This window comes from Cavia porcellus, unplaced genomic scaffold (assembly GCF_034190915.1).
Source record: "Cavia porcellus strain 051 isolate PalLab524CR breed Dunkin Hartley unplaced genomic scaffold, mCavPor4.1 scaffold_4, whole genome shotgun sequence".
NCBI classification, from domain to species: domain Eukaryota; kingdom Metazoa; phylum Chordata; class Mammalia; order Rodentia; family Caviidae; genus Cavia; species Cavia porcellus.
In genome coordinates this window covers 10616432-10667516 of record NW_026947487.1, presented here as the reverse complement: position 1 = coordinate 10667516, position 51085 = coordinate 10616432, and the positions used below count along the sequence as shown (strand labels likewise).

At 49.4% G+C, this 51085-nt stretch overlaps 2 long non-coding RNA genes across 2 annotated transcripts; one reads left to right on the top strand and one right to left on the bottom strand.

Moving 5' to 3' along the window:
- The first annotated feature begins 22115 nt into the window (after positions 1 to 22115).
- LOC134475565 (uncharacterized) lies at positions 22116 to 25877 on the top strand. Its single transcript, XR_010046733.1, has 3 exons — positions 22116 to 22352; positions 25384 to 25458; positions 25777 to 25877. It is a non-coding gene; the product is annotated as an uncharacterized LOC134475565 (long non-coding RNA).
- A 9026-nt stretch (positions 25878 to 34903) lies between these two features.
- Positions 34904 to 41213, bottom strand: LOC134475564 (uncharacterized). Its single transcript, XR_010046732.1, has 3 exons — positions 40970 to 41213; positions 35931 to 36048; positions 34904 to 35176 (listed from the first exon to the last, which is right to left on the bottom strand). It is a non-coding gene; the product is annotated as an uncharacterized LOC134475564 (long non-coding RNA).
- Between the last annotated feature and the right edge of the window lie 9872 nt (positions 41214 to 51085).

The window sequence follows — 51085 nt, the reverse complement described above, 5'->3', positions numbered from 1 at the left end:
GTCCTTACCCCACCTGCCACCCACTCTCTGTCTCTGTTGCTGGATGTCACACACAGGGACCAGAGAGGGAAGTGCTCTTGGGTCTGTTCTTCCATTCAGTGTGATGTCCACGGGACTCATGCAGGCTGTCACCATCACCCATCAGTGACTTTGAGGAGCTGACGAGAATCTCATTGCATGGATGGACTGCATTCACCCACGGGCAGACTGAATGTCTGGGCTTTCTGGCTCCAGGTCCTCATCAGGTGCGATGGAGTTTTAAAAGCCAGTCAATTTAAGGGAAGCTCTCATGCTCTAGCGGGCGGTGCACAGAAAGAGCAGATTCACAGAGAAGGACAGAAGATAGAGGGGATCTCTGGAGGACACAGCAGGTCATGACTGCTTGTTGTGTGCCTGTTAAAGGGGGTGCTTTTCTGGCGTCCAGCAGCCTTAGAGGTGAGCCCTGGGTTGCAGGTGCTGGGCGTGGTGACATCCACCCCTCGGCTAGGTGGGAGCTGGGTTTTGTCCTGACCTTGCTTTTGCCCTGCGGTGACTGGTAGGGCCCCCTCCATGCTCTCTGACCCCAGGAAAGCTTCTTCTTGGGCTTTCATAGCACTTGTCTGGGCCCCTGGGCTGATCAGCTTGGAAAAGGAAGCATGGGGTGTGTGGGGTACAGGGGAGTAGGTGCAGGCTCTCCAGTCTCAGCCCTGCTCACCTGGAACTAGGCCAGCCAGGAATGCAACTGCGTTTGTTAAACAAAGGCACATGGCCTGGGCCCCAAAGAGTGGGAGCTCTGAGCAACTTCCAGGACTTGATTTCATGCCAAGGGAACAGAGAGAGGGTTCGGGAGCCCAGAAATCTGCCCCACACCAGATGCCATAAATTCCTCTCTAGCCCTGAGGGCTGGCCAGGGACTCACATCTGCTCCTGTGAACCTGACAAAGCTGCTCACCTCACCTCAGGCAGACGAATGGTTCCTGATGGACTCGGCATCCAGGAGCATCAAAGACCCATGAACTCACCTCCTCTTCTCTTTCTCTACTTTTATTACAATATCTTGAGCTTTTGATTTTGGGAGAAAGCCAGCCTGGCTCCCCTTTGCTGCTCTGGCTGAATCATTCTGGCAGGGTAATCTTCAGCCTGGCACCCTTGTACTTAGCATTACTCTGTGCCAGGCACTTCTCCTCTTGGTCACTTGGGTTTTGGTCTTTTGATACAGGGTCTTGTTATGCAGTTCAGGCTGGCCTTGAACTTACTATGTAGCCCAGGCTGCCCTTGAACTCTCGGGTACCCTCCTGCCTCAGCCTCCTGAGTGCTGGGATTATAGGTATATGCTCCTCCTCTTCATTCTGATGCTGCCAAGTACAGTTTTTCCTTCTCACCCAAAGCCCCATAGTAAGATAACCTTAATCACTTTTCTTTTCTGCTGTCTTTTCCCCTCTCCTTCAAGCCCAGAATGGTACGCAACCCCACTGCGAAGTGGACCCAGAGCATCTCCTCTGAGCAGGGCAGGGTCCTTCTCAGCCCAGGACCCAAAAGGAGCTGCTCCAGCCTCACCTCAGAGGAGCCCAGAGTGCAGTGGGAGGCAGATGACTGGTTCTGAGGGCAAGCAGGAGTACAGATTGAGGGGAGGGCTGCAGTGCTGGGGGAGCCCTGCTTACACGGGGGAGGCCGGGAGCCCGAATGTGAGCTACCCATCCTGGCACCTCCCACATACCTTCAGTGCCGTGTGTGTGTGTATGTGTGTGTGTGTGTGTGTGTGTGTGTGTGTGTGTGCATGGGTGCACCCATGTGTGTGGGTTGAGGGGACCAGGGTGAGGGGGCTGTGGTTGCTGCCTTAACTCTGGGGGTTACGTGGTGCCCACCGCCATCCCCCACCTGAAAGCTCAGTGTCAGCCTCTTCAGAGTGAGCGCATGGAGCGTGGGGCTGTGTGCCTGGGCTGCCCGAGGGCAGTTTGCTGTGTAAGTTTTAACTGCCAGACAGAGTGTTTGTGATGGGCATCTCTGCTCTGACACCTGGGAGCTGAAGGGTTTATTATATAGATGTGTATAATAATTCCATAATATGAAGTTAAAATATAGTTTTCATTTTGTTATGGAATTAAAATATACACATACCCTATGGATATAGATAGTGTAATAAACAGCTAAGTACACAGAACTCAGGTTCTATACTATCAAATCTCTGACAATGGATTTTTCGTGTTTTCTCTTTTTGTTAAGCTAAACAAGGGCTCAATCCCTGAACTGTATCCCTAGCCTTCAATATCCTCTCTTTTCTTTCTTTCTTTCTCTCTCTCTTTCTCTCTCTCTCTCTCTCTCTCTCTCTCTCTCTATCTCACACACACACACACACACACACACTCATTGAGATAGAGGCCCACTATGTAACCCAGGCTGACCTTGAACTCTAGAAATTTTTCTCCTGCCTCAGTCTCCCAAGTGCTGGGATTACAGGCGTGCACCACCATACCTGGCTGCCAGTCTTGAAGGAATGGATTCTTGATAGATTGAATAAATGAGACAGTTTTTAAAACCACAAATGTAACTCATTTCATGCCCATCGTTTTTCCCTGATAAGTAAAATATCCTAGAAATACTAAAATATTTGGAGCATCTGTCTCAGGGGCTGGGGCAGGCATGCAGCTATTAGCCACCTGCAGGGCTCCGAGGGCGCTGGGCTGAGAACTCTGGAATCTTAGGCTGCAGAGGTGGTGGGTGGTGGCCCATCAGCTCCCTGCTCTGGGACCCCACCTTCTGAGTTCCCTTATCTGCCTAGAGGAAAAGCTCCTTTGCAGCTTCCCTGGTCTGGCTTTCCTGTGGTGGCAGAGATTCAGGAATGTGTTTGCCTGGGACTTGAGTCCTTGAGACTCACTCAGAGGACAAGGCCTCACTGTCTCCCCAGCGGCTCCTGGGACAGGGTTGCTGAGACGTCCCAGGCCCACACAGGCGCAGCCCAGGCCAGAAGCTGTGTCTCTGAGCTCTGCACCCATTAGCTGCGCGGTCTGGAGAATGCTACTCTTTGCTGTGTGTCTCCACGGTCCTGTCCTCCAGGGCCTCATCCTGCCGCGGTAGCTGTGACCCGGGGCTGAGGGAGAAGGGAGAAGGATGAGCACTGCACGTGCCCCGACGGACATGTGCACGCCCCTGTGTGTGCATAAGGAAGCAAGAAGCCAGAGGCTTCTGTGCTCTTGGGAAAACTCGCCAGTTTCTCTAAGTTCTCGAGGTGCAGCAGGGTTCATAAGCAGGAGCTGGATGCCAGGTGGGATGCCTCGTGAGCACCAATCACCCTGCACCTGACTCAAGGGCCCCTCTTGTCCCTCCCTCCACCACTCAGCCTCATGGGCTTCTCTCCTCCTTCCCTCTTTTGTTGCTTTCCTTTCCCTTTCCCTTCTGTTTTCGGAGCGGCTCAGCCATGCTGTTCCACCCCGCCGGTGTATACACAACCGTCAGGGTGCCCCACTGCCAAAAGATACCACTTAATAGGATCCGCCTTCTCCAGAAAGGAGCTATTTAAAAGAAAAAAAAAAAAAAAACCAGTTTCACAAGGATCTAGCCCTAAAGCCACTGGGGTAGGGATTGGGGTGCTGGGTCTGGACACCCTGCCCTGTAAAAATATTCTGTAGGGTTCGATGTGGCGCCTTTCTCCCTGTCTGACCCTGCTCTCAGGTTTCTCCTCTGTCCTCTGAGATACACCAGCTCTGTCCCTGCCCCTGGGAACCTCTGTGTGTGTGGTAGATGAATTCGTGGTCTGTTCAAGTGGGAATGTCCAGCTGAGCTGAGTCAGCGTGGGCCTGAGGACGGAAAACCCAGCTGGGGATCGTTGCCAAGTACATGGAAGGGGAAGCGTGGAAGACTGCTGTGGATTCTCCTGAAGAACCTTGCCATGGCCTGACTCGGCTGTTCGCCTCAGTGGAAGACCTTGCGTCCTTGCTGCCGCTGGAGGTGACTGTGGTTGTCTTCAGGGAAGCTGGGAAGCTCTGATCTTTGCCTTGAGCCCCACTCCCTGACTCCAGGCAGAGCCCTCAGCCTGTTGGCACAGATCCTTCATCCTGCTGGCCCAGACTTTCTAGCTCCCACTGCTGGCCTGTGTGCCTTCGCGGTGCAGATCCTTGGTATAGACTTGCGTGAGACACTGCTGTTGGATCCAGGCCTCAGCCGGATCCTTCTGGTCTCTAGCTCATGGTCAGGTCTCCTGCACTCTTCTGCATTTGACTTTTTCAGTGAATATTATAAAACAGTCCTATAAATTAGGTGTCCTGTGTTAAATCTCTTGCAAACCCTGACAGTGTGGGAAACCAAGGAGGATGCAGCGGGTTGGTTTTAAACATCCATGTGCCAGCTCCTCCTAGGAAATCTGGTCGCTTCTCTCCTACTCTGGGCTCCCCGGGTCTTCAGGGCCTGCCCCAGAGCGGGATGTAGAGGAGGGAAGCAGCCAAAGAAAGGAACACGGCTGGACCAGGCTGTGATAGGCTGGAGGGGCTGCAGGACAAAGCAGAAAAGGGTGGGCATTTCACAGGGCTTGCACAGGGATTCTAGAAACCAGTCTTGGGAGGCGAATGTGGGCGCTGGCCAGCAGGATCTACTTAGACAGGTGGATAAATATGCTTGAGAACTGGCTGGGAAGATGGAAACCCAGTCCACGGCCAGACAGCAAGGCAGGGGCTTCACAGCCAGTGCATGTGGTGAACCACAGACACCCCACGAGACCAGGCTGGAGGGGTGCGGGTGAGAGGCGAGGCTCTAGTGAGCCCAGCCGGGGCAGCCAGGTTTCATCTGTCCTGCAGGCTGAGAGACCTGGGAGGGGCATAGCAGCCAAACCCTTTGTCTGCCGTGTGCCCTGGAAAGATGCCCCTGGCTGCCAGAGAGCTCTGGGAGGCCAGGTACGCATCTGTGGTACCAGCTGGGTCAGAGCTAGGATGCAGCGCTGGCGAAGGGACAGTGAGCTGGGGCTGCAGACAGCAGGAGGCCATGGCGATGCACACAGCAGTTTGCAGATGTGTGAGGTAACCTGTGTGCGGCAGGTTCATTTTTCCCGCGGGTGGAGAAACCACACGTAGAGTTCCCTCTCTGCGTGATTCTTTGCACTCTCTCACCATCGCCTAGGACTGCGGTGAATGTCTCTGTGTGGGCCTCCTCTGAGCCATGCATGTGAGAAGCTGTCTTTAGAGCAGTCATTCAAGGGCTGGGAGTGGAGCCCAGCAGCCGAGCTTTGGCTAACCCTGCTCACCTCCCACCAATAAAATCAAGTCTTTTTTTAAAGACTGGTTTTGCTGAGATGTAAGATTTTTTTTTTTTTTTTTTTTTTTTTTTGGCTTTTTCGTTTTTATCGGTACCAGGGATCAAACTCACGACTGCCTGCTTTCAAGGCAGGCACTTATGCCGCTGAGCTAATTCCCCAGCCCCAAGATGTAAGATTTACAGATGGAATCCACTATATGTCCCCACATTCCCGCTCAGAGGGATTGACCTGTGTAATCTCCCATCCAGTATTCTTTTCTAGCTGCTTTCAGGTCTGTGATCTACAAGATTTAGCCAATCTAATAGGTGTGCAGTGAGATCTCCCCAGCTTCAGTTCGCTTCTGGGCTGCTGGTGAGATTAAGCCATTTTATCCAATCACTGACCACCGTGTTCATACGCTTTGCCCAGTTCTCTATAGGGAAACTGTGTTAGTCATTTTTATAGTCACTGAGACACAGTACCCAACCCTACCCATTACAGAAAGAAGGGAAAAGTTCAATCCAGACACCGCAGGAGCCCCACAACGTCCTCCTGCTCCTGCTGCTGTCCCCTAGCTTGTGTGTCCAGGGCTGTGCTACTGTGATCATGTCCATTGCTATCTTGTGTTTGTTGTTGAGTTTTAGATATATAAATGGTCATCCCACGAGATAAAATCCATTTCACAAAGTACTCATATCAGACTAGACTTCCACCTGCAAAGCGTAGATGGTTCTATGAATCTATAGCATATATTACCTCACCAACACGTCCATGCTGGCTTGAAATTTTGCCAAGTGGTTTTTTGTTTTTTTTTTTTTTTTTTTTTTGTAGTACTTAGAATTGAACCCGTGGTCAGGGCTTTTGCACTGAACTGCATTCCCAATCCCTTTTTTATTTTATTTTTTATTTTGAGACAGGGTCTCACTAAATCACCAAGTCTAGACTGGACTTGAACTTGAGATCTCCCTGCCTCAGCCTCCCTAGAGTGCTGGGATTACAAGCACGCACCACTGTGCTCTCCTTAAAATGATATCTTTTAGTCGCTTTGACTTGCATTTACCTGCAAATGCTGTCTTTTTATATATTGTACTTATTGGCCTTGTACTTTTTCTTCTGTGTTCCGTACTCTCATATCTTTGTCCATTTTTTCCCTCTCAGGTCATTTGTGCATTTCCTGACAATTCAGGAATTCTTTCTACTATTGCTGACACTAGCCTTTTGTTGTGTGTTTCGCAAATAGCTTCCTCCAGTCTTTAACTAGCACATGTCATTTAAAGAAAATACAGAAAATTTCTTCATTTTAGCACAATTCTCAACATTTTATAGTTTATGTGTTTTGATGTCTGATTTAAGAAGTATTTTTCTCTTTGCATATACAAAATACAGTCATCTATGTTTTCTACTAAAAATCAGGAAGTTTTGATTTAAGGATTGGCATCCTGAAAATAACTTGGATTTATATTTATTTGTTTGAGACAGGGTTTCATTGTGCAGTTCAGGCTGACCTTTAACTCACTACATAGTCTAGGCTGGTGTTGAATTTGCAGTGATCTCCTGCCTCAGCCTCCCGAGTGCCAAGATTGCAGGTGTGTGCCCCCATACCTGCCTACTCACCTGGTTTTAATTTTTCCATGTTGTGTGAAAGAGAAGCTGGCTTCTCCTCCATGTGGGGGTCAGTTGCCTCAATGACATCTGTGGATGTTTCCTTCTCTCCTTGTTTGACCAAAGTCCTAGCATGCATGCAGGGGCCTCTGATGGCAGCATCGTTTGATCTTCCCTTGATGGTCACCGTGTCATCCTGGTCATCAGAGCTTTAGGGTAAAAGCACCGTCCTCTCCCATTCACTTTTCCTCTCTTCCTCTCCTCCTCCTCCTCCTTTTTTTTTTTTTTTTTTTGTTTGACAGGGTCTTGTAGTCCAGACTGGCCTCGAACTCATGACCTTCCTGCCTCGGCTTCTAAGTAGATGAGATCACAGGTGTGCACCCCATGGCTGGAGACCAAGGCCTTTAGGCTCACAAGTGACAGGATCTTACTGAAATTGCCTTAAGAAAAAAAGGTGAGTTTGTTGAACTGGGGAAGTGTGTTCTGTAGCACAGGGGAGGATGATTTCATTAGGGCTGGGAGCCAGCAGGGCCCATGCAGCCTTTTGTCTCTCTGTCTCTGTCTCCATATCTCCGTCTCTGTGTGCCTCTGCCTGTGCTCTTAGCTGTCCTTCACTAGTGGGCCATCTGATGCCACCAGCACGAGGCCCCCGGGCTCTAACCCACTGGTTTCTGGCCAGTTCCCATCTCCCAGGGCCTCTCAGCTCCATCTGCCCTTGGGTCCACATTCTACACTGGGACATTCTAGACTGGGAGTGGAGACATTTTCTACTGCACATCTTTGCCAAGGACAGAAGGACAGAAAGGAGGACTGCTTGCCCCTGGTGGTCTCGTGTGATTCCCAGAGCCCTGCATATCCTGCCTTTCCTACAGCAACGCAGGCTGAGTACGTGGGGAGAAAATGTCACACTGGGTGCAGTGGCACATGGCTGTTTGGGAAGCTGAAGCAGGAGGATCAAAAGTTCGAAGCCAATCTGGGCAACTTGAGATCTTGTCTCAACAAATAAAAAGGGCTGAGGGTGTAGCTCCAGGTAGACTGCCCCTGAGATCAGTCTCTAGTACTGCAAAAAAGAAGAAAGAAAGACGTCATTACATGTATAATTTGGAATCCTCCATGACACAGATGAAGAAGCCATGCACAAATGTTGGCACCTCATTTTAGTAAGGAATCACCAGTTGCACACTTCACAGCCAATCAGGTCACAGAACTTTGTCACCAGCCTGACCCGGAAGCTCACCACTGTGTGGCTGAAGGTTTGGCACAGACGGAGGCCGGGAGAACAGTCCTGGCACTGGATGAGGAATGTAGATATTCTGTGCATTTTAAAGCACCTGTAACAGACCGGCGTCTTGTGCATTTGCGGGCTGCTCGGAAGGAAGGGCTGTGGGGGAACAGGCCCCTGACCCCGGTGCCAGCTCCTGGGTGGATGCAGGAGGAACCCATGAGAGTCCTCTTCTCCTCCTTCCAGGTAGCTCAGTGAGCTTCATTTGCTTTGCGATTACCCCACTCACCGTGGAACCCACTTTGATGACCCCTCACCGTGAATCTCCTGCCCCTTCCACCCCTTCTGTTCCCACTGCTTTATATTTAGCCCCAGACAGTAGGGAACACACAGCAGCACCCACAGCCAAGTGAGTCTCATTGCTCATTTTGGGGTGGCATGTGGCCCTGGGTCAGCGCCCGTCCCTTGCTGGGTGAACAGGTGAGGTCCAGGCTCGGGAACAGGGTGGATCCCGTGTGCGGAAGTCAGCACCGAAGGGCTGAGGACCCCGGCTCCTCCCTCCCCCACCTTTCATGGGTGGCAGGGACTGGATGCCATCCCTTCACTGGGCAGATATTTGCCAGGTACCCGCAGAGGGTCTGAGCAGTGATTGGGGTAGGGGTGCAGTGGTGAGCAGAGTCCCATCCTGATGAGGAAGCCGAGGGAGTGGGTCGTCTGGCTTGCCCTGCGGTTCCTCCTGCGGCCTGAGCAGCTCACCCTTCTCTGTTCGTGGCTCTGTGGAGCGAAGCCAGGGATGGGGCAGGGGCACAACAGTCTTGAAGCCCAGGCCGTGGTGGCAGAGAAGGTGGAAGGGCTTGGGTGGACTGCTGGCAATCAGGAGGGAGCAGGAGAGTGAGGGCCCTGGCAGGGGACGGGGTCCCTGCAGGAGAGAAGACTGAGGCGGGAAAGCCTTTGAGATGTAACTGAGTCGATCACTTTCATGTTCATCACAAGACATCTGGGCTGAGGGCCAGGCCTGCTGGCCAGGGTGAGAGCCCCTGCCCTGCTCTTGCTCTCTGCATGGATGTTGCTAAAGTCCCCGCATCTAATGAAAGTGGCATCTGTCTTTGTTCTCAGACCTCAATTATGCGCATCCTCGCAGGGGCCAGGGCTGCACGCAGAAAGGTCAGCCATATGGTGCCTGCATCCATCCAGTCTGACTCGATGGCCCTGTGGCCCGAGCTGAAGGCTCCCTGTGCTTCCAGGCTCACGAGGAGCTGAGGCCTGGACTCTACCTGGGCTCCGGGTGCACAGCCATCACTTGGATGACCCAACCCTGGGTGGAAGATGAAGGCAGCCCCTGTTGCCATGGGGATCTGCTTGATCTTGGTCTCAGGGCTTGAGGCTGAGTCCCTTGGAGCACAGTCCAGGGGGAGGGGCCCAGGGCTTTCCTGAGCTCTCTGGGCTCTTGGGAGCCGGGCTTTTCTGGTGTCTCTGAAACACGAGCTGACCGTCTGCATCTGGTGCTATGCACTGGGGGCCTTGACAGCTGGTCCAGCCCGTCCCTTCCCAAACCCACTGCCCTAGTTCTGCCTGTCATCTTTCTTTTGTTCTGCCTGCTTTGTCATCTGTGCTGGCACCATTGCTCCAGAGCTGCAGAGACAAGGTCTCAGCAAATGCCACCTCAGAAGCAGCTTCTTGGAGCAGAGAATTAATTTCCTAGGTTGCTGAGCTAAGTACCACTACCAGGACAGAACTGCATGCTCTACTGTTCCAATCAAGACAGTTTTCTGGAAAGGGCCTGGAGGTGATGGGGTGGCATCCCTCCTCCTAGTGCCTGGCATACGCTGGTGGCCTTTGGTGCTCCAGGGCTTGCCCCACAGTTCTTCAGTGACCAGGAAGGAAGGAGAGAGAGAGAGGGAGAGAGGGAACAGAGAGTGAGACAGAGACCAGGGAGGGAGCTGTGCCCTTCCAGGCTACACCCCCAGTGACTCGCTTCTCATCAGACCCACCTTCCAACTGCCCATTCAAGCGATGAACTCCTTGGTGGATGAACTGACCAATGAGTGTAATGACTGACCCTCATGGCTGACCACCCTCCAAAAACCCCCCACATGAGCACATGCAGCTTCAGGGGGACATTCTTGGTCTAAACTACAGCACCTTTCTATTCCATATGTCATATCTCAACTAACAGCACAGCACAGGAAGTCACCAGAGTGACTGGGGGCATTGGGAGAGATCCTCGGGGCCACAACTGTTCACCATCTGATGTGAAAGTGATTCAGGATTTCACACAAGATGCAGCTGCCTGCTGTACGCTAGCTGCTCCTCTGTGCTGGGTGCTTGCATATAAACACCGGAGGGCAAGCCAGGGCACCTCTGTGGTGGCAGCTCCCTGCTCCCCAGCCTAAATGTAGGCTGCAGCTGATGGCGATTATAATGGTTTAGATCCAAGGAGTCCTCCCAAAGTGTCATGTGGTCAGGAGTGGGGCTTCCAGGAGGTGACCGGGCTGTGAAGGTCTAAATTCCTTTGTGGATTAATTCACTCACCAGATCATAATTTGATGGCAATGTTGGAGGTGATAGACACAGGAGGGCCTCACTGAAGGGCATGGATCACAGGGGTGTGACCGTAGGAGCTGGTTCTGATCCCTTCCCCTTCCTCTCTGGATCTTTTCCGTCCCTTGCTTCCTGGCTGCCATGATGTGAGCGGCTTTCCTCCACTACACACTTCTGCCATGGACCCAGCCAACTGTGGACTGAGTCCTCTGAAACCGTGAGCCCAAACAGCACTCCCCTCCTCTAAACTGTGTGTGTCGGGTATTTTGTCCTAGCCAAAGCAAGGTGACGCATACAGAGGTCAGGCCTGTGGTGCTTTCTGTTCCAGAGGAGGCAGGAGGACTACAGCAGACTCTTCCCCTGGAGACCAACAGGACACAATCGTGACTCACATATGAGGCGGGAGGCAGGCAGGTCTCTGTGAATGTGGGAAATCAGGGGCTTCCCACGTGAGAAGGAAACCAGGCTCGCTCTTCCCTGAGAGAAATATTAGCCAAGGAAGGGGGCAGGTAAGAAGGGAAAGGGGGGCTGAGCGGATGGGAGTCCAGCTTAAACACATAGAGCTGGAGGATGGTCTTATATGTGGAGAAACTAAGGTCTAGAGAGGCCTATTTTATAGATGGTTCTCCTGAGGTTTTATCTGAGGTTTTATATGAGTTGTCCCTAAAACTGCTTATGCGAAAGGGATTAAATTAATTAAAAACGTGGTTGCCCCTTGGGTGATTTAGAAGACTTCTTTTGAGGCAAGGACTGGTCATAGGGTTACTCTCATGCATGCAAATGATCTTTCTTCAAAACATTCAAAAGAATAAACCAGTAAGGAAAATGTGATTTGGGCTGGGCATGGAGGCACACGCCTGTAACCTCAGCACTCAGGAGGCTGAGGCAGGAGGATCGCCATGAATTTGAGGCCAACTTGGACTACATAGAGAGTTCAGGACCAGCTTGGACTGCAGAGTGAGACGCTGTCTCAAACAACAACAACAAAAAGTAAACAAAGAAAAACACTATTTAGTGACATTAACCAAACATCCACATGATTTTCTGCTGTTGGTGAGTGACAGTGCTGATGCAGAGTGGGCAGCAGGGGCCAGATAATGAGGCCCTGCAGCACCTGCCTGGCAAGTGTGAGGTCATGAGTTCAATTCCTGGTTACCCCCCAAAATAAATAAAACAGATGGCGAGGCCCTTAACAGCAGCATGGGGAGGAGCACAGGCAGTGGGGAGCCATGGCAGGTGCAGGGGTGAGGAAGAGCCTTGATTCAGGATCCACAGAGAGTCACCAGTGGACTGGAATGGGGGCAGCTGGCCACAGCAAGGGGCCCAGGAACGGAGTGGACATGATGTCGCAACTGCCTGGGGGCAGGACAGAGAAAGAACTCTCAACCAGCCTGTCCTGTGCTTCGGTTCATGGAGCTGGCGGGAGGGGTGGCGAGCCTGTCCCCACTCCTGAATGTGGGCAGACCGGAGGGCTGAGGGAGGGACACTGATTTCCAAGGGGAAGATGAGAGTGCAGCCCTTAATTCCTCTTTAATACCGCGTGCCGGGAGGTAAAGCTGTGACACGTCATGTCGGCCGCGCTGGTCAGCGGTCAGCAGGTCACTATCATTCTAGAGCAATAAACAGAAAAATGCTTTTAATTACTCCTGTGTTGGAATGGATTGAAGGGCATAAAAAAAAATTACTCCTGTGAAGTTGCCTGACCCATACAAGATTAAATCTTCATTGTGTAGCAGGAGGCATTTTCTTTGTGTATAGGTCCGTATAAATTTAGCTGGCAACCTGCTGGCCAAGTAGCACCAATAAACTCCCTCTAATGGACCACAGTTTCTCCTGATTGCTCCATTCTCCCTTTTAGGCTCTCTCTCTCCAGATCTCTGGTGCTGTGTCCTTGGACTTGCTATCTCTGTGTTGCTTTTTGTGTTTTTTGGAAGTTGGGGTGGAAGTCACATGGCATACGATTATTTTTCCTAGTGCTGGAGATAGAATCCAGGGCCTTTGCACTGAAGTACATTCTCAGCCTCCTTTTTTTGAGACAGGGTCTCGCTCTGTGGTTCAGGCTGCCTGAACTCACTTTGTAGCCAAGGCTGGCCTTAAACTCACAGCAATTTTCCTGTTTCAGTTCCTCCCAAGTGCTGGATTACAGGTGTGCACCTCCATGCCCAGTTCCCAGTCTTCTTCTTCTTCTTCTTTTATTATTATTATATTTTTTTTTGATCCAGGGTCTTGCTGAGTTTCCTAGGTTAGGCTTGAACTTGCACTCCTCCTGCCTCAAGACTCCCAGCACAGTAGGATTACAGGCATGCACACTCAACTGTTTAATATGCACACTTCAGGGCATTTAGTGCATTTATAGCATTAGGCATACCACCTCTCTCATTGATCTCAAAACATTTTCCTTACCTCAGCAGAGCATTCCATGTCCACCAAGTGGCCCCTGCCTATCCCTCCTCCTTTTAGCCCTCACAGGTCACTTAACTCATTTCCATCTCTATGGATTTGCATATTCTGGATGTTTCATATAAAAAGAATCAAATAGTGTGTGACATTTTGTGTCTGGCTTATTTTTCTTTACCATCATGTTTTTGAGGTTCACTTGTGCTGTGGCACATGGGATACTTTATTAGTTTTTATGGCTGAATAATATTCAATTGAATGGATATACCACAGTTTGTTTAAACTGTAACCTGCTGATGAACTGCTGCTCCTCGTTGCCTATTATAGATAATGCTGTTATGAATTGTCATGTACCAATTACTGAACATGTGTTTCCCTTTATCTTGACTGGAACTGCTGGCTCATGAGCTAATTGTGTATTTGACTTTTTGAAGGACACCATCCCATTGCTCATGGCAGCTGAACTGTGCTGCATCTCCCCCAGTCATGTGTCAAGAGTTCCTCTTCCTTTGTGCCTTCCCCAACACTTGTTATCACCCATTTTTAACTTGCAGTCATTCTTCTGGGTGCGTCGTGTGCTGTGCTGTAGCTTCCTCTGTTTAACTCAGGCTGGCCTCACATGCAGCCCTTTAGCCTCCTGAGCGCTGGCATCAGGGGTGTGCGTCACCAGGGCCTACAGGTTGCCCTACATTCCTGATACTCTCCTTTGGTGCACAAACATTTATTTTTATTAAGTCCAGCTTGCCAGTGTTTTCTTTTGTTGTTCATGCTTTTGGTGTGAAATCTAAGAGTCTGTTGTCAAATCCAAGGTCACGTGCATTTATCCTTGTTTTCTTCTAGTAGTTTTATAAAACTCGATCTTGCACATAGGTCACTGATACGTTTGTTTTGAGTTTGGAGTGAAGGAGATTCCAGCTTCGCTCTCTGGCTGTTCTGGTTGTTGTTTCTGACATGAGGTCTAACTGTGTAGCCCAGGCTGGCCTCAGATTCTCAGGGACCTTCGGCCTCAGCCTCCTGAGCGTTGGGATTATGGGTGTGCGCCACCCTATGGGGCTCCTGACTTTGTTTTTATTCACTGTGTTTCTCACTTGCTCTCCCTCTGCCTGTTGCCTTGGTCCTGTCCTGCAAACTTACACTGACTGTCGCCCTTTGTGACACCACATGGGGAAGGCATGATGAAAACAGAGGGGGCCTGCGGAAAAGACTCAGCTGGGAGGGTAGTCTGGGAGGGGCAAGGCTGGCATCCTGAGGGGCAGAGGGGGCGCAGGGCTGGAGCGCGAGTGGAGGGTGGGATCGATTTTTCCCGCTTGCGTGCTCTGAGTCTGCCTCCTGGTTTTCTGTAGGACCTTGTAGAAAATTAACTGTACTAAATAAACACAGCTCAGAGTTTTTCTTCCTCTCATCCTTGTCTTTCCTCTTTCTCTTAAGCATCTCGTTATTCAGTGGTGGCCACACAGCATCTGAGACAGCTGCCTCGAGATTCATTTTCAGCCAGGCCAGAGATGCTGTTTGATACCTAGCAGGGGGCAAGTAGCTGCAAGTTTCTGAGACTCAGTTTCCTCACTGGTAAAGGCAGGAAAGAATGGGAAAGCACTTTACAGACCACAGAGCAAAGGGTTCTTGTCATCACCATGAACAGAAAGGTCATTTTTTTCTTTTCTTCTTAATGGGAGTGAAGTTTTATTAATGATAGGAAAAGAAACCATGTTTGAAGAGTGAGTTTGGGTCAAGTAAAAGCAGGAAGAGGAGTCCATCCTAGAGCGTGAGGCAGGCAACCATGCAAGGGAACACAGTGGCCAAAGCGCAAGTCATGTCTTGTTAGAAAGACTTGGGTTGGAGAAGTCACCGCTGTGGGGCACGATGGGGGCTCATCCTTGGCTGAGCTAGGAGGTGGCATGGAGGTGACCCAGAGCCCAGGGACTCGCCTGCCTCTACTGCTGGCTTAGCTTGTAACCTTCTTCACCGCAAAGTACCTTAGCGATCATCAAGTGCTTCCTGTAGGCGAACAATGCACATGGTGGATGCAGCCCATCCTCCCGCCCAGGGTTCTGACTCCCCGGAGCCCTTCTGACTCTTCAGTCACTATGTGGCTGCATTCTCCTTCTGGGGGGTACACTGTTACTTTTCTGGGGAGTTGGTGTCTTCTGGGGCTTAGAAAAGAGACAGACTCTGTGTGGTGCCATGGAGCCCACTGAGAACCCAGAGCTGTCTTCGCCATGCTTCCTGTTTCCACTGGAGATGGTATTTCCATGGGCATGTGTTTGGGCCTAAAGGACCTTCCGTTTGTTCTCCTGTGTTAGGGATTGAGCCCATGGCCTCACACATGCTTGGCACATCTCCCTCCCAAGTGATGTGTTTTTAAATAAAATATTCTAGGTATACAAAGCCATACATACCTCTAACCCATTGGGAGACGTGAACTGAGAAAAGCTGCAGGGTACAGAATGGACACATAAAGGTGGGTTGTATTTTTAGGTAGCAATAGTGAACAGTTAACAGAGGGAATTAAAATATTACAGTCACATCACAAAGAATAAAATACTTAGGAATCAAATTAACCAAGGAGGTGAACTACTGACGCACTGAAGGCTTTAAAACATGTTAAAAGAAATCAAGAAAGACACTTAAATAAGTCAAAAGATAGCCCATGTTCATGGACTGGTGGATTTAATTTTATCAGAATGTCAGTACTCTTCAAAGCAATCCACAGATTCAATGAAGTCCCCACAAAAATTCCATTTTTTTTGCCAAAATGAAAAGAAATCTGATAAGATTATATCCAAAAGATGAGATGTATAAAATAAAAGAGGCCTTTATTCTGAGAACATGGAGAGAGAAAAGCAAAACCCCAACTGCTGGAGTCTGGCTTTCTCTCTGGCAGACACGTGGCATGGGGGGTATGTAAGTAGCCTCAGTTTGGGGTGGAATCTAAAGGGGCATCAGGGATGCACGGGTAGCCCATTGGTCTTGGTTTAGCACCATAGGTAAATTCCTAGAGGGTGGGGAAGATGGAGTCACAGGTAAATTCCTATGGGTGGGGGAGATAGGAGCTCCTTAGTTCCACCTTTAAGGCTTCACTGGTGACAGTGTCCTGTCTGGGCCAAAACGCTTTCATATCCCATCTTATGATTATTATTATGAAAAAGCGTGAGGATTTCTCTCTTTAACTACTTCCTGCTGACAGGGGGCACTGTACTGGAGTGTAGGGGAGTCAAGGGGATGATGGTTGATGCCCAGGTAGATGCTGGTGCCAGGTGTTTTAGCCAGGACAACTTCACTGGTGAAGTTGTTAGGCACGTATGTTAGACTGGAAAAACAAAGAGACAAGATGTTATGAGGAGGCATGGCACTGTCATATTTAAAGGCCCAGGTGAGGTAAAGGGAAAGGTGCCTTTGATTTAGACATGTCATTATATCAGGATGACGTTGAGGTAGAAACATTTGCATGGTAAGGCAGAATTCTGAAAAATAAATGTGGGGTTAGGAGGAGTGAAGTTATGAGGTGATTACTCCCCCATCTGAAAGCATAAAAGTTAAGAGGGTAGGTGTATAAAACTTGTCTCCGGTCCAGGAGTTGAACTGGAAAAAATAGGGGGAGCAGGGAAGGCGGTGGCTGTACCAGTATAGGGAAGGTAAGAGCTTAGGCTTTCAGGGATGTCATGCTTAACCAGATAGCTGAGGGTAGAAAGAACTGCGACAGTCATCGCATAGAACATTATGAAAATTATCTTATGCATTATGTGGGAGTGTTTAGGAAAGACTATCAAGAGTCCTGCTGTAAAAATGATCATTAATAGAACGTAGGAAATTAGGAACCAAAGTGGATAACAAAACATGACTTAGCCTGTTAACTGTGGCTGCGAGGCTTTCATGAAACGGAGATGGGTGGGTGACAGAAGATGAGATGACCACTCAGAATGATCAGATTTAGGGCTGGGAGGGTACCTTTTAGCCTCAGTGATGTGAAACCAGGATGGGGAGTCCAGCAACTTTGACTGCTGTAGGGGTAGCCAAGTAGACCAGATAGGGGCCACTCCACCTTGGTTATAGTCCTATGGATTTAGAACATTTGAGATACATTAGATCTCCTGGGGATATGGGAGGATCTGGTTTGGCCTCTCCAGAGGGTTGTGGAAGGCAGAAATCAGCATGTTGTCACAACAGGTGTAGGAGGAAGGAGAGGACTGGGACATAGTCAGCCAGGGGAGGGAGATTTTGGGGAGTAAGGAGATTGTGGAATAAGAATGGCCTGTCATACATAAGTTCAAAAGGACTTAAAAAAGTAGGAGCCTGAGGAAGTGCCCTGAGCTTGGCTAAGACTAAGGGCAAAAGTTGAGGCCAAGGTTGGTGTAATTCTAAAGTGAGTTTTGTAAAGTGTGTCTTTATGAGGCCACTTGCCTTTTCTACTTTCCCTGAGGATTGTGGGTGGCATGGGATGTGTAGGTGCCTGGTGATGTGTAAGCTTGAGGATACCTGTTGAGTGATCTGAGAAATAAAGGCAGGACCATTATCTGACTGAATACTCTGAGGTAGACCAAACCTTGGAATGATTTCTTGTAATATGACTTTGGTAACTACATCAGCAGTTTCCCTGGTTGTGGGAAATGCTTCTCTTCATCCTGAAAAGGTACAAAAAAGGTGAGAAGATATTTGACAGTTTTGCGGTGGGGCATGTGTGTAAAATCTATCTGCCAGTCCTGACCAGGGGTGTGTCCCCGATACTGATGGGTAGGAAAGGAAGGGGGTGCCATACGTCCCTGAGGAGAGGTCTTAGCACAGAGATAACAGAATGATAGCTTTTAGAGAAGGGTGTGTGACTATTGGGGCTAAGAGTTTGCATAGGGCCTGTGATTCTATATGAAAACAGTTGTGTAAGTCAGTGATGATGTCTAAGGCCTGTTGATGTGGGAGAACAAGTTTAGATTCCTGAAAAATCCATCCTTGAGTGTTTTGAGTGTAACCTGGTTTATGAAGTAGCTGTAACTGCTCTGGTGAATGATTGGGCTGAGGTAGACTGTTTGGGACTAATGGGAGAAGATGAGAAGGGCAGGGCCCTTGTGCAGCTAACTTGGCTTGTGAATCTGCAAAGGCATTGCCTTGAGCAATAGGATCTGTAGAGTTTTGGTGTCCTCTGCAATGGATGACTGCTGCCTGCTTTGGAAGTTGGGCTGCCTCTAGAAGCTTAAGGATAAGGGGGGCATTAATAATGGGGGTTCCTTGAGTGGAAATAAAACCCCGTTCTTGCCAGATAGAGGCATGAGAGTGTAAGATGCTAAATGTATACTTTGAGTCAGTGTATATATTTATAATCTTGTCTTTTGCTAGTGTAAGGGCCCTTGTAAGGGCAATAAGTTCTGCCCTCTGGGAAGAGGTCCCAGGTGGCAGTGAATTTGCCTCTATAACTTTTGACTGGTTAACTATTGCATATCCTGCCTTTTTCTGGTTGTCTGTGTTTGTTGAACTGCCATCTATGAACCATGTGTCAAAGGCCAAGGAGAGAGGTGTGCTACTGATGTGAGGGAAAGGGGTGGGAGTCATCTGTAAAAACTCTATACAGTCATGGTGAGGATGGCCCTCTGAGGTGGGAAGTAAGGTCGCTATATTAAGAGGACCACTAGTTGCAATAGAGATGCAAGGGTCTTGACAGAGAGCTAAGTGTACCTGTTGAAGGCAAGAAGGGGTCATTAGGGCAGGGAGCACCTTATGTGAGATAAGGTCACATAGATGATGAGGTGAGTGTACTGTAATAGATTGCCCTAATGTAAACTTTTTTAGCTTCCTGTGTCAGGAGGGCTGCAGCTGCAAGAGCTCAGAGACAACGAGCCCATCCTTTTACTGTGTGATCTAACTGTTTAGATAAGTAAGCTACTGCTTGAAAAGAAGGTCCCTTTTTGTGTCCTAGTACACCTATAGCATTGTGGCCCTGACAAGTAGTGTATAGGATGAAAGGTTGGGTGGGACCAGGAAGGTAAGAGCCGGAGCTTTTTGGAGAGCCTCTTTTAATTTATGAATGGAGGTATGTATGGGCCTAGGAGGGTCCAGGGGTTCTGATAAGGGACCCTTAGTGACCTTGTACAGGGGTTGAGCTAGGGCTGCAAAGTTAGGAATCCAGAGACGAAAGAAATTAGCTAAACCTAGGAAAGATGTAACCTGTTGTTTAGCTGTGGGCACCTGGAGATCACGAAGAATTGCCTTACAGTCTGAGGTGATGGAAGGAGTGGTGGGGGTGAGAGTGAGACCTAGGTATTTGACTTTTGGGTAGGCTATCTGTGCTTTAGCAGGAGAGACCCTGTATCCACGACTAGCAAGGAAATTAAGAAGACTGGCTGAGTGGTGTATGGCTAACATATGGAATGGAGAACATAATAGAAGGTTGTCTATGTATTGAAGAAGAACACTAGGTTTGAGATCAAGTTCTGTGAGGTCAGTAGTGAGAGCTTGACTAAAGAAGTGGGGACTATCTCTGAACCCTTGGGGGAACACTGTCCAAGTAAGTTGTTGAGACCTGAGAGTGTCTGGGTCAGTCCATGTAAATGCAAAGAGGTTCTGGCAATCAGGGTGTTGGGGGATAGTAAAGAAGGCATCTTTAAGATCTATAACTGTAAAGTGAGTGGTGGAGGGAGGAATATGAGAGAGCATGGTATAGGGATTTGGCATGACTGGGTGAGTTGGGGTAACAGCACTGTTAATTACCCTAAGGTCCTGTACCAGGCGATAGGACCCATCAGGCTTGAGTACCGGGAGAATGGGAGTATTGTGGGGTGAATGGGTAGTGTTATACTAAGATGTTAAAAAATTTAATATAATTGATTAAAAGATAATTAGCAAAAATAGTTACTTAAAAGGATAGTTATTAGCAATATTGTCATTCTGTACTGAGCTTGTTACCCTAGTAACCAAGCACCAACCACATAGTTATAAATTAACTGACCACATCGTTCTGCTGTTCTGTAATGCATCATCCCCCTCACCTTAGAGACCTGTGTGCTCTGTCAACTTTTGTTCCCCTCGTAAGAGACAAATGATGCTGTGTCAACCATTGTTCCCTTTGTGAGAGACAAATGTTCCTGGAATTGGCAGACCAAGGGCTATGAATTGGCTAACCACCCACTGTGAAATGCCTCTGACCTCAAGCAAAGGGGAACAAAGGCCCACCTTGTTTCTGTTTCTCATCACTATGTACTTAATGATCAATGAGCTAATCATAAATGAACTATAAAAATCAGTCAAAACTCCAACTCAGTTGCACAGCTTTGCAAATTCCACCTGCACTGCGTCACTGGGCCAGCTAAAATAAAAGTGCTTCTTCCTAAAAATGACATTGTTCTGCCCCATCTTTTCCATCTTAGGGGTTTTGCCCCATTTTTCATCTCAGGGGCTTTTTGGGGGGAGTACAACAGGTAGGTTTAAGAAAATCGTTGTCTAAAAGGCACTTAATTATGGGTTTAAGTCCCCTTAAATGTTGGGGAGCTCTGGGGTTTGGGGAATGCAGGGAAAAATTGAGGGATCCCTGAGACGGATTAAAACAGGCATGGCATGTGTAGCCAGAGTGGGATTGGATGTGTCCCAAACGATGGGGTCAACAAGAGAAGGAGGAAGGGGAGGGAATGGCTTTGCGATGCATTGTGAGGCTGTTTGGAGGATTAAGGCTGTGGGGAGAAAGAAAGTAAAGGAAAAATTAAGCTTTTGAAGAAGGTCTCTACCTAAAAGGGGTGTGGGATATGTTGGGATTACTAGGAAGCTATGGGTAAGAAAAGAGTCTGGAATCTACATGGGACAGGCCCAGTCTGCAAAGGTTGAGTAGGCTGGCCGTCAACGCCCACAACAGAAATCAAGGATTTACTACAAGGTCCTGAAAATTCAGGAAGTACACTATAAGTTGCCCCCGTATCCACAAGCAGAGATATTATCTTACCTGAGACCTCCAGTGAGACTCGGGGCTCCAACAAGGTTACTGGAGTGGGGGCTGTGAGCCCCGAGCCCCATCAATCTTCTGCAGCAAGTCCAAGCAGGTCAGTCAGTGATGAATCTGGCATTGACGGAGTCTCCTGTGAGGGCAAGGGATTAAAGGATGGCTTACCCACTTGCTGGCGGCTAGGACAGTCACTCTTCCAATGGCCCTTAAGGTTGCAGTATGGACATGGTCCTAGAGGGATGCCAGGGTTGGGGCAATCTTTTGCCCAGTGTCCTTGTTTGCTGCATTTAAAGCATGGTCCAGGTGGGACTCGGGCAGCCACACCTTGTTTTGGATTTCTTGTCCTGGGAGCCCCGAGTACTGCTGATAAGAGATCAGACTGATATTTAGCATACTTTAATGTTTAAGCTTGCTTTTCCTCTTTTTGAATTTTTTCTGTTGTTGAAGACATGGAAAGCTAATTTAAGTCGATCCCCTTGCGGAGTTTGAGGGCCATGTTCAACCCTTTGTAATTCTGCACGAATATCAGGAGCAGACTGGGAAATAAAATAAGAGTTAACAACAATCATCCCTTCATGAGGTCTGGGTTTACATTAGTATAGTTATGTAAGGTTTCCCAAAGCCGATTTAGGAACACAGCTGGGTTTTCATTAGCTTCCTGGACCTGTTCTAAAAGTTTTTTATAGTTAGTGTGTTTGTGAGCAATTTTATTAAGGCCCACAATCAGACACTCAATCATTTTATGTAATTTTGTCAAACCTTCACTGTTTTGATAGTTCCAGTTAGGATCTTGTTCTGGCACAGCTGCAGGCCCAGGGTCATTATCAGCGGTGTTCACCTTATGTCTGCGATCAGCTTCTTCTCGAGCTGCTTGCCACAGCTGATTTCACTCTTGTGACCTCAGAGTGGTATTTAGAATCACATAAACATCTTTAAAATGTAAATCATAACAATTAGTAATAAATTCCAATTCTCTGATATAATTCTGTGGGTCAACAGAGAAGCTACCTAATTTATGGGTAATTTGAGATAAGTCAGAAAGGGAGAAAGGCACATGTATATTAACAAGTCCCTCGGGGCCAGCTTGCTCCCAAAGTGGTAGCAGAGATTGAGGAAAAGATTTCTGAGCAGAGGGCCATTGGGCAGCCATTCATCCGGCAGACACCAAAGCAGCTGCCAGTTACCCTGGAATGAGGAAACACTGGCAGATGGCATCTCACTGTGTGCCTTGCAGTGATGAAATTGCTGTCCGCAGCACAATGAACCATCATGTGGTCCACAACAGGGTGGATGTTGCTGATCACAAGAGGAGCCACAAGGGGGTGGCCATTGACCGTGAGATCCATCCCAAGATGGCGGCGCCCTTTCACGTGGCAGAGGGCCGCAACATGGCAACCGTCCCCGGCACAAGCTGGAACAGTCACGCGGCTTGCCGGAAGGAAACAGCGACCGAGACCTAGTACAGTAGGCTGCAGGTGAGAATGCTGTAGGGGATAGAGAATTTTCAGGAGAACAGGAGGTCGGAGACTGCGAGGAAGCACTAACAGAGGGATTGGAGCTGCTGGGAGAGTTATGGGCTCTGGGAGAGGGAGGGGAAACGATTGCACAATGGGAGGTAACAGCGATTTTGGGGGTAGGCAGGCGGCAGCCGATAAAAAACCAGGGGTACTTCATCAAGCGGATCATGTTGGCAGGAGGGGAGAGTTTGCAACGCAGCAGAGTTAGTTAAAAGTACCTGGGTGGGAGTACAAGATTTAATGAGAGACGAGCATGTTCTCAGAACAAGGAAGGCTTGTACATAAGAGATCTCTGTTAACTTGTTGCCAGCCTGGCAGAAATCATACAGATTTTTGGGAATACAGGGGTCAAATGTCCCCTCTCTGGGCCAAGGGTTGCCGATAAGTGGGTAGGTTGGCCAAACCTCCTGGCAGTAAAAAGTTAATCATTTAGTTTTTATGGTGTTTTTAATCTTAAGAGTACATAGATTGGAAATTAGGCATTGTAAAGACGTCTTTTGGGAATTAGAAAAAATGTTTCCCATGACTAATTCAGGCAAGAAAGGAGCTGTGGTCCGGAGGGTGAGCCGTCACTCGTCCTGTGGCACCAAATGGTGGTTAGGGTCCCAAAACTCATATATTCCAGTTGTCACTGAGAGATTTATGAGTGGAGTCCACGTGGGGTCAGTAACAGTTCTGCCCGTGAGAGTGTGAAGCTCTGAGGGACGTGAGGGTCTTACAGTGTGGGCAGTCCAGAAAATCCTGCCTTGGGCTATCTGAACCCAAAGGACGTGAGAGATTTTTGAGGGTGGATGCAGGTTGCCCAGAAAGACCCTGCCCTGGGCTATCTTAAGGAGGTGAGAGCATCACAAACCCACATGAAGGGGAAGAAAACTCGCCTGGGGCTGAGCCCAGCACCAAGAATTCTCTGGAGTTTGCTTACCTGAGATTAATCGGTCCAGTGTTGTGTGCGAGCAGTTGGCGACAAGTCAAGCAGGACCCGGGAGAGGAAAAGCGGAGAGGTAATCTAGGATGTAATCTGGTTTGTGAATTGGCTGGGGACTCAACTGGGAACTGGGTGTGTCCCAGGAGTCAATTGCCTGCTGATCTGAGTCATGGCACCAAATGATAAGACTATATCCAAAAGATGAGAAGTATAAAACAAAAGAGGCCTTTATTCTGAGGACATGGAGAGAGAAAACCAAAACCCCCGACCACTGGGGTCCGGCTTTCTCTCTGGCAGACACGTGGCATGGGGGGTGTGTAAATAGCCTTGGTTTGGGGTGGAACCTAAAGGGGCATCAGAGATGCACGGATAGCCCATTGGTCTTGGTTTGGCACCATAGGTAAATTCCTAGAGGGTGGGGAAGATGGAGTCACAGGAAATTCCTAGGGGTGGAGGAGATAGGAGCTCCTTGGTTCCACCTTTAAGGGTTTACTGGCTATAGTGTCCTGTGTGGGCCAAAACCCTTTCAAAATCCATTCTAAAATTCAGTGGGAATCTCAGCCAAAACAAGCCTTAAAAAGAACAAAGTTGAAGATTTCACCTTTCTTAGTTTTAAAACTCACTACAAAGATGTAGTAATCAAATCAATGCACTGCAGACATAAAGATACATGTAGACCAATGGGATAGAATGGTTAGTCTAGAAATCATGATTTTCAGCCAGTATCCAAGACTGTTCAAAAGAGAGAGGACAACTTTAGAAAAAGTGGTATTGGGAAACTGGTTATCTCCATGTAATAAAATCGAACTGGGGCCCTTATTTTATTTTATTTTATTTTATTTTATTTTGGTCTTTTTGAGACAGGGTCTCTATGCAATTCAGGCTGGCCTTGAACTCACTTCGTAGCCCAGGTGGGTCTCGAACTCACAATGATCCTCCTGCCTCAGCCTTCCAAGTGCTGAGATTATAGGCATGAGCCACCAAGCCTAGCTAGGGGCCCTTATTTTATACATACACAAAAATTAACTCAAAATAGACTAAAGGCCTAAATGTATGACATAAAATCATAAAATTCTTAAGGCAACATAGGGAAAAAGATACAGTGGTGAATGCCTGTAATCCTAGCACTCCAGGAAGCAGAGGCAGGAGGATCCCAAGTTAAGCCCAGTCTGGGCAGTTTAATGACTTAGCAAGGCCCTGTCTCAAGAAGAAATGTTGAAAAGGGCTTAGGGCTTCAATGTGAAGGCCCTTGCTTCATTCCCCAGTACTGAAAAAAATAAAGGAAACATTTTAAGAAACTGGATTTGACAAATATTTCTTAGGGATGGCCAAAAAAAAAAGTAAATAACTTAGACTTCAACAAAATTAAAACTTTTATGCATCAAGGATTCTGGCATCTGAGTGAAAAGGCAGTCAACCCCCAGAAGAGGAGAAAATATTTGCGGGTCGTATATATGATAAAGGACTGCTACCCATAATATGTAAAGAACATTCACCATGCAACAATAATACAACCCAATCCAAAACGGGCCAAGGCTCAGAAGAACGTTTCCACAGATACACAAACCGCCAGGAGACCCAAGAGACAATGCCAACATCAGCACCCTTGGGCTCGTAGCAATATAAATAGACAATGCCATGTCCTGCCAGGTCAGGCAGCTGCCACCAAAGTGCACAGCAAGCACACGTGTTGGTGAGGATGTGGAGAAAGTGGAGTTCTCAGGCTTCGCTGGAGGGAACAGACAATGGTGCAGGTGCTAGGGAGAACAGTACGGTGATTCTTCAAGAAATGAAATATGGGATTATGATCCAGGATTTCGCTCTGGGAATGTACTTCATTGAGGTCAAAGCAGGGCTTCAGATAAACATGTGTTGTCATGGTTTATGTCGGTGGCCCCCAAGCCTCATGCATTTGCATTATGCACTTGTGATTGGTTCATTGTCTAGCGCTTGGATTGATGGTGTCAGTGCTACACACAGCTAAGGGTGGAGCCAGCATACAATGTAATGGCAGGAAGAAGGCGTGTCTCACTCTTTTGCCTGTTTCCTCCTTGCTGTTTGCAGCCACCATGAACTGCAGCCCAGCCATGCCACCCTGCCTTGGAGCCAACTGAGTATGGACTGAAACCTTCAAAAACTGTAAGAAATAAACCTTTCCTTTCCCAACTTTGGGCTTCAGCTATTTTGTCTCAGCAAGGAGTAAAAAGTAACTAAGACATGTGTGCACCTGTGTTAATGCCCTTAGGAGCACTGTTCACAGTACCAAAGGGCTGAGGCCAAGTACCCCCTGATGGATGGGCAAACAAAATTTGGTGTACAAGTACAGTGGAAAGGAAGGAGATTCTGATATGTGCTATGACTTGGATTTTTTTTTTTTTTTTTTTTGAGTCTCACTATGTATTTTAGGTTTGAATGAAAGTCTAGGATGACTTTGGATTTGTGATCTTCCTGTTTCAGCTTCCGGAGCACTGAAACTATACGAGTGTGCCATGATGCCTGACTGCTTGGCTGAATCTTGAAGGCATTATGCTAATAATGTAAGCCAGTCACAGAAAGACAAATACCTTATGATTTTACTTATATGCTACATTTCAAATAGTTGAATTCCTAGAAAGAATGGTGGTTGCTGGGGCTGGGAGTGAGGGGGGCTGGATGTTATTATTTGTTATTTTTTCATTTTTTGAGACTATTTAGTTTAGGCTGGTCTTGAAGTCACTATACCCCTGGCCAGCCTCAAACTCACAGCAATCCTCCTGCCTCAGCCTGCAGAGTGCTGGGGTTAAAGATGTACACCACCATACCTGGCTCTCCCTAGTCGTTTCTTGTTTCATTTTCCTTGTCCTGGGATCTTTGGTTGTCAGTTTTGTACCGAGGCTGACCCCGAGTGGAGAATGACCCCGAGTGGAGAACAGTGCCCTTAACGCAGCCCCTATGGCTGCCTTTGATTGTGAGAGGGCTTTTTCTTTGCCTCTGTGATGAGTGATGGAGGCCTGCAGGGGGCAGTGCATGGCCAGCGCTTCCTTGCAAGGGACTGGCTTACAGGCGGGTGGGTTTTGCAAGAGATGTGTGCCTTCGGGGTGCAGGGCAAGCTTGGGGATTTCTGGGAGCATCCTCTGGGTTGAGAAAGCTTCTTTCCTGAGCCTTAAGAATCACATCTGAAACCTCCCAGCTTCAGAGCTGAGAGGGACCTAAGTGGCAATCTCTAATCCACCTTGTCACCAGTGCAAGAAGGAAGCAGTGTACCAGGGGTATCTTCTTCCTGGAGAAAAGGCCAGGGCTCAGCCTGGTCAATTGGCTTTTCCCAAGTATCACTGGTAAGAGGTGACTGAATAATTTAGCTTCTTTGGTTTGAAGGCAGCAGAAAATGACCAGCTAGCACAAGCAAAGAAGAGGAGCGTGGATCCTGGTCTGCTTGTAAAACGGGTCCTGCTGGACAGTTCAAGAACTGAGTTAACAGCTTCTGACTTTTTCTGCCCTGGAAACAGCTCCATGAAGGAGCCTGGCCCCAGCTTGGCCAGACCCTGCACCACTTAGGTCTGAAATGCAGGTTCCCAGGAGAGCAGTTGTGTATGGACCTGGGGACTGCTCAGCTGGGGTCCGAGTCAGGGTCGCTGGCGCAGGTGTGGAGGAATTGCTGTTTTTCTCTGAAAATAAAACCTAGCTGGAAAATAATCAGCCTTGAAAACTAGCGATCAAAAATGCCAGCCCCAATCAGCCTGACCTGGCCTTACCTGCCACCACTGTTCTGCTCAGTGGCTGTTCTGTAAGGCAGAGCGTGTTTCCAGTCCTGTAACAGAGCTCAAATGTGTTCACAGCTGGTGTCACAGCCAGCTCTGTGGGCCCCCTGATGCCAGCCAGGGCCTTTGCTCTGTGGCTCCCAAAGCTCCCAGGTAACAGCAGGCTAATCCCAGCTCTGAGGTGTCAAGGAAACCCAAGGTGCGATTTGCATTTTAATGAGGAATCCAAAAGACCCAAGGTCTTTGGTCCTTAAAGATTGGTTTTCTTTGAGTCCAGTGTGGTAGCTGACAGGACACCAGGGATAAGGATGACCTACTGTCACCTCCAGAACATCCCATCACAAAGGAGTGTCACCCACTCATAAAGTTCACCAGTTTATCTTGCTTTCCTGTGTTCCCCTGGCTCCCTTCTCTCTCCCTCTCCAAGGATTTAGTAATATGTTGTCTAGACACTACTGCTGCTGTTTCTCCTCCATTAATCCATTTTAATTGGAAAGTTATCATAATGCAAACTCTCCTTGGTATTATTTGCAGCTCTGTGTTATTAGAACTTCCCCAACTTGCTTTCCTAGCAAATTAAACTTGCCATGGAAGCGGTGAGATCAGCTACTCACATTAAATCAGCCTGTGGTGGTTATTAACTGAGGCTGGGAGTGGGGGCTTCCTCAGCTGGGTGGGGCGCCATTGCCTGAGGTGTTAACAGTGGGGCCATTGTTTCTAGGGTGGGGATTTGGCCTCGGGGTTTTGTTCTCTTTTCTGCACATACACTGGAATTGGAGATGGGAAGAAAGGGAACAAAAAAAGCCTCCGGTGGGTGGTATCTGGTCTCTCACCCAAGACCCAGAGCAAAAGGGGATGATAAAAATGCATGCGGCCTGCTAGGTCACACAGCACATTCCATTAGCTTTGGAACCTGGCAAGTAGCATTATCATTCTTTATACATAGCTGGGAACGGAGGCTCTGTGAGGGTAGTACACTTGCCCAGGTTACCCAGGCAACGTTTCATAGAACAAGGACTCCAGGCCAGGTCAGCTGAGTTGAAAACCCTGCACCCTAGGGATGAAACTCCAACCCGAGTGAACTAATCCTTCTCTCAGACAGATCCTGGAAATGATTCAGTTGTGGTTGGCAGTGTAGAAAGCTGTTAATAAAGTAACCACGTTTCTTATTTGTAGATTATCCCCACCTCAGTGTCTAAGTTTTCCCAACCACCCAATTAATAGAACACCATGGCTGGCACTCCTGCTGCCCATCCAGCAGCTGTTCTCCCCTAACCCCTTGCTGGTGGAAACCTAATTATGTTAAAGCAGAAACGAGCCTGCTTTCAGAGCAAGATTCTGATTGGTTTAATCCAGTCACGAGATTGTTTCCCTCTGCCAGTGATTGGTCTAGAAGGCAAACACGTGACTCGATTCTGGCCAATAATGGAAAGACTACCAAAGCCTTCTGGGAAAATCTTCTCTCTGATCACAGGGTGGTGTGAGGAGGGAGTCTTGCTTCTTTTCCCTTCTGCTAGTACGGACAACATTTGTGGTGGTTTTAAAAATGTGTCCGCCAGTTCATTGCCCTTCCTGCTTTCCATATGGGGAGCTATTTCTCCTATCCTTGACTGTGAGCTAAACTTGATGACTCAGTTCTAATGGAGACAAGGGTACTGATGCGTGAAGATATATGATATTTGAGGACAAGCTTGAAAGGATGTTGATGCTTCAGTTTTGTCCTTAAATATGGCTCACTCTGGAGGGCCAGCCACCGTGGCACAAGCATGTCTTGGAGAGATGCGTGTGGCAGAAACCAAGGCCTCCCAACAGCCAGCCTGACTTGCCAGCTGGAGGGTACGAGCCTTGAGGACGTACCATCTCCAGTCCACGAGAGTTCAGATGCTGACAGTCCATCCTCGAGTTTTGACTCTCCCCTGAGAGACTTCAGTCAGAGCCATTACCTGGCAGCTCCAGAGTTTCTGCTGTGCAGCAACTGGCTAGGTCATAGCTGTTTACTGCCTTTTAAAACCAAGTTGGGGCCTTATTGTCACACAGTGATAGCTGATGAATACTTTAGTGTGAGGTGAGACTCTGATACTCTTTTGGTTTTTTGAGACAGGATCTCACTATTAGTATAGGCTGGCCTTGAACTCACAGCCATCTTCCCGTCTCAGCCTCTCCAGTGCTGGGATTATAGGCATGTGCCAACGTGCCCAGCAGCACTCTGATGCTTGTGGCCAGCTCTTTACTGAGGAGCCTTGAGGAGCACATGTTATTGTCAGCAGTAAGCACATGGTCTCCGCCCATCTTGGAGGGAGGGCTGGGAAATGCAGAGAGGCTCATGAAGGCTTTGGGAAGGGGAAAGTGGAACTTGAGTTGGTCATAAAGCATGGGTGAGATTTAGCTACTTGGCTGGAGAGAGGAAGGAGGGTGGGCCTGGCTAAGAGCTAAGTGTACATTTGTGTGTTGGATTTGATGATGGCTTTCTGGAGACAAAATGCCTCATCCAAGGGAGGGCTTAATCACAGAAAGTCAGTGCTGGGGTGGGCCTGGGTGCTCTTGTAACCTGGGGAGGCAATGGTCTGTGTGACAGTGGTTAATAGCTACTTGCTGAAACCCTGAGTTTCTGTTTCTCAGCAGTTAAGACTGCAGGTGGACTCAGAGAAGCTTCTGGGGAGTGCAGCCCCAAAGTAACTCCAGCTGTGCAAACCTCCCAGCCTGCACAGGTGCAGCATGCATTCCGCAGGACCAGGAACGGATGGGTTGGGGGCCGATATTACCCGACTGTCAGCCACACACTTTGTTTCTTCTTGAAACCACTCTTCTCTTTCTTGTGGCACAGGCACAGAAAAACCCTTAAGGCAGCAGGTATCGGGTGTCCTGCAAAGCTCACTGCTAGAGACTAGGGGTTCTTGGGGGCAACCCAAGCACATAGATCTGGGAGCAACATGTGTGATCCAGTTCTGGTGGGGCAGTGTCAGGAAGCAGCCTTTCCCATCAGCTCTCCAGGTGTCCTGAGCAACTCAGTATGTTTGAGACTTCGATGGTGATCCTGCTTGTCCGCTAGGGTGGCCAGGGACACTCTGGGCAGAGAGGGTGGCCTCTTTTGGGGAGATGAAGAAACCAAGGCACAGCCCTGAGGGCTACCAGGGTGACTATCGATTTCCAGGAGTGGAAGGGAATGGGTCTGAGCAAACTCAGACTCAAGAGGGTGCCAGCAATTGGGGAAGCAGAGACCTCCCACTGCATCCCTGGCTGTGGGCTCCCTGCTGTCTGTAGCCAGGAAAGCACTGTACAAACACTTCTCATGCCTGGGCCCCAGCTGGGGTGCTGGCCAGCTTCACCCTCAGTTCACGCTCACAGTTACTGGAGGACAGTGGTGGCGAACCAATGGCACACGTGCCATAGAGGGCTATTTGTACCATCGAAAGATCTACAAGTTTTGCCATCACTGCTCTAGAAGGTAGGCATTGCTGTTTCCCTCAGTTTACAGATGGGGAAACCGAGGCAGACAGCACCGTGGGATGGCCATTTCTAAGGGAGCTTCTGACTGAGGCCTTCATAGCACGGAGGCAAACAGTTCAGAGACAGCAGGGCCTTCGGAGTTTCTAGTGTGCAAGGTGGTGCTGGACACTTGTGTCTGGCTTGGGTTTGTTGGCTGCAGCCACTGCAGGGCTCATTACTGAGGCAGCAAACCAAATGAAATAGCTGCTTGGTTACAAATTAATAACAGATCTGTTTGTCACTAAGGCAGCATTGTTTAATAAAATTAGTTCAACTGAGCTAATTACCTTCATATACAATTCTCCCTTAAAATTACTTTGATAAATCTAAGCCAATTAGGCAGTAGAAGGCCTGGGGTGTAGGTTTGGCTCCGAGCTCCTGAGAAGTCCCTGCAGTAACACCTCCAGGTTGGGTGTTTGATGCCCAAAGCCCTTGAGTTGTGCCCTGGGGACCAGAGAGAGGCCCAGCAGGGAACGTGAAGGCCCTTTTGCTAGAATAACACAGCCCTGAACTCAGCCTTAGACTCTACCCTGGACCAGTGTGTTCTGGGGGCTCTCACACAGTTAGGGTCACCTACGTCTGCTTCTGTTTCCTTACCAGTGTTTGCCTTCCACAGGGTGCTGAGTCTACTGCGCCTTTTGGGTTACTTGGTTTATTTTTTCTGATTTTTTTTTTTTTTTTGTCTTTTTCATTTTTATCGGTACCGGGGATCGAACTCATGACCGCCTGCTTGCAAGGCAGGTGCTTATGCCGCTGAGCTAAACCCCCAGCCCCTACTTGGTTTATTTTTTAAACTTTGCTTTTTTTTCCTTTTTGAGACAGAGTCTCTCTGTGTAGTCCAGGTTGGGCTTGAACTCGTGGAGGTCCTCCTGCCTCAGCCTCCTAGGTGCTGGGGTTACAAGTGTGCAACCCCACACCCAGCTTACTTGGTGTGGTGTTTAAGCATTAGTCAATATCCTCTTCTGCCACCAGCCTCCCCAGCCAGCTCCCTGTCATCCCCCAGAGCTTGGTCCTGGAAATGTGACCCAGTCAGTGTGGTGGAATCACAACTGCAAGGTTGACTTTTAGAAACCTCTTCCTCCCTCTCTGCTTTATGGCCTTCTTTCAATGATTCTTAGGCAAAGCTGCCCTGGAATGGAAAGAAACCGCTCTGGGTGGGATCTCAGAGATTGGCAGCAGGGGCTGTGGAGGCACAAAGCTGTAGAGTGGTAGCATCTGGCCTGGACCTCCACCTCCTTCCTGCAGACCGACCAACCCCTGCCTTGTTCCCACTGGTTTCTCCAACCCCCTGTGGGCCTTCCCAGCCTGCGGGGTATCTCCACAGAGGCAGTTAGGGGAAGCTGTGTAAGCAGAAAAGCTCTGGCCAATCCCAGAGTCCTTTCCTGCACACTTGATAGGCACACCATCTGTAACCGCCCTGCAGACACCAGGAGAAGCCAGGTTGCTGGGCTGCTGCACAACTCCAGGGGGCACCATTCATGGACTGTGTTGACCCTAGCATTGTACAGTGTACATCCTCCCAACTGTACATTGTACCTTGGGGCTGAAGCCAGCCTGCAGCAAGAAGGGAGCACAACCCCCTTGGCCCTCAGTTTCCCCTGATCTCCTTATTCCCAGGGCCTGACCACCAGGGTGGCCCTGATCTCCTTATTCCCAGGCCTGGGAAGGAGCATGGGGAGGGCATGGCAGCACTCATGGCTGGAAAACTTGTGCAAATGGCTTCCTGGGCACCGACCCCCTCTTTGCTGCCTCCCCCCAAATCCCCTCTAAAGCCCCTTTTGAAGGGGACCTCAGAGCTCTAATGAGTTGAGAGCTTTTATGGGAGCCTAGGCAAACCAATTAGGTTTGCTTAAAAATATTGTATTCATTAGCATGAAAATAAAGCTGAACTTTTTAGAGATAATTGCACCTTTTAAAATGTGGTAGTCTTTGTCTAGGCTTGGCTCATAAATATGCATGCAGCACAGCCCTTCTGGAACCCCTGCTCACAATCACAGGGGGCACAAATGCATCCAGGGCGTTAATATTCTGACAAGAGCGGAGCCTCTTGGGCAGGCTGTGCCACTAGCAGGAGCCTCCAGTGGCTTCCCTGTAATCCCCAGCTGCAGCCCGCACTGCTTCCCGCTCCCTGGTAACCAGGCTTCATTGCTGGGCTCCCTCGCTGTCCTTTGTGTGGGGGAGGTGACCTGCTTAAGATGTGGGGAAGGGTGGCATGGAGGTTGGGCTCAATTTACAGCTGGGGAAATGGGAACTCGAGGGGCTAAGTGGGTCGCCAAGGTCACCCTGGATGGGGGGCGGGACTGTAATGATGCCAGGTTTGCCAAGGCAGACGGATGCCCCTTGTCTGGAGACAGGGGGTGGTGCATTGGCACCTGGGTGGAAAGGGAAGCCTGCTGGCACTATTAGCTGGGTGGCTGGGGGGAGGCTGATGTCTCTGGGGCCACCCACTCCACTTCCTCAGCTGTCCCCTCAAAGCACCCCGATAAACATGCCATCTAAGTTACAGCAGTAAGTCTGCTCATCAGTGCAACTCCACGTCTTGGGCTCACCTTTCCCAGACAAGAGTGCTCCTTAATGTTTTTTTTCATGCCAAGGGTTGAACCCAGAACTTTCCCACTGAGCTTATTCCCAGTCCTTTTTTTGGAGCCAGGGTCCCACTAAGTTACCCAGGCTGGGCTTGAATTTAGTGATCCTCCTCCCTCAGCCTCCCAGAGTACAAGGATTTTACCTCTGCACTCCTGTGCCTGGCTGTTCCTCAGCATCTTTAGGTAGAAATTCCTTTGCCGCCTCTGGTCCTTGTCTGTTTAGCTTCTTGTATCCTTCCAGGTCCCTTACTTCCTCCAAGGGCCACAGCTTTATAAGATTAATATCCCGCTTGGCAGTGGGGTTCCAGCACTGGCCCCAGGGAAAGCCACCAGCTCAGTGACATCACATCTCAATCTCAGTAAACATTTTCCAAATCCTTACCCTCCGTCCAGGACTTGCACCATGCCTGATAGAGTGAGAGAGACCCAAGGCCAGGTGGCAGCTGCCTGAGCTCTCCATCATTGTCCCTAAGAGAGGGACAAGCTGGGGGCACAGGAAGAGGGAAAGGTTGGCTGTGGCTGGACTGGCCACCTCCCAAGGGTTGTACAGGATACGGGGGACAGTTTTCTGTGTGCTATTTTGTCTCCCCACTGAGACTCCGTGCTCCACCCCTAAGTCCTCAGCCCTGAAGCCCCACCCAGGAACCTCCGGGCCACCATTGCAGGACCTGCTGGGAGCTTCTAAGTTACCTCTTCTTCCAATCAGGAAACCACCCAAATGTCCAGCTCTGCCTCTGGGTGGAGACCCGCACTGCATTTACTGGTATCATGTCCATGTTTGTTTAGAGGCCTGTTTGATGGAATAGCCCACAAGCCACACGGGTGAAGTACAATTTTGGTGGATGCTGACTGGGCACGGATGGAGGATGGGCACGCTGCCATTCACGCCCATCAGCAGTCCTCGGGACACATCGGTAACCACCACCTCTGCTGAACAGCTAGGGAGACCACAGCGCGAAGAACACAGCTTTCCCTTAGGTCTCTGCGGCTGGGGTTTCATCCCTGATTGCCTGTGTCAAGTTGGGGTCTGAGCAGATGAGACCTAGCAGGAAGGGGCCTGGACCCAGAGCTGGAAGTGGGCTTCCACTGAGGCCTGTCAGTGAGCTCAGGGGTGCATTGTCCTGACTGATGTGATCACCTTTGCATTTCCTGTGGAGACAGCTGACTTCTGACCTTCCTCTTTGTTTTTTGTTTGTTTGTAGCCCTGGCTGCCTCAGCTTCCCTGGTGCTAGGATTTACAGGCATGTAACACCGCATCCAGCAAATCCTCTTATGCTATTAAGCATTGTGTGCTGGCATTGAAGAGAGGGATGAGCAAGTGTGAACATGTCCATGGTCTAGGCGCTGGCTGGGTAGCAGGGGCTGGATGGCCATTAGTGAGAGCGGTGGGTTGTCTGGGCGGTGTCGGGCCAGGGTTGTCTCAAGACAAGTTGTAGTGACACCCTGCCCCATGGTGTGCTGACAGGCAATAAATGGCATCGGGCAGCTGGTTCCAGGATTTGTGTGGCAGGGGGAAGAGGAAGGGGAGAGTGCCGATTTGTGTTGCTGTGGCCCCGTGAAGTTAGGACACTGTCCCCAGCAAGGACCATGCTGGAGCGCTTTCACTAACACTGACTGGTGGCCTCCGTGCAGCCTGGCTGTGGGGAGAGGCACCCGCATGTTTTATGTCTTAGTTAACCAGTTGGCAGCACAAACCAACCCCAAGGATGTCAGATCAAATGGCCGAGAGAGAAAGGACTGAGACCAACACAATCCACATTTGCTGAGCACCTACTGTGTGCTGAGATTCTTCACAGCATTCATGTGCTCACCTTCCAGGCAGATAGCACGATGTCCCCTGACCCCTTCTGGCTTCCTGCAGCACCATTTGAGTCCCCTTCACAGATGATAGAAGCAGCTGGGCTCACAGGCAGGGGACTGATTTGCCCCCAGGCTCCAAGGATCCTGGGTGGCAGAGATAGGACAGTGCTGCAGACTTGTTTCCAAATTGGGGAGTCTTCCTGGCCCCTCGAAGCTGCGTCTTCTTCCAAAAGGAGCTAAAAGCTCAGCCTGGAGAGGAGAGGGAAGGCTCGTTCTTGGCCAAGTTTCATTTAATTTTCCATCAGTAGGTGTCAACTGTGAACCAGTCAGAAATGCTAAAATAACAGCTTAAAAACATAGGCACCGGAATGGAAATGTAATTTTAGCGAGGCCTGCCAGCCCCTCCTGAAGCCAAGCGCGGCTTGCTGAGTGAGTGTCTGTTACAGGCTTGTAGCACTCAGGGACCAAGCTCGCAGGAGCTGCCTGCAATGTGCAAGTTAGCGACTCGGGCTGCAAAAGGAGGGGGAAGGAAAGAAGTCCACAGGCAGAACATTGAAAATAAAAGGAAAGGGGGGAAAAAAGGTACCTAGCATTCCTGTCTCCTAATGCCCGGGACATAGCTTATTAGACCAAAAGACTTTCCTGCGAGAAACAATAACTCTGAGACCGCCTCTAGATGGGGGCCAGGCCAGATCTAGCGAGCTCTCATCAGGGCCTTCCCTGGTCACTGAGCGAGTTGGCCCCGACTCTTTTTTTTTTTTTCTTAAAAGAATAATTTATTTTTTTATTCAGAGGAGGCTACATTGCTCAAACTGGCCTCAGACTTGAGATCCTTTCCCTCCCCCTTCAAAGTAGCTAGAAGTGAAGGCCTGGATCAACCAAGGAATCTTTCAGTGTCACCTCTTGGGGCTCCCTTTAGCCTGGAGCTGGGGAACAGAACCACACTGATCACAAGAGGGGACCTTGAAAAACCTAGAGATCTGTGTTCTTGCTATACTGTTACCAGTTATCGGCTGAAGTGCCAGGCATGGTGGCGCTTGACGTTGATCCCAGCACTCAGGAGGCTGAGGCAGGAGGATTGCAGTGAGTTCAAGGACAGCCTCAACGGCAATAGTGGGACCCTGTCTCAAACAAAACAAAACACAAATAACTTCAGTTATGGCCTGATGTGTATCTCCCATTCATATGCCCACCCCCAGGGCCTTTCAACGTGACCTTTCATAGAAATAGGGTCATGGCAGATATAACCGGTGAAGGCAGGCTTTAGAATGGGCCCCAAATCCAGCATGCACACGGTCCCTGGGTACCATATCCAGTGCCACAGGAAAAAAAAAAGGGAGGAAAAGAAACTTGGACCCAAACACATACACACACACAACACACACATACAAACACACCCAGGGTGCACAAGGAGCTTCCCAGGGCTGAAGGAGAGGCCGGGGACAGCCCAGGGGGAGCCCACCAACAGCTTGCTGACAGATCTGTGACCCCTACAGGCCATATCGGGTTGGCCCCAACTCTTATTACCCATCCTGTGTGAAGTTCCAGTCCATCCCCACGGCTCCTGGGTGAGGATGGTGGCACTGGAGTCAGGACATAACACCCACATGATGAGTGGCTGTACCACTTCCCCACCAAATGTGCCACCATCCGATGGGACAGGTACTCCCTACCATCTGTGGGCCAAGCAGGTGGAGCATGATCATGAAGAAAGGGGTGCATGCCAGCCCAGGACATGGTGAAGGGTGTCCCTGTGTCAGGCACGGCTGGATCCAAGCAGTCACAGGGGCCACAGAGTCTCACTATGGGCTCCATCTGCCTCCTGTTCTATCTGCTGTGTCTGCTGCTGTCTTGTCTTTCCATTGTAAGGAGATAGAGCCTTCCTTCCCTGCTCTCTTCCTTCCCTCTCTCCTCCCCTTCTTCTGTAGGGACCAGCTGTCCATTTGCCTGGGACTGGTCTTGGTTTTCAAATGGAAAATCACACCTCCCAGGAGTCCCCTTGGTCTGGTTTTATTGTTTTGTGAGGTGTCTCTGTGTGTGTGTGTGTGTGTGTGTTGAGACAGGGTCTCACTTATTACGTAGTCCACACTGGTCTGGAACTTATAATAGTTCTCTTGCCTCAGCCTCTCAAGTGCTAGGATTACAGGAATGCGTCACCATGCCTGGCCTTTTTTGTTGTTGTTTTTTCTTTGGAGACAGGTTGGCCTTGAACTCCCCTTGGTCCTGGGCACACCATGCATTGGTCGCCTCTGCCCTTCCCTTCCTCCTCTCAGCTTGGCTTCTTCCTCAGGCCCATCCCATTTGCATCTGCCCCCCTCCCCACTGGCATTCTTCTTTCCTCTCCCCTTCCTTGTTTTTTTCCTTAGCATCTATCATCTACTGGCATTCTATTTTACGTCTTTATTTATTGTCTATTTCTCTCCACTGAAGCTGCACCAAACTGGGAAGATTTTACCTCTCTCCTCCCTGATGTGCCCCAGTGCCCATGACAGCACCAGCCATGATTAAACAATTACCTGGATGCCTGATCACCAAACTGGCACTGCTCAGAGCCTCACGTCCACCTGGGGAAATTGTTATCCTGCAAATTTTCCCTTGCGAGGTCTGGGGCAGGCCTGAAACACTGCCTGTTTCAAAACTCCAGGAGGAAAGTCCAGGTTTGGAGGTGGAATTTTGGAAGAGAAAGGGCAGGTGATACCATCCCAGTCTCGGTGAAGAGGGACGTTCTGCACTGGTGTGGCTGGGTGCACAAACAGCTGGCCCATCAGTCTGACTGACTGTGATGAAAGCCCAGGCTCAGACCTTCCCTGTTCGATGCCGGCTCTCAGAAGGGACCTCCTCTCTCCTCCTGCTTCTCTCGCTGTCTCTGCAGCTGGCTCAAACAAGCGGAAGACTTCTCTCCAGAGCCGACTCTGTTTGGCTTTGCACCTGCTGCCGGCAGCTGTCGCCAGCGTGCCCGTTAATGGCACAAACGGAGCCTCTAATGGTCAGGGCATAAGCCCTGGCTGGCAGCAGGGCTGGGGTGTGGGCTGCGCAGACAGATGGGAACTCTGCCAACTGCCGGGATCTGGGCAGCCCCATCAGCCAGCCAGACGGCCAGACAGCGGGTCAGCCTGCCAGATGACCACCTCGGCAGCCTGCACCCTCCCTGGCCGCTCTTGGGGCCACAGCCAGCATGGATGGGTTCTCAGAATCCCAGGAGCTGAGATGCAGGGAGGAACTGTTCATGTGGAAGAGGCTTGGACAGTGTGGCCAGTCTTGGGGTAAAAACGTGGGCCTGGATGGGACTGATGGGGAAGACCAGGCAGGCTGTGGCTTTTTTCCTGAAGACACTGACCAACTTCCATGGTGTTTGAGACTGAAACCAGAGAGTTTTCCCATGGAATAACATATATATTCTTTTGGAAGTCATGGAGTATAAAAGCTTTCTGACCTAATGGATGAAAAATAAAATGACCTAAAACAGGTCCAACCTGTTATCTCTAAGAGCCTGTGAGAACCATAAAGGTTTGCATTTATATATGCCACCAAGTCTGGGGATCTCTAGCTTTCAAAATTATCATGATGCTCCCAGACCCAAAAGTTACTAACACAAAGCAGATGCTGGTGATAGCTGTGTTCGCTGGGAATATTCCACAGGGCAGGTACATTGTATCCCTGTGTCTCATAAGAGAGGGTCAGCTGTCACCCACACAGCCATCCATGTGTCCTTTCTCTAGCTGCTGTGTCCTGATTCTCCAGGCAGAAAGGACCCCATTCTGCCCCATCTTCATTTCTTGTGCTTCTAGTAGGGAGACCAGGTCCTCTACCCCAGTGCAGAATTGTGCTGTGGGGCTCAGGCTCAGACAATCAGAGCTTTTCTTTGGCCACATGGCCTAGTCCTAGGGTGATCCTGTGACCCAAAGAGAGCCAGTGATATCTGGGGGACAAGATCTTATGCCTGAAGGATGTAAAACTGAGAGGATGCAGGACCAGGAATTTCTTCCTTAGGCTGTGACCACCATGGGACAGCCTTTCGGAGAGAGGTGCCAGGGGGTGCTTAGCCAAGGTGAGTGTGGAGGTGGGAACCAGGGCCTGCCAAATGAGTTGGAACTGTGCTGTGTGTTCATTGCTTGGGACACAGTGTGTTAGCCATTAGGCAAGTATTATCCACACTCCCACCATCTGGAAAGAAGGAATGAAGACATCCAACTGGTACCTACAGGGCCCCTTAGATCTGGCCGGCTTGGGAGGCAGAGGATGGGATGGTAACAGTTTCCAGTTGGATGGTAGAGGGAGCAGTGGATCCCTACCCAAGAGCACCCATGGGGAAGAGCCGATGCGAAGGGAAAGCAGTGACTCAGTTTGTGCATCACCCAGGTGAAAATGAGTCTGGAATTCTAGAGAGGGGATTGGAGGTTACTTTGGATACAAAACCAAACCAACCAATCCACTCACAAACAAATGAATCAAACAGCCAATAACTAACTGACTCCAATATCACCATCCTCCTCAGTGACAAATCAACCACCTTGCAGGGGGCTTTGGCAAGAACCCAAATGGAGTGGCTAACATCACCCAGATGACTCGGCTGTAGAGGACTAGATCTGTGTCCTTGTGCAAGAGTGTTTGGGTCCCTAGGTTAGACCTGAGTTGGTTTATTTCTCGGGCCATGGCCCCCATTATTATAAAGCAGAACTCTGAGAAAAACTTAGGCTTTCTCTTCCTCTGTAGAATCATCCCCACTCAGGCAAGCAACTTCATAGTAGAACTCCTCCACATCTCCTGTCTGGCCAGAGAGCTCCCCCTCTGTTACACTGAGTTGTGCCGCAAGGATAGTTCTTGCACAGATGGGGCTGCAGGACTGAGTTCTGGTCAAGTGACAACCCTACATGACATCTTGAATGACAGTTTATCCCTGCTCTTTTTTTTTTTTTAAATCTTTTTATCGGTACTGGTTACTTTTTATCAAACTCACGACCGCCTGCTTGCAAGGCAGGTGCTTATGCCACTAAGCTAAATCCCCAGCCCCATGACTGACAGTTTATTAATGGCATGACCATCCAGGAAAACTTCCCCTACACTCTGGGCCCACAGAAACTGGTATAATACTTATTGTTTTAAGCTGGTAAATTTTTGAGACGACTTGTTATGCAGCCATGGCTGACTAATACAACCTGGATGGGAGTTGCCAGGTCATGAAGTATGTCTGCATGATTGTGATCATGTGCACAATTTCGAGAATCAATATATATTTAAGTTTTGTAATGAAGCTGGTTACTTTTTGTCTGACCACTTCCCCAACTCAGGAGTGGAAAATGTTATACATCGAACTTTAAAATAGTGTCAGAGCAATTGAATGCTATATTGGAAAAAATTGTCTGGGAGAGTGGTCAGCATTTCTAGAGAATTCCTCAAGGATCATCCCAGACTCTTGAGTTCCAGAAGACTTCCCATGGTGGGCCAGCAAGAGCCTGGGACCCTGGTGGAAGCCCTTGTGACCTGTCCTAAGCAGCTGACAGCTTCACCATTGCATTTGGCCTGGCCATGGAGGAGCTGAGTCTGTGGACTGCAAAGGTGCAAATGTGTTTCCTGTTATCTTCCCAACCTTTGCCTGTAACTAGATCCCCAAAGTGTCCCTGCTTGCTCTGATCTTTGTTAAGGAAATGAGCTGCCGGCCTTGAATGTCTGCTTGAAGCACTTCAGCCATCTCCAGGTACACTGGCCACTTTGATGTCCTGGCCACTAGATATGGAGCCGTGCTGCCCAGGGATTTTTCCATTCAAATTTGTCCTCATGTTAGGGGTTTTATTCACAGAGCTCAACAGAGTCCCTATTAGGGCAGGAAAGACAAGAGCAACTGATTCCCAAGTAACAGCAATCGTATACTCCCTCTGTGATACTCCTAATGATCTTAGGATTGGGTAGCACTTTATTACCCCAGGGCTAGATGTGGCAGGGCCAAGATTCCTGAGAGGTGACCTCCTGAAGTCATCCAGCCTGAGAGTAAGAGCTGGTGTTACACCCCAGGACTCCTGACCGCCAATGCTCTCTGCACTGTACCTCTGAAGCCAGAAGACTTGAAGTTTGCCGAATCTGGGTCCCAGCCTAGTACAGCTTCTTGCCAGCAGTGTGACCTTGGACCCAGGCTTTATCTTGACAGAGATTCAGTTTCTGTCTCCAAAGACCAGAGGGGCAGAGAGAATCTGAAATAAAAGCAAGAAATACAAGAGGTTTGGAGAACTGGAGACAAGAAGCAGGTGCTTGAATAATCACTGTAGAAGCAGGGAGGGGATGGGTCTGCAGGTCTCAGAAGACACACAGTATAGTGTGGACTTTACCCTCGGGCAGTGAGGAGCCATGGAGTGCCAGAGAAACGGGGAGGGGCCAGGACTGAGACAGGAGCTCCACTTTCACTGCAGCATGGGAGCAGATAAAGGATAGGGCCAGCTCTGAGGGGTCCCACAGGTCCGCGAGTGTTGAAAAGTTGGGTTTCAGACTCTATGCCACCCCTGAGAAAGGTGCCAAGAATAACTAGCTACCTGCTGAGCTGATCAGTGGGTTAATGAGTTCATGAGCTCACAGCCGAATGGGAGGTGGCGTCAAGTGGAGGAAGTGGATCACTGGGAGTGTGGCCCGGCAGGGCGTGTCCTGTCCCCAGCTCATCTTTCTCTCTTGGCTACTGGCTCTCTCTCTCTCTCTCTGCTTTCTGGATGCCGTATAGGGAGCAGCTTTCCTCCTCTATAACCTTTTCCACAATATTCTTGCCTCAGAGCCAGCAGTGGACCATGGACTGAACCCTGAAACCATGAGCCAAAGTCAGCTTCTTCTCTGAGATGTGGACATTTTATATATCTGTATCTCTTTATTTCTTTTGTTTTGGTCTTTTTGAAGCACAGGGTCTTTATATACAGTTCAGGCTGGCCTTGAGCTCACTTTGTAGCCCAGGCTGGTCTCTCGGTGATGCTCCTGCCTCAGCCTCCTGAGTGCTGGGATTACAGGTGTGCACCACCATCCCTGGCTTAGAATTTTAGATATTTTGTTCAAGAGACAAGAACCTGACCAGCACCATCCTCACCAAGCTCCTTTGAGGTGGAAGCAGACCTGGGTGACCAGCTTTCTGTTTTGCCAGTGAGCAGACACAGAGGACAAGTCATAGGTTCAAAGCCACAGTGAGGGACCAGGCGGGGACTCCAATGGGGTGGGTCTCTCTGAACCCAAAGAATTTGTCCTTGTTTCCTTCCTCTAATGCCCTCCCTCTGCCTTCCCATTTGATGCTTCGGATGTCCCACGGTGCTTCCTGATAAAGTTAAGCAGAATCACCAGAGGGTCTACCACCTTGGTATGTGCCTAGCTAGATTAAAAACCAGGACTTGAACAGACAGTTGCACACCTATGTTTACAGTAGTGTTATTCACAACAGCCAAAGGTGGAAATATTGTAGGTCCACCAAAGGATGGAAGATTAAACAAAAATGTGGTATATCCATAAACAGAATATTATGTAGTCATAAAAGGCATGATACACGCTACAGCACGGGTAAACCTTGAAAATACTGTGCTAAATGAACAAAGCCAGGAATAAAAACGCAAATGCAGTATTGCATGATTCCACTTGAATGAAGTTCCTAGATTATACATGTTTGGACACAGGAAGTAGAAGCAAGTCTGGTAGGACCGGGGAGATTGGTAGGAAACGGGGTTAGGAGTGCAGAGTTTCATGTGGGATGATGGAAATGTTCTGTTCATGTGAGAGCTTTGTTCCAGCACACAGGAAGTCTTCTCTCCTTTTGCTCCCAGGTCTGGGTCACCTCCTGTCTAACATAGGGACATTTGTATAAGGGAACTCTCCCACCCGCTAGACTTGCAGACTGGGCCTGGCCTGTAGGGGCTCAGCAAAGATTGGCCTCATGTCCTGACCTCGCAGTCCTGTCCCTCCCCACCACCACACCCTCGTGCCCTGTGGGCTTGGCCTCCAGAGGAGCCCAGCAGGGAAAAGGGTGGTGACCGGGACTGGCAGGCCACAGGCAAACAGTAAGTGACCAGTGTGTGCTTGGAGGGCTCAGTGGCCTTGCTAAACTCCAGAAGGAGGTGACAAAATAGGACACACCATCCCCATGGAATTGGCAAGGGACATCTCTGGCCAGCTCACGTATGGGAGCTATCACAACCCGTGTTCATTTTCAGACTTAGAACGAAAATATGTCTCCATCCCCCTCCTGTTCCCTCTGCCTTCTCTCTCCAAAGAACGTTTCTGCGAGGACAGATGGCCCTGTGTCAGCGTCCCTGTGTGATATTGATGTGCACAGTGAGGGAAGGCGACGTGTCTCATGGCTGTAAAAATAGACGTGCATTAGAATTCACGAAGTCAGGCTCCTCCTCTGGCCGTTCCAGTGCTCACGGGCTTGGTATCCGACCACCCGGCAAGGCAGAGCTGTGGTCTGGAACTTGACATTTAAAGGGTTTGAAAGAAATAGAAGGAGACACGGAGATTTCTTTTTTTAAGCCAGCCTGGCTATTTCTGAATGGGACATGCCACGAGGCAGCTCCAACTCACTGTGTTATTTTTATTTTTTGAGACAGGGTCTCGCTATGTGGTTCAGGCTGGACTTGAACTCACCATGGAGATGTGGCTGACATCAGACTCATGAGGATCCGTCTGCCTCGGCCTCCAATTGCTGGTATGACAGGTGTGTGCCACCATGCCCAGTGAATGGATTTTTGAACCATAAAGTTCTGGGAGATGGTGAGGCTGCAGGAGCCGTTCTGAGGGGCCTCCCTCCCATCACAGTGGCTCCTTCTGTGCAGTCTCTGATGGTTGCCTGGTTTCTGCTTGGATATTTCAAATGATGAGGTGTCCTCTGCCTTAATGGTGGTATCTCAGCACTGAATGGTAGACATTGTTGGATACTTCTGGTTGCTTCTGCAATACTTTTAGGAAAGTACTGACTTGATCTCTCTCTCTCTCTCATGCTGTTCCATGGCTCTTTTGGTTTAGGGCCATTTTATGTCCCTGAAGTTTATATCTACTGTTATCTGCTGGGCCCCGCTATGTGCTTTGCCCTGCATGAGGAGCTGCCGAGGCAGAACCACAGACTGCTGAAGCCACAGTCTGGGGTGATAATGAACACTTGTAGAATAATGAGACCACCCCGGTGAAAGGATATTATTAAATTTGACATTATGTGATCCTCATTTTTTGCTTCCATCAAAAAAATCATTGGCAATTTTTTTGCCACCCCCATGTTGGTTCACGACACTGACATTTTAGCAGTAATTCTGGCTAGGGGCTCGGAAGATCCTTGACTTATGCTTACTTGGCCATCACTGAGTCCTCTGTCTCTGCGTGCACACTGGGGTCACTGTCAGCTTTGGGACTTGATGTTCCTTGAGTCTGCGGACTCTGCACTCTCTCTTTGGTCTGTGCCCACTGTGCAGTGGGACACAAATATCTTGCATTGTACCCCTTTATACATGGGCCAAGCCACTCTGCCACACCCCTTTTCTCATCTGCCCATAGTCCTTTGCTTCTTCCTGGATCCTGCAAACTTCCCTTCCCTGAGATTCCTGCATGGGGTACAAACAAGCTGCTATCTCTTGCTGACTGCAGTGACCTCTCTAGCAGAAACAGCTAGCACCCCTTGACCCTGGCCTGGCCTTGATTCTGAAGGTTCACAGTCTTATGAGACAGGATAAAAACAACCCAGGACCTGGGTTCAAATGCCAACAGGTCCCTGACTCTTCTGGCCTCATTTCTGCATCTGTGCTATGGGAGAGATTCCATGCACCACCCTGGGGTGAATGAACGTGCAAAATCTCTGCAAAATGTAGAACGCCTTGTGGGTGCTGGTTATTATCATGGTCATAGTTTCTTTTAAAAGAGGAGGAGCTGGGCATAGACCCTTGTAAAGTCCTTGAAATGTACTTGAACGAGCATTTATTGGGCTCCTGCTGTTTGGCCCTGTGCAGTATATTTTGGAGGTTAAAGGACTAGTTTCCAGCCAGAGAGGAAGCTCTGGGGAGATGTTATAGTTTGTGCCTAGTTGTCTCCCCAAGGCCTCATGCAGTCAGAGGGCTTTTTCAGAGCTGGCTGAATCTAGAGTGTATGATGCTAGGATTAATAGTGTGTGATAGTCGATCAGTCCACTGATTGATCTGGCATAGTTCTGGCTAGGATTAAGTGTTTGCATGCTACACACACTCTAGGATGGTGTGGTGGATTAACTAATGGTCAATTTGGAACACCCAGCTGAACTGAGTCAGCATGGTGCTGGGTGTGGAAGGCCGCCCCCGCCCCCGAGGAGACCTGAAGGGGAGGACGGTGAGCTGTTGCTTCTCCTGGAGAGGCTTGCCATGCTGGTTTTCTGGAAATGAACTCAGCCATTCTCATCAGAGGAGCTCTGGTCCTCGCTGTCACTGAGGATGGCTGCAGTTCTTTGGGGGCGAGCTCTGATCCTTCTATTGAGACTCACTTCCTGACTCCAGTGCAGAGCCCTCAGCCTGCTGGCACAGATCCTTCATCCTGCTGACACAGACTTTCTAGATTTCACCACAAACCTTTGGGCCTTCCCAGCATAGATCCTTGGTACAGACTCGCATGGGTCATTGTCGTGGGCTTTAGGCCTCCAACTGGACTCATGGAGGACATTGCCATGGGATCCAGGTCCTTGGCTGGATTCTTTGGGTCTTTAGTACATAGACAGATCTCTTGTACTCTTCTGCATTTGACTTTTTGGGTGAATATTATAAAATAAACCTATAAATTATGTGTTCTGTATTCAGTCTATCCCCTTGTAAATTCTGACTCCAGCGGGAGGGCAGCCTGCAAATACTATAGGGGACCCAGACAGTCTTGTCTCCCTCCCGTGTTGTTCTTGCTGTCTTCTGCAGCCACGAACGGTTGCCCCTCTGCCACGTGTCACCCCGCTTTGGAGCCATCTGATTATGGACTGAAACCCCTACAAACCAGAAACGTTTCCTTGCTTAACTTTGGGCACTGGGCATTTGGTCTCAGAAGTGGGGGAAGTCACTGAGACAGGAGACAGTGGACACCCTTAGGAGGCTGGGAGGTAGCAGCTGGGTGGTCCAGCAGGGAGTCTCCTCTGCAGGCTGCTGGCCCTGCCACAGCAGCCTGAACTGTTTCCACTCTGGCCTAAATGACAAGAGCAGGAGAGGGAGCCTGAGCCATCTGTGTCCATCCACAGGACAGCAGTGACCTGGGATGCAGCTCAGCAGGAAATGTAGGTCCAGAAGATTTGGCCTCCCAGGATCAGGAGGAAGAAAGCCAGAGAGAGAAGGCAGGCAGAACCAGAGGCTGGAGGGAGAACGAGCCAGAGGCCGGAGGAGGCCAGGCCGAGGATTCCTTTCTGCAGGCAGAAACCAAAAGCAGCAGGGGGCACTGAGGCCTTGAGGAATGACAAGGAGGGGGACCGTGCTGGTGGGTGAGGTCAGAGAAAGTGTGCAGAGAGCTTGGGGTACAACTGTGACCCCACCTCCTGGAGCCAATGCAGTCCTGAGGTGCCCAAGCCTGGGCCCCAGTGCTTTTCCCACCAGGTCCTGTGCTAGGAAGTAGCCTGCAGGCTCACTGGGGTTCTCTGGGGAACAAAGACTGGGACAGCGGTGCTTTTGGCTACACTGATGTCTTCCCCAGCCTCCACAGTGCACACCTGTGCTGAGCTGAGGACGTGCTCAGGGTTGGCTGGCATTAGGTGTACCTGGGTAAAGCCAAGGTTAGAGTGAAGTTGGCTTCAAACTCAGGATCCTCCTGCCTTAGCCTCCCAGAGTGCTGTGATTATAGTTGTGTGCTGGAAGATGTGCTCTGGAGAGCAGGCTGCAGTGGGAGGAGAGAGCCAGGTCCATCTCGGAGTCAGCAGGCAGCATGAGGAGGTCAAGGTAAGCAGCAGGTCCTGCTGTGTGTGACCTCGGAGCCTTCCCTTTCCAGGCCTCATTCTCATCATCTCCAGCCGCTTTGCTGTGAGGCATTCGTGGAGCGGCTGGCATCACTGGGTACCCTCTTCTCCCAGGTCCCGCAGGAGAGGCAGAGTCACCATCAGGGAGTCCTTTCAGAAAGTGGCTGCCTCTTGCCCAACCTGGACAGTCTGGCCCAACCTGGGCAGGCCAGTGTTGCACTTGGCCTCCCCTCTGGGAGAGCGGGCATGGCAGAGGCTGGTGAGGTTCCCAGCCTCTTTATTCTTTTGTTGCTCAGCCTCGAGCAAATGAGCCACAATAAACTGAGTGGCATTTGAAGGTCCCCAGTGGAGTCAGAGCAGAGGCTGCATGTGGGAGAAGATCACAACGTTCAGTTCTCTTCCAAAGCACCCTGGCTTCCAAACAAGACAGGCTGACCTAAGACTGAGTGGACGACCTCAGGTTTGCTCCCGCAGCACTGAGCTTATGGGATGGGACGCTGTGAATCTCCTTTTGCAGGCAGCATGGTCTCTTTTAGCTGAACCTTGTGAATGATGCAAGAAATGCCAGATTTCAGAAGCCCTGAGCCTCTGGGGAGGAGAAACAGATAAGAACTGAAAAACAGAGAGACAATAAAGGCCTAAGCCAAGAGGTTGAGGCTCCCTGGGCTCTACACCTCTTCTTGATAGTTTTCAGGGATTAGCTCAGTGGCAGAGCGCTTACTTAGCATACACAAGGTCCTGGGTTCAATAGCAAGTTCCAGAAAAAAAGAAACACAGAAAAGTTTTCTCTGCTCCCCTGGGAATCAATGACTTCTTCCTCTGTTCTTTGATCTAGTGCTGAGGTATCGCCCATTTTTATCACTGCACAGACTCTGGTGTCTCCCTTTTCCCAGTCACTTCCTAGCCAAGCCTCAGGGCTCAGCGAACTTCAGCCAGTAGAGCTTTTGCAAATAAGGTTTCAGTGGGAACCTGGCCACATTCCTTAGCTTATGCCTTGTCTGGCTGATTTTGTGCTGAGCAGGGCAGAGGTGGGTCATTGCAACAGAGACATCAGCTCAACTGAAAATATTTACTGCTGGCCTTTTGCAACAAACAAACAAACAAAACAAAAACACCAAATTATATATTGTTGTTGACCCCCAATTAGACGAGGCTGGCAGAGGGCAGGGGCTGGCACTTGGGCATGTTTTAGTCACTGGGCACAGTGCTCTGCAGAAGACGGACTTCCAGAAAGGCTTAATTAAGGAAAGAAGTGTCCAAACTGGAGAGGATGAAGCACATCCAGAGAAAACAATTCAATTACTTAAGAACAGAAGCCACTTTCAAGGACTTTAAAAGCTCACATTTGCATACACACAGTTGATAAGCTAATTACACAACAATCTTGTCCTAACCAGTGAAGCAGCCCCCTAAGGTCTTGTTAGATAACACCTTGTTAACCTAGCTTGTGGAAACCCGCTGTTTCTCGAAAATAATAGAATTATTATTTCTGTAATCCACACTTGACTCTCCTCACCACTCCACTCTCTCTGTAGTCTGAATTAGACATTAAAGAGACATTAAAGAGATGGCCCTGGAAAGGACTGTGCAGATCTTCACACCATCCATTTCATTCACACACACAGTAGCCCAGCGTCTCAGGAGCTGTGACTTTCCTAGGGCCTAGGGAAATGATCACATGTGGCAACTTAAAACGGGTTGCCTCCAAAATTAACATTCCTTACAGCCAACCAAAACCAACATGAAAGAATGTTTAATTAAAAGCCTACCAGGCAAATGACATTATGCCAACTCCAACTCAACTCCTAGAGTTATTTATAATTATATCAAATGTGGGAAGTGAGTGCATTTTAAGATGTTAGGGGCGGCGTCTCCAGCAGCGGAAATGGGTGCAGCGGAATGTGCTCATTTTGTGGGTTCAAAACTTGTAGAAAACGCAGGGATGGCCATCTGTCACTTCTGCAAATTCTGTACAAACCTACAGCTCTTTTTTGTTTTTTTATTTTGGTGTCAGAGAGACCTGCCATGGTTTGACTACATCTCCTAAATTTTGTTGGACACTTAACCCCTTGATCCATGTTAATGATATTTAAAGCTTTGAAAGGCAGTGAAGGGTTCCATGAGGCTAGGCGAGTGGCATTTGGAGATGATAAGAAGCAAAGAGAGATCCAAGCTGGCTCCACTCACCTCACTGTGTGTCCTGCTCACTGTCCCCCTAGGAAACAGCGAGATGGCCATGCACAAATGACAGGCAGGTATCAGTGCCAAGCTTGTGGGTTTTCCAGCCCCCAGAACTCTGAGCCAAAGGAACTAGTATTTACAAGTTACCTGGGCTTTAAAAGCAGCAGAAAATAGATGATGATAAGACCGCTTTGCTTTTCCTTGAATGGTTTGATACATGGCTGGTGATGTACCTTGAATGTCCCTGGGCAAAATAAAAATATTGGAGCTTCCTGTTTGAAAATTATTCAGCATTTCATGAGGTGGGAGGAGCATTAACCAAGTGGGGACCCCAGGTATTAGCTGCACAGCCCATATCCAGGAAGGTGGTCCTGGCAAAGCGTTTGCTTTTTCCCCCAAGTCCCAAGTTCTAAACTCAGACATACAGAGGGTTCAATCTGAATCATTTGCAGGAAAAAGGGTACACCTCAAGACCATAATGCTAAGTGAAATAGATCAGACACACAAGCTTAAATACAGCGTGGTTTCCCTTATATGAGAAATCTGAAGTATAAATAATTTAAAGAACAAAATAAAAGATAGATGGTGACAAACAGGGAGGCGGGCTTTATGGAGACGGGAAAGGGATGTGGCGATGAAGGACTTGGGAGGGGTAAAAGAAATATAATATGAACATATAATACATGTCTGTCCATTGCACCATGGTGAGTGAACTTACTAGGTATCATGAACATTTGTACTAATCAAATAAAACAACTACCCTCTCGTAAAAGCAGAGGACTGTGATTCTAGCGTGACAGTGTGTACCTGGGCCCACGAGGCAATGCATTTCACGGGAGGAATCATTGACTGAGCATCCTCAGAGCTGCCCAGCCTTTCCCACGCTCATCAGTGATGGTAATGGTATCTGTGGTTCCCGTCATCCCTGTCCTTAGGTAACTGATGCTTCTCACGTGAAGCTTCCCCCTCAACAAGCTGGATGCTTTACAAACAGCACATGCTACTATGTATCTGGGTAGGAAGGGTCAGCACACAGCACCTCCTGGTTCTCTTGCCTTGTAATAATTAACCCCTTCTCTCCGGGACCCTGTAAACAGCTGGTAATTGCAAGTGTGGGGTGGGCTGAGAAAGTGGGAATGCAGAAGGAACAGCATTTCCGGCCTCCAGGACCTGTGACATTGAGAAGCAGGAGTACAGTGCGTGTGGGGAACACACGGGAGCTGCAGGGGCAGTGCCAGTGCTTCTGCTTCCTGTGATTGGCACTGGCCAAAACAGGTGCCTAACAGCAAGTTGAGGCTCTGGGCTTTGGGTGGGGTGAGAGACTCCATCTGAGCATCTCTACTTGCATCTTGATCTGCTCTGGGACAAGGCTCTCAGAAACCCAGGGACATATCCCTGGGCTCCGAGCTGCCAGGCCCAGTACTGGGCACCTGCTCATACCCCAAACTGGCCGTCCCCTCTAGCTTGCAGAGCAGTCTAGCACCTGTCCTGCTAAGAGACAGAGACTTTGTTGCTGAGAAGTGAGACTAAACTCTGGAGCTCTGGGATAATTGGGGAAGGTCCTGTAGTGTGCATATTATCTTTTTGCTTTGCTTGACCCATGGAAATGGCAGTGATTTTATTGAATGTGCTTCTCCACGTACTTTTGACCTCCTGGTTTAGGGCAAGGAAGCTGCGTGCTGCTGCCCCCTGGAGCCAAGAGGAGAGGCATGGGCAGGGTTTGGGGAGCAGGGTTATCTCTATTTAACCCAAGTCCTAACTGCCTCAGTGGTTGTGAATTTGGTTCTCTCTCTGATCCCTGAAGCAAATGGCTTGGACACAGCCTTGGCCGAGGCAGGCCTCTCCACCCATCCATGTGCCTGCTCTTGATGGCAGTCTGTCATTTCTCACTGCCAGAGAGGTTCCCTAGTTAATATGGTTTCAGTGAGGTAGGTGAGGCGAGTCACTGTCCCCCACTTCCGAGGCTGGCTTGAACTTGTCACCTTCAGAGTTTTTGCCTGAGAAACGCCCAGCCTCGTTGTGCATTTCCGCATCATCACAAAGCCCACATACAGCTACAGAATTGCTTTGCGACTGTGGCCAAGTCCCTT